Source organism: Lactuca serriola, chromosome 7 (genome assembly GCF_051521515.1).
Source record: "Lactuca serriola cultivar US96UC23 chromosome 7, Lser_US96UC23_V15, whole genome shotgun sequence".
NCBI classification, from domain to species: Eukaryota; Viridiplantae; Streptophyta; class Magnoliopsida; order Asterales; family Asteraceae; genus Lactuca; species Lactuca serriola.
The window spans coordinates 21,690,463-21,762,551 of NC_136414.1; the positions used below are offsets into that span (position 1 = coordinate 21,690,463).

Sequence of the window (72,089 nt, forward strand, 5' to 3'; positions counted from 1 at the left end):
ATAACAACTATCGTTTCTAAACACCCAATAATAAGAAAAGGGAATTGATTTTTCCATTTTGTATTTTTTTGTCCATCTACTGAAAAAATAATAAATGAACAATATACCCTCACTTAATTCAACCCTCATTTAATTTACTCTAAATAATAACGAAGCTAATTATACAACTTAAACACATCACCAACATATGTTAAGAACACAGTTTTTGGCGAATTGTTTTGGGAACAAACAAACTTTCGGATGCGAGCCATTACTAGAGATTGCAAATTGTCTTCTTTTTCATAGCTGAAAGACGGATGTTAATTAAGCGTGAGATCATTACCGATTAGGATGAGTCAGAAAAGGTTGGGGAAGTTGAAGTTGCCCAGATTCATGATTCAGTACAAGAACATGAGAACTTTTTTGCGGTTGTTCTGCAATCATGGCATTTGACACTGTCCTATCAAAATTAGGTAAAATAATCAAAATCTTCATGTAATGAAAAAAAAATGGTTATGTTTGTTTCTAAGCTTGATAAAAGATGTTTACAGAGTAAACAAAGCACACACGGATTATAAGAAAATAACAAAATTAATCATATAAAATCGAAATCCAAACAGATACATAAACTAAAAAAGCAAATGATACCACAAATCTTGATCCGTACTTCCGGCTCCAACAAAATTCGGCTGTCACAAGAAAATCTCTAGAAACAACACAAAGTTGCTTGATTTCTAATTCGGTAGATTGTTGAGAGGAGTAGGGTTTGTAGGTTCTTGGAATAAAGATTCAAAGAGAATATGTAAAGTCTAACTACGTCTGATAAAGCATTGCAATCGGAGGGAAGAAGAAGAGTGTGTGGATCGGCTATCAAAAGAAGCAGCGCAGGAGGAAGACTATTTGAAATAAATCCATAACTCTCACTTTCTTCAATACCAATAAATTAAAAAAAGGGCATAATTATCAATGTATATATTTTGTTTTGGATGGATAGAAATCTTGGGTTAAAATATGAATTCCCATAACAAAACTCAGTCTCCCATCTTTCATAAATAACTTGTTGACATCTATAATAACGACTCAATAATGGAAACGATCATTCTCCATCAAGACACTTCCAAGTACAAAATGCAATTAAGATTCAAACTCTAACAAAACAAACGACTGTACGACTATTACTCTATTATACAACTACCAAAACCATCTTTACACATTCCAAACCCGCTCAACATCTAAGTACAAGTTCTCGATGCACAACATACACATCAAGCCTTCTTTTTATCATCATCTAAGAGCATTAATAAAAGCCATCAACGAATCAACATCTCTCTTTTCAGATGCATACTTAATCGGTCTAGACGAGTGCTTCGGGAAGAAAAGAATTGTAGGGAAGCTCCCGAGTTGCAATTCTTGCTTTGCAAACGACTTTTGGTCACCATCCGCTCTAAATTTCCCAACTTTCACACCGCTTCCGGCTAATTTATCAGCCAATTCAACATACGATGCTTCCATTGCCTTCAAGAAATAACAACATCCTTTCATTATTAATAAACATATAAATGTTTTAATAGTTATAAATAAACAATTGCTATTCAAAATTATTACCTGACAAAACGGGCACCAAGGTGCATAAAGAACAACCATCCACGCGTCTTTCCGGTCTTCCATCTTCACAAGATTCTCAATTCCGGTTCGACTCAAATTCACAACATTTTGGCTTTCAAAGATATCGGCAGCGGAATTCCCGTTTCCATTCCCATTCCCATTCCCATTGACCGATTCCTCCTTCAAATTCCCTTTATGCAACCCACATTCTTTAGCTTTAGCATCCTCCCACCACCACCTTCCTTCTCTCTCATGCTGACCTGGCAACACCGACCTCGTGCATGGCTCGCACCCTATCGACACATACCCTTGAGCATGCAATGAGTTAACCGGGACATCCATGGTTCGTAAAAAGCTCCATATATCGTTTCCAGCTACATTAGCCACAGGGTTAAACTTCACCAAGCTACCTGGCCCACCATCCATTCCTTCAAAAACCGGGTCAACTTGAACCACTGGGACCTCGGATCGGGTCCCGGGTGACTGGTCTTTTCTTTGACCCGTTATCCATGCCCGCAAACCCTTCAACGCCCGTCTCAAAGGTCGGACCTTTCTGACCCGACAGCATTCTTGATGTCCATCTTCGTAGAAAGAGAAGAGACCTTTGGTTCTTACTAGGGCTTGAACTTCTACAGCGTCTGGGAACATGTATTCGATTCTGATGTTGTAATGTTTCTCGACTTCATCAAAGAATTTGTAGGTTTCAGGGTTTAGTCTTCCGGTGTCTAGGGAGAAGACCCTGAACGGACGTCCGGTTAAGTGGGCGTATTCGATTAAAGCGACATCTTCGGCGCCACTGGAATTGAGAAATGATTTTAGGATGTTAAGATTTGGTCATTTTCATTGGGTGATCGAAAATTATGGATAAATGAGTTGTACTGTTGAATTACCTGAAAGCGATTGCGATATCGTTCCCGTATTTTTCGAGGGCTTTATCCATGATTGCAAGTGGAGAAGAATTTTCAAGATCTTTAGCCAATTTCTCGATGTCTACCGCCTCTACTGATTTCTCCACCACATCTGATACAGACACCAAGGGCATTCTCGTCATTTTACATGTTAGATATGTTAATGCTTTTAATGACTTGTATTTCGTGGTATACGACTTATGCTGTTATGCATACTAAAACTATTTCCATTAAACCACTACAATGAATATCCCCCAAAAAACCCGAGTTCCATTTAAGAAGGCTTACACAAGAGGTCAAAGGATCTAGTGTCAAACTTCAAAATTGAAGCAAAATTACAAAATTCCAAGAAATTTAATGATTATGGTAAACTTTTTAAAAAGTACTAGAAATAAAAACAACAATTATGCAGCGAATTCATAAGAAAATCCTTAATAATTTTGCAATTAAAAAGCAAAAGCTTTGACATTTAGAAAGTCATTGAATCCTCTTAGGAAAAAGGGTATTATTATGCTTAATGATAAGAAAGAACAGGGGATTATTCAAAAGGGTATTTCTTTTCACAGATTTTGTCGACTGAATTATCACCAATTAATCCGAATTAATGATCAATTAATTGATTTACAAAAAAAAAACCCTAGAAATATCATGTGTAATTATACATACCAGGAGCAAATATGGTAGCGGCCGAAGGAACGATTGAATCGTTCCTCTTCGGTTCAGCATTCAAAGGCTTCACCGCCGCAGATCGTTTCTGGGATAAACTGAAAGCCGCTGGCAATCGATTCGACCGATCGGACGGATGAAAATTGCTTGAATTGAACTGAACACCTGCAACAAAGATACAATTATTCAAACCCATGACCAAAAAACCTAATTCAAAACAAACCCATACAAATTAACACGCATAAAAACTAAAATCGATGTCTAAACTTATGATCGATGAATTTACCTTGTTCTGTACGATTAGAAGATGAAAAAACGATTGAAGTAGAAGAAGTAACAGCTAACGCCATTGTTGAAGTATGAAACTTGTATCAAGTAATTATAACCGATTGAAATCTGTGAATTTTATGATGAATTTGGTTAAGAGGGAGGAAATTTATATATTAACAAGAGAAGAAAACGGGTTATCAAAGGTGAGGGGCGGCCTTTAAGGTTCATTGAACCTGGACGTTTTTCTGACCGTGTGTGATTTACAGGAAAACACGCAGTAAAAGGTGTGACGTGTCAAGATCTACGGTGGTCGTGAGTCGAGCCTTCTACCTTTGGTAACGGCTCACGTCACTTGGTGGGCCGCAAAGTCCATATAGAATTCTTTTAGGTTTTTATTATTAACATAAAATAAAAACGAAGATTCGAAGGTAATTTACATGAACATTCATGCATCTTCCACTTTTTCAACTTTACTTTCTGTTTCTTTCTAAGGGTATTTTGGTCATTCACTTGATAACAAATTGGACCGTTTTTCCCTTTATGCTTAGCTTGGAATTCTATATCTTGCTCATTCTAAAAAGATTGTAACAACATTATGCATCCATATCATGCATTGCAATTTATAAATTGTAAAGGATATAACAATATTATAATAGTTTGATTCACATTTTATATCAAAAAACATGAGGTGACATGTTTTGTTTATTTGCTCACAGAATCTTTTATGTGTAGTGTGGCTTTTACACTCATCATCCATACAACTTAATAAATACCTATAAATTAATTCAATTTATATTAAACTTTGCTCATACCAAAAAGATATAGAATTATAACTAATATAACTATGGAGAGTAATTGATGCTGTGAAAATCTTAGATATATTCATTAATACGATTGCCTTATATAGGCTGAATACAAATGTTTGACTGTTCCATATTTACAGGAGAATAAGTAGCAACTAGACTAGGTAATTTGACTATACAATTGACTATATAATTACACGTGATAATATCTAATTATACATAAGATAAATCTATTTGTGAATATCCTTAATACGCCCCCGCAAGATGGAGGATCCATCGGAGACTCCAATCTTGGAACGATTGCGAAGAAATGAAGCTCGGGATAGAGGTTTGGTGAGCATATATGCAAGCTGGTCGTGGGAGTGAACATGATGAACTTTGAGAAGACCCGTGGAGACTTGTTCACGGACAAAATGGTAGTCTAGAGCTACATGCTTCATACGCGAGTGATAGACAGGATTCGCATAAACATAAGTGGCACCTGTATTGTCACAAAAGAGAGTAGGAGGGTGTGTGATAGATATGCCGAGTTCGAGTAGTAAGTTCTTTAGCCATGCTAATTCAGCCGAAGCATTTGCCAACGCCTTATATTCTGCTTCAGTGGAGGATCTGGAGACTGACTTTTGCCTTGTAGACTTCCAAGAAACAATGTTAGAACCAAGATAAAGTAAATAAGCTGTTGTGGATCTACCTGCATCATTAACACCCCCCCCCCCCAATCGGAATCTGAAAAAGTCGTGAGTGTGAGAGGAGAGGTACGATTGAGAAACAAACCATAGTGAATGGTACCCTTAAGATAACGAAGAAGACGTTTTAGAGCTTGCCAATGAGACTGACGAGGAGCATGCATGAATTGAGAAAGTTTATTGATGGCATAAGAGATATCCGGACGAGTGAAAGTGAGGTATTGAAGTGAGCCTACAAGTTTGCGATAGGGTGTGGCATCTATAGTAGGAGTAGAATCAATAGCTGATAGGGGTTCAGAGGTGCTTAGAGGGGTGGAGACTTCCTTTGCACCGTCCATGTGAAACTGAGTGAGAACATCTTGAATGTGACGATGTTGAGACAGAAATAGACCAGATGGCGTGGGAATGACTTCAACACCGAGAAAGTGATGAAGCATTCCAAGATCTTTCAAGGAAAATTTGTTGCTGAGAGCGGAAATGAATTGAGAGAGAAAGGAAGAATTGTTTCCTGTGAGTACTATATCATCTACATAGACTAGAAAATAGCTAATAATGTGATTGGTATTATAGATGAATAGAGAAGGATCTGCCAGAGACTTCTTGAAGCCACAGTGAGTGAGGAAATTGGTGAGTTCAGTGTACCATGCCCGAGGAGCCTGTTTGAGGCCGTAAATGGATTTCTTGAGTTTACAAAGGTGATTGGGGAATTGTGGGTGAGTATAGCCCGGAGGTTGTACCATGTAAACTTCTTCATGAAGGGTACCTTGGAGAAAGGCATTATTGACATCCAGTTGTCTAAGAGGCCAATAATTGGAAAGAGCAATAGAGAGAACAGTTCGAGTAGTAACCGGTTTTGTGACTGGGCTAAAAGTATCAAAGTAATCTTTCCCATACTATTGATGAAAGCCTTTGGCAACTAAGCGAGCTTTGTATTTATTAATTGTGCCATCAGGTTTACGTTTGATTCGAAAGACCCATTTACAACCAATGGGTTTATGAGATGCCGGAGGTACTAGTTCCCAAGTTTGATTGTGTATGAGTGCATTAAACTCATCTTCCATGGCATGACGCCATTGGGTGTCCTTGCTGGCTTGAAGGTGGGTGGTGGGTTCAATAGTGGGTGGTATCGGATGAATAGTGGTGGTGTTGACAAGGTGTTCGTTATAATATTTTGGGTTGCGGGTGCGATTTCTGGGAAGAGGGTATGGGCTGGAACGAGTATTGTCAGTATCATTTGGGATGATAGAGGGGCTGGGCGGATCAGGTGTGTGTGTGGAGCTGGGCTGAATAAGAGTATTTTGTGAGCTTGACGAAGGAGGATTGTGATGTGGGCTGTTGAAAGGAGATGTTAGAGGGGTTGTAGTTGAGTGATTTATCGGTGAAGTGGGAGTAGTGGGTGCTGAAGTCGAATCAGCAACTGGATCAGCTGTTGGAGTGGGCTGCGAAACAATAGGGACAATGTTTGGGAGGACTGGTACAACACAAGGGGATGAGGCAGTAGCAGTGGTAGTTGGCTTGGTTGATAGGAAGTCATTTGTAGTGGGAAGTGGGCTGTCATTATTAGAGATAGAAGCATAGGGAAAGGTGTGTTCAATGAACTAAACATGTCTTGAGTGATAGAGTTTGTGTGATATAGGGTCATAGCATTTGTATGCTGATTTGGATGCTGAATATCCAAGAAAAATGCATTTGGCGGAGCGAGGGTGGAGTTTAGTGACTGCATAGGGCCGAAGCCAAGGGAAACAGAGACAACCAAAGGGTTTAAGATTGTTATATGCGGGTGGGGAGTTGTAAAGTTTTTGGTAGGGAGAGATATTGTCAAGAATGGATGTGGGTAATCGATTAATTAGGTGAACAGCCGTTTGAAAGGCATGAGACCAAAAAGTGAGAGGAAGGTGGGCATGGTGGAGGAGAGAGAGACCGGTTTCAACAATGTGTCGATGTCGTCTTTCTGCAACTCCATTTTGCTCAGGTGTGTGTGGAGGTGTTGTGAAGTGGGAGATACCATTTTCCTGTAGGTATCGAGTGAGAGCAATATACTCACCACCATTGTCTGTAAACAGAGAGATAAGAGGGGTTTTATGGTATTTTTTGTTGGGTTTTGAGCATTCTAACACTCCTAAGTGTACATGCAACCCTAAATACCTTGGATCTATGTTTTCTCTATTATACATACAAATAAGAACTTCCAAGGTATTATCCTAATCTAGCATACAAAACAATAACTATAGCAAGATAGAATACATACCTCTTTGGAGAAGAAAGTCTTCATGAAGCTAGAGTGCCTAGTGCCCCAAGTGTGACACCTCAAATGGAATCACAATCATCAAAACACTTGGAATGACTTGAGATAATTCTACACTCATCAAAATCGGCTAGCCCTTTCACTTCACACACTAGTGTGATTCTAGTTGCCAATTTTGTCAAGAATAAGATCTTTATATAGTGTTACAATTAGGGTAAACCCTAATTGTCATGACTTTCCATTTCCTTGGATCCATGGGTACAAATACACCATGGAGCATCCATGGACCATCCTATGGGTTTTAGCCCAACTTGATTATCCATGGAGCATTAGCCCACTATACAAGTATGGATGATTTACACAATCAACCCATATATTTAATTAGTCTTCTTTTGATCACTTAATTAATCCTAGATTAATTCTTGATCAATACTAATTAAATAATCTTATCATTCTTATTATTAATATACTAGAACTTATAATATATTAATAACCATAAGTGTCTTATTTCTCTCATCCAAGTGCATGATGGTATGCAACCCAAATGGACCATGCCGGGTCGGGTCAAGTCTTACCAAATATAGTTATGGACTTAGACATTAATCCAACAGTCTCCCACTTGGATAAGTCTAAAACTATTATTGCGTATGACTTCAGGAACCAACTGGCAATCGTAGCTCTCAAAAGCTTCCGTCGAACTCTGACCTTGTCGATGAACTCTGACCTTTGTCAGTGACTTGTCCATTAGATAAGGGATCATATATTCCTCCATTCTAGATATCATATGGACTGAGACATGGATTATAATCATTCTCTCTGTCCATTTGTTGTTTCTCGATTTCCGATTTATGACGACTGACTAATTGAACAAATCAAATCAGTCCTGGCCCGGCCGAGCACTTCCATTTGTCATCATCAAATCATCGAGGGGCCCACAGATATCGCTTTTATCCCGAAGGTAAAAGGAACGGATAAACTTCGACTCATATGGCTTGTTCTACTACTTGTTGAATCATACACAAAGGCACGTTTTATAGCACCGAGTTACCAAATGCGTTTTCGTGCTATCAATGTACTATCAACTCATAGTAACAACTCATATCTCTAGGTTTGAAGAATATAAGATATTATCGTCTCATGATCACTCGTGATAAAATCCATGAAGTGATTCCAATGAGCGCGGGTTGAATCCAATACTCAGAACTTATGAGCACTCATGATTGTTGTAGCCTTGTCCAACACCTTAGACCTCTACAACCCATCATGACAGTCTTAATTCATATCTACTTCCAACATATGACCGACTGTGGATGGTTTGAATAACTTAGTCATTCCGGAAGAATAACCCAGTTTATTCGGGAAGTCAAAACATGCAAAGTGAAACACAATAATTGAATCCAATATGGTCTCAGAACTTATGAATATAAATAAAACACCTTTTATTTATCACCATATGATTACACATTATTCATTGTATACTGTTTCAGCTATCAACTTTAATCTTGAATTTAAAACAATAGTTGTCCCATGCTCCAAGCATGTACACTATGTTTTTCTCAAACACTAGTCATGCCATACACCAAGTATGCATACTATGTTTGTCTATGATCCTTACTTTGTGAACTAGATCAATTGAACATAACTTCAATGATTCTTTTTTCACACTCCCAAATCCTTACTGCAAATGCAAGAATTCCAAATTCATGCCATTTACTGGAATCTGTCAGATTCTAAACTTATATGCATTGATCCTCTTGTAATGATTATGCACAAAGTCATAAAGACTTGGCAACAATCATTACAGAGTATTCCAAAAGAGATCAACTCCTTGGAAACATCCTTCTTGCATTAAGTTTCCTTAATCTTACACAGATTGAAAATCCTAACTTTGAAACATTTCCAGATTCCATTTTGACCATCACTTCTGAACAAGAGTTGCCTCCTTACAGACTATGTCAATATGGTCCTTCCAGAATTATCACTATACTTCCAACTGTCCTTGAGCAAGCAATCTTTGGTAAACCTTAGATTGTCCTCGACAATTGTTTAATCCTTTTAGTCATATCCAGTTCTAAACCTTTTCCCTTCTTAATGCCCCAGGCATTTGGAAAATTTTAGAACGGATGATTATAGCACATGTAATCGATCCTATACCCGAAGCATATGGGACACGATTCATGATGTCTCACATAAAGACTAAACCAGTCTTTTGCTATAATATGTCCATTTCAATTTGCCAAGTTCTCATAATTCAGATTATGAAAAGGGATGCCGTAATCATAATCGAATTTTAGAACGCAAATAATGGACCCATATACAGAATTTCCTTATGTTGAGCCATTCCAACATGAAATTCATATATATTTCCTTGACTAAATGATTAAAACCTCACGATCTAAGCTTATAGATTTGAGACGAAGCATAATTTCCTCTCCCTTAATTATAGCAAAACAACTTTTTCCCAATTGAAACTTTTGTTTTCTATAATTAACATTGCTAGCTTGCAATACTTAACATAATTATCATGCTCCCACTAACATGATGATTATTAGCATAACACTTATGCTCCCACTAGCTCTGACATGTATTCAGAAATCAGTTCACTTTCTTACCAAAGTTCAGAATTCTGATATTAGATTGTTTTGATAAAACTTTATCAAAATCATACACCTTCCCTTAGATAGCACACTTGTGAGTCTCAAAAATTATGAAGAGGTATGCCGTAATCATAATGGTTAGACCTTTTTGCCACTTCTCACAAGTCCATATTAGTGTGCCGGTTAACCACACGCGCTCCACTAACGACTTTGAGAATGCAAATATCATAATTGCTATCTAGATAAAATCTACTTAGTGAAAGTGTTTCCTCACCATCATATTCATGAATCGGAGAGAAACCTTATGACACTTAGATTTGCTGGTGTATGTGTTCTTATCCATGTGAATTGTCAAAATCATAGTCACAAGACAAGGATAATGACAAATCCAAACTCATATGGGCTGAACTCAATCTTAATTTCTTGCCACCTGGCAGCTCAAGGGCCTACCATTGCTTCCAAGTTGTTATGCAACACATTGAGAACTCTAAGAACTCATATGCAAAGTCAACTTTAACTGGAATGGGCACAGAATATGTCAACACGATAGGTTATAAACCTCAAGTCGTGTGCTAGTGAAGAACTTCAGGTTTTATTCTTGATTAGTTCTTGAGACTTTCAAGACCTTTAAGACTCCCACTGTCCTCTTGACCTATAAGACTCCCTTGTCAAATATCCAAGAGATAGTGTGGATTCTAATCAAGACAAACACTTCACACAATTAGCCTTAGTTGGTCTTTGTTTTATCCAAAACATCACAACTTACCAATTTCAAATGTGCAAGAGTAGAAAACTTTTACTCTTACATTTGACAAGTGTTTTAAACCTTCTTTTGAGACATGTCACTCAAGTTACAATCTTGGAGTATGACTCTAAGACTTGTATTGGAACGAAGTATGACTCATCTTCTTGATTTAACCATTTCAACAATTCAAGATCCTCTTCTTAGTCATAAGAATGCACTAAGATTTTCTTAGAGAACTAATTGTGCTATGGTTTCTTAATCATTAAGATGATCACAAAACGGATACTAAAGTACTCTCCCATCTTTTCAGATTTGAGAAACTTTTATCCTTCTGCCTAAATTGATTCTTCTTATTCGCTCTTCCATACATTGGAACCTTTTTCCAATGTCCCAGAGTTACACTTAAGCTTGTAAGTATAATCATATTTACTGAACTTAAGTAAATCATGACGAATAGTTTTATCAAACTTTTGTGGTGGACTTAATCAGTGCACAAGAATGTGTACTCGATCCCTTAGTCCTTTACTTGACTCACACATCCATGTGAACAAGTAATTAGTCTTAATTTTTTCCAAAACTTGAAAGTTCTCATTCATCATGCTATACAACTTGCATGATTCCAAGTTCCGGTCCACTTGAAACTTGGGTGATGAGAATTTTTCCTTATTTGGTAAATTTAGACATTACCACAAATGAAAGAATCAATTTCATATTTCCACTCTTGCTATTAATGGAATCATATAAGCAACAATTTTTCCACAAATGCCATTGTAAGGATATTTTTAAAATAAATAAAATCAAAATTTTTCTTTTATTTTAAAACTTTGCGGAAAAAACTTATCCTTACAATCCATAAGCACATGAAAACTTGTTGTTATCTATTCCTAAGCAATATATCATAACTCCTAAAAAGTAGCTCAAGAATCCGATTTTTCAAACTATGCGATAGAAATCCATCTATGCGATCAGATTCAGCATATTCTTTCTTTAAGTTTCTTCACTTTTCTTTGATTCTTAAAACATCACCATGTGACCTAGTCACATCATGTATCAAGAATCTCAGAATAGAAACTTAACAGAGTTAGATAGTGGAATTTACCTGAAGTAGAGTCAAACTTATTGACTTTAACATCCTTAGGTAAATTTGGCAGCTTCGCAACCAATGCCCCTTCCTTTGGCAACATAAACATATGGACCCTTTGATAATGGTACATGGGACTATCACAGACTTAGCTTTTCTCTTTACCATTTGGTCAACCGAGTTGACTATGGCCGATCCCTTTCCATTGGGAAGAGAATGCTTTACTAGATATCCAATGTCACTATTGTCAAAGTTTTTAGGAAGTTGATCTTAGCAAAAAGATAAGATCATTAAGGGTCTTGTCATAGTCTGTTTCATAGGTGTCCCAAAGGAACTCACTATATGACTTAGAAAGTGATTGAACCACCAACTTTCTCAAGACTTTGACACTCAACTCTCCCGGCTTGTCAATATGTGACTACATCTCCAAGATGTGTTCACACCTAGACCTTGCCTTGCCAATAGGGCTTGAGTGACCTTAAACTTTTCAAGAACTTGTGGGTTGGGGAGAATAATTGGAGGAGGTGAAGAAGTATGATATCCATGGGACATCATCTTCATTAGGAAAGCTTGTTTCAAGAGATTTGGGAAGATCATAAATGTCTAAACCAGACATCTTTTGGGAGATATTCAAGATAGTTGATCTTAAGTCCTTAATATGACACCCAATATGAAATATTAAGGCTAGGACCCAACAAACTATTTTATAACTCAGAAGAGGTATGCCGTAATCCAAGCTATAAAATATTTGAAGGTAGGTGAATGACGATTCACCAATTTCCACCAAAATAAACGAAATGTATTATTAGGTTTTAATTGGTTTTGAAACTCCTAGATCTTTGAGATTCATTGAACTGTTCAATGGCATGTTTCAATCTCGAGTGTGCCCTTCAGGTTTTGTGACTGGGATGCCGAGGATCACAAAACAAGGTGTGAAGTAACCATGCAAATCACTTGGTACCCTTAATAAATTACCCCTCAATCGATGTGCCGGTTAACCACACACGCTCCATCGATACTATGATAAATATTAAGTCACCCTTTACCTACCTTGTTAAGTCCAAGTTAGTGTGCCGGTTAACCACACACGCTCCACTAACGACTTAGACAAAGTGCAAAGTGTAATTTCATGGATTAGCACCTTATTCACATTTTTCCTAAGTAACTAAGATTGGGTATTATTAAGATTTTAGTTACTTAGTATTATCATTAATACTTTTAATGAAGGGAGAATTCTAGTCCTGTCAAACCCGTTCGGCTAACGACCCTCCACCAGTCAAGCAAGCGGTGGGTGAGAGTGGACACCCATTAAGTTGCCATTTTATAGGCAACAACCTTATACCCACCTTATAGACCGGCTTCGTGAATGAGGCGTACTAGCGGTAAGACTGACTTTACTCTTATACATATATATATTATTAACTTATAATATTATAAAGTATAAGGGTTGAATTTTAACTTTTAAAATTCTAAGGGCTAACTTGGAATTAAAGTATTCATACTTGAAAACTTTTCAAATTCCAAAACTTGAGGGCAAGTTTTGAAACTATTCAAAACTAATTAATTCCATAACTTATGTGTTTAAAGTAGTTTTAATCCAAAAACTCTTCAAGTTCCATAACTTGAGGACAAGTTATGGAAGACTTTAAACTAATAAAAGAACTAACTTTTTCTTTATTTTATAACTTATGGATTTAATTATGGTTACATATTTTCCTTTAATGAAGTGACTCTTGGACTTCCATAACTTGAGGACAAGTTATGGAGTCATAAAAATTATTCAATGACACAAGACTCTTCATTTTGTAACCATTGCCAACTCTTATGAATTTTATGAGTCTTTAATGTGACTCTTCATGTAACTTGAGGACAAGTTACACAAACACATTTTATACTCAACTCTTAGATTAAAATGGATTGAAAACAACTATTTCACTCAACATTTCTATTAATCTAAGCAACTCATAAGAACAAGATAATTCAAATCAAACTTTTTCATGTAATTAGTCTAAACCTTAAACTAATACAAAACATGAATCTATTGACAATTATCTTTGAAAATGGATTAGCATGAACATTACCTCATCAAAAACAAGTTTATAAGATCAAAAACAACTTAGGGTAATGTTCCTAGTCCATTTCTAGCCAAAACAGTCGAGTTTATGCTGTCTGGGGGTCCAACTCGTCGAGTGCACGAACCAACTCGGCGAGTTGGATGCATTTTGCCTTGGACTCGGCGAGTCCATTCATGGACTCGGCGAGTCTGCTGGGCAGACAGCATCAAAACTCGATTTTCCAGCTTCTTTTGCAAGTATAACAAGAAAACAAGCCTATGCTCTGATACCACTGTTGGGTTTTGAGCATTCTAACACTCCTAAGTGTACATGCAACCCTAAATACCTTGGATCTATGTTTTCTCTATTATACATACAAATAAGAACTTCCAAGGTATTATCCTAATCTAGCATACAAAACAATAACTATAGCAAGATAGAATACATACCTCTTTGGAGAAGAAAGTCTTCATGAAGCTAGAGTGCCTAGTGCCCCAAGTGTGACACCTCAAATGGAATCACAATCATCAAAACACTTGGAATGACTTGAGATAATTCTACACTCATCAAAATCGGCTAGCCCTTTCACTTCACACACTAGTGTGATTCTAGTTGCCAATTTTGTCAAGAATAAGATCTTTATATAGTGTTACAATTAGGGTAAACCCTAATTGTCATGACTTTCCATTTCCTTGGATCCATGGGTACAAATACACCATGGAGCATCCATGGACCATCCTATGGGTTTTAGCCCAACTTGATTATCCATGGAGCATTAGCCCACTATACAAGTATGGATGATTTACACAATCAACTCATATATTTAATTAGTCTTCTTTTGATCACTTAATTAATCCTAGATTAATTCTTGATCAATACTAATTAAATAATCTTATCATTCTTATTATTAATATACTAGAACTTATAATATATTAATAACCATAAGTGTCTTATTTCTCTCATCCAAGTGCATGATGGTATGCAACCCAAATGGACCATGCCGGGTCAGGTCAAGTCTTACCAAATATAGTTATGGACTTAGACATTAATCCAACATTTTTCAGCCAGGGTTCTGAATTGAGGAAATAATATTGAGACATCAGATTTTTTCTTCATTGGATAAAGCCAGGTATACTTGGAGAAAAAATCAACAAAGATGACATAGTAAAGGAAGCCATCATTAGATTGTTTGACTGGTCCCCAAACATCAAAGTAGACAAGTTCAAGAGGTTTAGAGGCAACAAATGAATTGCTACCAAATGGTAGTTTATGACTTTTATTAATGGAGCATGCATCACAATGAAAGTTATTGAAATACATTGAACTTGACTCTAAATTTAACTGCCTAAAAAGAGACTTGAGAACTTTGATAGACGGGTGACCCAGCTTGTGATGCCATGAATGAAGAGAACTGGTTGAAATGGTGAGAGTGTTTAGTTGAGGTAGTTGACGAAGAGACTGAATGGCTGCGTAATAGATGTCATTAATGTTCACCCCCCGCATTAGACACGCCCCCGTGCGAAGATCCTTGACAGCAAAATAATGTGGAAAGAATTCAACAAAGACACGGTTAGATTTACACAGTTTGGCAACAGAAACAAGATTATTACGCAATTTTGGAACACAAAAAACATTATGCAGATGTAGCAATTTTGAGGAAGTGGGGAGTATAGTATGACCAGTGTGAGAGATTGGAAGACTCATACCATTTCCTAACACAATTTCATCGGGTCCTCCATATTCCGAGAGGGTGTGGAATGAAGCCGGATTTGAAGCCACATGATGAGAAGCTCCTGTGTCAAACATCCATGGTGGGTTGGACGATGTGGGTCCAGCTGCAGTGGTATTAACTGAAGGTGATGGTGCTGTCAATGAGATGGAGATGTTGTTGTCTTTCAAGAATCGGGCAAGTTTCCTGCAGTCTTTAGTGTCGTGACCTGGAATATTACAAAATTGACAAAAGGCAGAGGATCGATTTCCACTCTGAGTGAAATTGTTGGCATTTGTTGACCCAGAGAATCGATTTTGGCGAGGACCAGAATTACTGAAGCGATTAAACTTGTTGGAGCTTTTGTTGTCTGTCGATTGCCTAGAATTATGACGAGAGAATTGTTTGAGTGTTGTTTACAGTAACGATTGTCGGTGTCGATTGATTGTCTTTGAGGGTTCTTTCATGGTCTACGAGCTTATCAAAGAGATCAGGGAAGGTGATAGTTGTGTCTCTGATTTTGAGGGCAGCAACTATGTGAGTGTAGTCTTCACCTAATTGACTCAGAATGTGCACAATGAGGTCCTCCTCGTCAATTGGACTCTGTGCTAGGGCTAATTCGTCGACAATGCTCTTCATCTCAGTGAGGAAATCAGCAATTGGACGAGACCCCTTTGGATTGTTGGCTAATCTGGACTTAAGGGAGATTATTCTTGATCGAGAGACACTTGCATAGCTGTCATTGAGTCGCTTGAAGACTTGTCTTGAAGTGTCGGCAGAGGAAACAATTGGCTGGATAGTTTCAGAACAACTGCCGAGCAGAGCACCTAACAAGATCTGGTCTTGTCGATACCATGGGCGGTATTTCGGATTAGGTTTTGTAGCGTCAGTAGGAAGAGTCTTGGATGGGGCTTCTTGTGACCCATCAATGAAATGATCAAGGCCTAAGCCGATTAGGGTAGATATAACCTGCTTTCGCCATACAGGAAAATTAGTGGCTGTTAATTTGATTGGAAAGTGAGATTGAGCTGTGACTTCGATAATAGCCATTAGCGACTGATAAAGGTATTGGGAAATTTTTTTTTGGATCGAGAATAGCTCAGAGGAGCAAGATGCGCTCTGATACCATATGGAGAGTAATTGATGCTGTGAAAATCGTAGATATATTCATTAATACGATTGCCTTATATAGGCTGAATACAAATGTTTGACTGTTCCATATTTACAGGAGAATAAGTAGCAGCTAGACTAGGTAATTTGACTATACAATTACACGTGATAATATCTAATTATACATAAGATAAATCTATTTGTGAATATCCTTAATAATAACAATATTCTAATCGTTTTGATCACATTAAAAAAAAAAAAAAAAAAAAAAAAAAAAAAAAAAAAAAACCAAGAGGGGAGGGGGGGGGGGGGGGGGGGCTTTTGTTTGGTTGCTCATGCAAGCTTTTAGGTGTAGTTGTGCCTTTCACACTCATCATCCATATAATTTAGGCTATCTTTTTGTTTTTTGAATTTATTTATTTGTACTAGACTAGAGTTGCTTACAAAGTAGCTGTGGTTGACATAAAAGGTTTACGGATGGTCTAGACAACAACCCGATTTCATGTTAGATGCGTGAAAAAAATAATATGGTGCAACTACTAAAAAAATTATGTGCAACTATTATACTCTATAGGTCCAAAAACAAAGCAATATGGTGCAAAAATAAAATAAATAAATAAATTTAAAAAAAAAAAGAAAAAAAATTAAGGGAAATACCGTCTATAGACATTTTTTGGGGTTTAATTCTAAAATATAGAAAAAAAATTGGATTTCCGAGTATAGACATGGATTCCACGGAGGTAAGCACCGAGGGCTCCGCAGAATGGTAAAAGTGTAAATAAATTAGGGTAATAAAAAAACCCTCAAGATCCATTCCGCGGAGCTACCTCCGAGGAATGGATCTTCACGAAAAATAAAATCACCTCCAATGATTCTTTTATGTAAAGATCTCCGATTAAAAGACCAATTTTTTTTCACTTCACATTCATTCCAAACATTGTCAAGATAAATTCATATTATCATAATATTTTATTGAAAATAATTAGTTGCGAAATGAATATAAACCCCGAAGAATCGATGTGAAAAAAAAAATTATGAAGATCCATTCCTCGAAGCTACCTCTGCGGAATGAGTTTAGTCCTCGGAGGTAGTTTCGCGGAATGGATCTTGAGGTTTTTTTTAATACCCTGATTTATTTACAATTTTGCTATTCCGCGAAGCTACAATGGATTCCGCAGAGCCCTCATAGCTTACATTCGTGGAATCCATGTCGATACTTGGAAATCCAATTTTGTGTCTATATTTTGGAATTCAACCGCAAAAAATATTTATAGCCGATATTTTCCCAAAAAATTGGGTGCCACTACTATCCGCCCCTATAAACTATATTTTAAAAAACTATTCAAATCAGCTATTCAAAGAGCTTTTAAAGTGTTTTTAAAATTATCTCATGTCTTTTCAACAAGATTTTGTAGATTTCTCACACCTTTTATTAATCTTAGAGGAACTTCGACTAACTTTATTTAAGTAATTGTTTAACTTATTACCAGTGTGAAGTATAAACTAAAACTAGTGTTTGGATAGGGACTTTTAAAAAATAGTTTATACCAGTTCCACACCGGAGATAAATCATTTTTGATAAGTTAATTCTCACTAACTTATCAAAAGTTTTCAAACACTTTTTTAAAAACTTTGTTTTTGTATCAATATACGTTAATAAGTTAAAATGTGCATATCATTTTAAATAAACACCCCCAAACACCCTCTTAGAAAATAAAATTTATACGAAAAAACATATTTTTAAACCAAGTTTGTTCCAACATATATACCAGATTAATTAATTTATATAATAACATATAGTTATATAACTTAAAATATGGATTGAGTAGAGGCTCAAAATAAACAAAACCGAATAGGAATCAGATATATATAAATCAATGCAGTCTTTGGTATTTATAATCATGAAACTTGGTTTTCGGTCCCGTGGTTCTCAGTTTTTTTTTCGGGTTTGGAATCGATTTTTTTTGCCCAACTTTAAACAACCTTAATTTGTTCATATGAGTCTAAGTAAGTTTTTTTCTTCTTTTTCTTTTTCATCAAATACTATTATGTCCTTGTTAAGAATAAACTACATTTTAGGTTTGTGAATCATCTTAATTGGTTAAGTTCACCATGGCTGGCTGGGTTGTTTTCGGTTATTTTCACATTCTTTTTTTTGTGCCTTTGAAAAATCTTAATTGGTTAAAACGAGATGAGTAATACAGGCCCAAAAAGGGGTTGTTTTCAATAATTTGCAAAATTTTGTCCAAATTTAAATAACTATAAATTGTTGCTCCAACAAGTGGTCCCGAGTATGTAATTTTCAATCTTGGATACATTTTAGGCATTTGAATCAATTTAGTTGGTTAATAATTGTATGAGTTTCAAACAACTCGTACAAATAACAATGTATTTTCAATTCCAATCGATTCTAGAATTAAATTCCTAGTACTTGAATCGAACCCTTACCCTCCGATATGGTTCGATTCTTGGTTCTTAACATTCCCATTTTTTTAATTTTTAGTTTTGGTTCGGATTGGTCCGATTCCGGCGTCAATCTTGTAACATCTCGAGTTCAGGAGTGCAAGTTCAGGGTTCAAAGTATAAATGTGAAAGGGCAACTCGGCGAGTCCATGGGTGGACCCGGCGAGTAGGGTCGCGACTCTGGTCGTGTGTTAAGTGGCCAACTCGGCGAGTCGGCGGCTGGACTCGGCAAGTTGGTGCTGAGTGGAGAAAACCCTAATTTCAGAGGATGATCCCTATTTAAAGGACATTATACCCTCTCCCCAACCTCTTTACCCTCTCTTGAAGTCCAGAAAACCCTAAGGCACGTTTGTGAGTGGTGTAAGAGCATTTGGACCTTGGAGAAGAGATCTTGGAAGAAATCTTGGAGAATTAAGAGGCTTGGAGCAAGGGGCTTTGCAAGAATTTGGATTTCTCTTCTGTTGGAGCTTTCCTTTGAGGTATTATTTCGTTGCTTGGGTTATTATTCATCATTTTGGAGTTTTTGGAAAAGATAGCATGTGGTGTTTGAGTTTGGAGGTTAGATCTGAGGTTGCTACCTCATATCTGGAATGGAGAAGGTCTAGAGTGCATTAAAGTCCCTGTTCTTGAGAGATTGGTGAAGCCATCTTGTCCCAAACCCTAACCCTAGAGTGTAAAATGCTTAGATCTACTTAGATTCACGTAAAATTTTCCACTTTACGTGATGGGTGGGTTGTAGAAGGGTAGATCTATGGTTTGGATCATCTGCATGGCCTGGAAAGCTTCTGTATGGTTTAAGATCTAGAGGTACTCGGCGAGTCACATAGAGGTACTCGGCGAGTCACATAGGTGTACTCGGCAAGTTGCTTGAAGATGGGAAGGAACTCGGCGAGTTGGAAGAACAACTCGGCGAGTTGGTTGAAGATAACCTTGGACTCGACGAGTCTGTTCTTGGACTCGGCGAGTCTGGTCGTGAGGTCCTAACCTTGTTCTGGTTGAGTGCGAGGGGACTCAGATTTGTTGGACTCGGCGAGTCTCGGGGTGACTCGGCGAATTGAGTCACAGATTGGTGAAGTTCTGAGCATAGGGACTTGGCGAGCCATCGGGTTGACTCGGCGAGTAGAGTCATTCAGGAGGTTGACTTTGACTTTGACTTTGACCAAGGGTTGACCAGTTGACTTCCAGGGGTATTTTGGTAATTATTGGCTTTTGTTTTGAGTTCAGTGTTGGTGTTGGCTGGTGGAGATTGTGTCAGTGGACGGAGCATCTTGGTCTTATCTTTTCAGTCGGCAGTTGCGAGATGAGTTATCCTCACTATATCAACAGGGTCTAAGGCACCAAGGCCGACCCTTTATCAGATTGTAATCCGGGTATCGTTGTTATGTTGCTGCTTTGCTATGTTTGCATCCTGGTAGTTAGGATGGTATATGTTAGAGACCTGGTTAAGGTCGGTATCCTGGTATATAGGATGATGTTATGCTAGTGACCGGTTAGGTCGGTATCCTGGTTAGGATGATGTTACGTTATGTGATCTGCTAGATCGGTTTGATTGAATGTGAATTGTTATATGATTGAATGTTTATGTGCACATGGTTGTTGGACTGGGGTTGGGTTGAGGCTGGTCCTGCTTTGTGCTGTAGGCCAACATACCCAGGGCGGACCGGTTATTCCAAAGGCCCAGCGAGCGGTCCGGATAGGCTATAGACCCCAAGAGGGCGGACCAGACGTGCCGAGGCTCGGAGAGTGGACCAGGCCAACTGAAGGCCCAGTGCGGGCGGACCAGTCATACTATAGACTCAGAGAGTTGACCAGATGGATTGAAGGCCCGGTGCGGGCGGACCAATCACACTGTAGACTCGATATATGTGGCTAGACTCGGAGGGTGGATCAGGTGGACTGAAGGTCGGTGCGGCGGACCAGTCACACAGTAGACCCGAAGTGCATGGTTGTTCTGTGTTCTGTTATGATATGGCATGTTATGTGTGTATGGTATATGTGGTTGGTATTTTGGGGGTATTTCACTAAGCTTTCGGGCTTACAATTGTGGTTTACTGTTTTTCAGGTTCTTCAGAAGATCCGCGGCAAGACAAAGGCGTGATCGTATCGCTCCTCATGATTTTATTTTATGATGAGGTTCTGGGAAGACTCTGATAATAATTGTATTGAAAACTTTTTGTAATAACTTTATGAAACTGGGTTGTTTTCGAAAAGATTAAATTGGTTAGAATTTTTAGAGTGTTACAAATCTCATCCCAAGCTTAAAGCATAAATGATTATATATTTAAGGTACTATTAGTTAAAGTTAAGTAAATCAATTATATTATTTATGAACTTAAGACAATATATATTTTTAACTTAATATAACTTTCTTTAATTTTATATTGGCGTTTAAAATGTGAGAATTTTAACTTAAAATAAAATCCCTTTTTTCATATCGTACTAGTTGTGATACTCGTGTATTATATGAGTTAATTTTAAAAAAAATGTTAAATATAAAAATCAAAATATTTGAGAACTTTGAATTTTTAAAGAAAAAAATGAATTATAATAATAGAAATGTTTTTTGTATTTTAAATTTAAACAAATAATTTAAATAAATGAACAAAAAAAACTAATGAACTTTAATTTTGAAATTAAAAGGAAAGTTTATTAATGAAATTAATATCCATTTATTATTATATTCATTATATTTATCATATTAAAATATTAATATATGAATTAATAAAATAGAAAAACACATAAAATGACATGTAGAAAAAATCAATTCAAAATGACATTTGACAATTTGAATGAGTGTATGACAAGTGACAAAAGAAAAAATACTTCATTTATTAGAGTAAATATTCTGTATTCACATGAGATATGAGTTTATTGGACTCTGAAATGTAATATAGTATAACTTAGTGTTGTTCAATATATATATATATATATATATATATATATATATATATATATATATATATATATATATATATATATATATATATATATATATAAAAGGCAAATCAATACAAAATGCATAAAGGTTTAGAAACTTTAAAACCTAGAAAATCAATATTAATACATAGAAAAAAAACTTTAAGATATATAATTTTTTTTTTTTGACTTTATATGGCTAAAAATCGCAAGTTTTGGAATTGATATGTTGAAAAAACTTTTTAAATTTTTTTAAAGATATATATATATATATATATATATATATATATATATATTATTTTTTTCAACGATTTTATAAAAAAAGTAATGATTTTTATGTTTGTAAACTCAAAAAAAAAAAAAGATTAGATATGTAAAAGTATTTTTTTTTTTTATATATTTTTAGGTTGTTTAAGTTTTTTTAGATTTATGCATTTTCTATTGATTTTCCCAATATATATATATATATATATATATATATATATATATATATGCTTGAGAAATATATGACTGTTATATACCTAATATTAGGTATAGAACCATCAAAATCTATATAATTTTAACAAAATTCAATTAAATATCTCTATCATATTTCTTGTATCATTTTTTAGAGCTTATGTTAGGCTTTGTATATATATATATTTTTTATGGAGTTTTATAAGTTTAATTTTGCACCACAAACTGTGTATAAAAATATTTTAACAACTACATGTAGTTCGGTATATTGAAATGTACTATAGAAAACTAGAATGAAATATTAAACTTGTTCATTAAAAACCCGATAAACTTCTTCTCATAATCTATAAAAACAAACAATACAAGTATACATGAGTGTTTAGGACTACAATTACAAAATTGTGTAGTTACATTTTATGGATGTTGCATGCAATAAGATTCTATGTAGATACATGTTAAGCTTATACTTATAAATATAAATTTAAGATATATCTTTACAAATTTTTACGATATTTTGTCTATATAATAGCAAACTTTTTTTTTTTTTTTTTTTTTTTTTACTATTTTAGATTTCTGTTAGTATTTATTTATTTCATTTTAACATAAATGTTATATTATTATTTTTGCTTATAATTTACATCCGGTTTATATTTTAGTCGTTACATCATTATTTTTAGAAAATTTTACTCGTATAAGCTTCTTATTTATCATTTTACCGTTATGCACATAAGGGAGGAGCCGTATGCGATGAGAATCTCATGTATGGTTCTATAACGAATATCTTCGAATAGAATGATGACCATAACGGATGTTAGCTCAATCCGAAGGAAATTATGCGAAAGCTTTATAGAATTATTATGAAGCTATGCGACTAGAAATTGATTTCTATGACCTAAGTTATATACTCTATAACATAGGACTTATCCATACAAGTAACGGAGAACATACGAAAACTATGGAATAATTTGTATCAATTTATGTAAACGGGTAATGATACTTTTAAGCCCCGATTAAGTTAAATGAAAAGTCTTAACAGTGGATATGTAGGATTTTGGGCAATACTATACGGTCTTAAGCAAGCGATGGAATCGAATGACAAATATGGTCGAATTAAACTAACAAGTATTTTCTTAACTCACAAATCTTTAATTTGAACGGTAAATATCATATTTGGAGTTTGATGCGTTTTTGGGCCATAACAATAGTAAAATCTATCCAACATTTAAAATTATCCAATAAAGTTGAGTTTTAAGTTTTAACGCAAATTGGTAGCCCGAATATCAAATAATTCAGTAGTCCAATTGGTTCATTAACAACGCCTATAAATGTGGTGACTGATGACTACGGCCTATGGGGGCTGATCACGTTTTCACAAAAGAAAAGAAAAAAAAAGGCCGGTTCTTTTTTTTAGGGGGATGAAACATACACACAATTTTCTTTTTCTTCATCAACACACACCACAAAGAGGACAAGAAAAGAGAAATATTTTCTTATCGTGTATTTTGTAGTTTTTGATAGGTTAGTTTTTTTGAAATGGCTAAATCATCCATGTCGACATTCATTTTGTAAACATATGAATGAATTTGAATTTCTATTTGTAATTGTTGATTATTGTTTATTTCTGTACGAAAGTATGAACTCAACACATTCTTAACATCATCATTTTATTCATTATGAAACATATGGTTTTACATCAACAAAATACACCAGAAATCTCATTACATATCACACTCACACTCAGATTACACATGAATAAGAAATCTGTACATAAAACAAAGAATATGAACTAACTCTAACTGCGAAACCTTAATCTACATGTGAGAGAGGAGAGAATTTTTGTGAATACAAAAGCAAGGAATGAACTGAATAGCCAAAAAAATGCAGCAACAACTACTTAAATACTACGGGTAAAGAAGATTCATGGTTCAACCCGAAGTCCGCATGTAAACCTATAAACCTGCATTATATTTACCAAACATACCCCACTAATATATACACTTACATAACTCATCCTAATAATTTATAAATTAATGTTGAAGTTTGAAACCTTTTAAATATAACATTTTTAACAAATTCTTTCTTCATCCATATGATTTTTGCTACAAAATAAATAAATAAATAAAAATAAAAAACAAGTTTTGTGTCTTAATTCCTTTTATACTTCTCACCTCAAATAGGTAGATGATTACATTAGGTTGATTGTTTGATAATTTAATCGATCATTTAATTTAATTGACTATGAGATTTGTTTTGGTAAAATCATCATTTTTTGAAAAGAAAAATACAAATTTATTTGAAATTTTTTAATGATTAGAGTTTATCATGAAATAGGGTTCAGTAGCTTTCTCTTACTTTATTTATTATAATATTATTGCGTCTGTTTTTATATTATAATAGTCCTATCCTAATATTCCAGACCAAATAAAGACTATTATATTACTATTAATATATTATTGTATTCTCAACTCACTACAAAATAATATTATTATAATTTTTCCTTGATCAAAGATAATTTGGATTATACAAAGAGTATCATTTTTTTTTTTTAATTTGTTTAAGAAAAAAAATTATTATAAATTTATTGCATTTGTTTTGACTGATTTCCAATCAGACATAAAATATTATCCCAAAGTAATTATCTCATCGTAATCTCATTATAACTTCTATAACCACGAAATAATCTTATTGCAATTTCTTTATGATACACAATATCCAGATTAGACTAAAAAGTTATCTTAATGTATATCTATATATGGGCAAAACTCATTTTATTTGTCGAACCACTAAAAAATCATTTTTTTCACAAAAATCAGCCGTATTATTTTATTAGGTAAAATTCCATATATATCATGATTACATCAACTTTTTATTATATTATATTTAGAAAAAAATATATAATTTTATAAAAACATAGATAAAAGTTTATTTAGTTTTTTATAAGATAAAACTGTGATTTTAGTCATTGTGGTTAGCATAAAAATGTAAATAAAATCCAAAACTGAATCTTTTATGTGGTTTGATTCTCGTAAAACATAAAAAAACTAGAGAAATTAAATTGCTTCCTACTTTTTATGCCTACAAATGTTCCTACCTAATAAAATTATGACAAATGTCACCATTCCATATTTTTTTAACTAACTCGTTAATGTTATATTAGGAATATATCAATTACAATTAAATTGAATAGTGATTTGTCATAATTTTAGTGGGTAAGAATAATTGTAGGTATAAAAGGTATGAGGTAATTTAATTTCTCAAAGACTATCATACCATTCTATTTATTTATTTATTTATTTTTACATTTTTATATTTTTTAATTATTATTACTATTATAATTCTCTCTCTCTCTCTCTCTCTCTCTCTCTCTCTCTCTCTCTCTCTCTCTCTCTCTCTCTCTCGCGCGCGCGCGCGCGCGCGCGCGCGCCTTTAACCTGCAAATCAAACATCTCACTTAAACATACACACTTGAAATCAAACATCTCACATAAACATACACACTAGAAAAATAAATACACATTACACATATAAAAAAAACTCAGATGAACTCAGACGAATAAAGAAATCTGATGAACCTAAATGAATAAAAAACCTAAATTAACAAAAAAGACCATTCATCCTTTGCTTCTCCCAGGCTTCTTCCTTTGCTTCTTGGAACCCATATGAAGAAAAGACCCATATGAAAAAAAAAAAAACAGATTTGCAACAACTGAAAGAGTGGAGCTTATAAAATTTACACAACAAAAAGATGGAGAACACATTATTATCAAAAAAATTTCAATCAAAACACAAACACAGACTAACAACATTTCTTTTTGGTTCTCGATTTTTTGACTGTAAAGCGAAAAGAAGTGTTGTAATTCCTTTTTTTGGGCAGCATACATACACATGCAAATCAGTAAAAAAACGGGAGAGGTTTTAGACTTTTGGTGCAATTTTGGAGAGGAAATAAGGTAAGACACACACAGAAAGGGGTACAATATAATGATGAAACCTATAATAATCAAACATGCAAGTCAATCCTTAAACTTCTTTGTGTGATTTTTTGTTTTCTCTAGCTAATTTCTCACAACATTTAAAAAAAAATATATATTCTTAATCAATCGGGAAAAACCACAAACAAAAGGAAATTATTATATGAACCCCCACCCACACACAAAAAAAAAACCCGGAGAAATGAAGATGAAACCTGTAAAATCAAACCTACAATTCAGTTTCAGCTGAGATAAGAGAGACTGGGAGGTGGCTACAGAAAGGGAGATCGGGGGTTAAGAGCTGTCAAACTCCCTAAAACCTTCAACCTTTCTTTTCTTTCTTCTTCCCATTGTGAACTAGTTGTCGACGAACTCTGTTGGCAATCAAGCAAAGTAAGAAGAAGATATGACAAGGTAGAGATAGCCTAATGCTTTCTTTATTGAATGATTTAAATTGAAAATGGTTACATTCTAAAACAGTTAAAACAATGAAACTTAAATACTAAAGTACAAATGAAAGCAGAAAAATAACAACGGTTCCTTTTACTGGGCAAGTGATCCACGTGCCCTATTATTCTCCTGATTATTGGGTCAACTTTGACTATCATTTTCTCCCCCTCAATGTTGACCTTCATCTTAAGACATTCCACACCAATGAGTGCCCTCATTTCAACAAATTTTATCCTTGGCATTGTTTTTGTCAACACATCCGCCTTTTGTTGATCCCCACTCACATGCTCCACCTGAATTTGCTCTCTTTTAACACACATACGGATAAAATGGTACTTGGTATTTATATGTTTACTCCTTCCATGGTAAACAGGGTTCTTTATAAGGGCAATAGAAGATTGATTATCCACAAGTAGCTTCACTCTTTGTGCTTTTCTTCCAACAAGGTCACCAAGTAAATTTCTCAGCCACAATCCTTGACAGGCAGCTGCAGTTGCAAGCATGTATTCCGCCTCACACAAGCTTAGAGTAACAATTTGTTGCTTTTATGAGGCCCATGTTATTAGATTTCTTGAGAAATAGTATGCCACACCTGTGGTTCCTCTTCCATCCTCTCGATCATCACTGTAGTTGTTGTCACTGTACCATACTAACATACCATCGCCTCCTCTATAATACATTAGACCATACCCAGTTGTTCCTCTTCTCCGTGTACAGTTAGTAACAATGCAGGTCCATCTTCATCTGCAGCCAAGTTTACCTCCTAATCTTGTTGCTTCTTTGCCTTGCATCGAGAAGCATAATGGCCAAGTTCTTGGCATTCAAAGCATCTTATGTGACTTTTGTCACGAGGCTTCCGGCTCGAATTACTTTCTTATTGTCGTGAACTGCCACCAGAACTTCAGCCTCTTCCACAAGTCGACCTCCGACCACGTGAACCGCCTCTTCCACCTCTGTCACTACTTTCACCTCTCCTCCGACCCCCGGTCTTGCTTCGACTTCGATGACTTGAGGAATCTTCTGATTTTGCAAGAAACCAAGCATTATCAACACTTGAGTTTACCTTCAGGAGTCGAAGTCAATCTTCATAAGCCTTTAAGTGCCTAATTGCCTCCTCGAATGGCATGGAATCCATGTCGGAACTTGGTTCAATCGAAGCCACAAGATTTATAAATCTTTCTAGGACAAACAACTTTCTCACCAATTCCTCATCTTCCAATATTGCCCCTATACTCCCAAATTTTGAGATCATGACTGATATCCTCCCTGCATAATTATCTATGGTCTCCGTGTCCTTCATTTGAAGTCCTTCAAATTCACTTTTCAACACCCGTAGTCTTGCTTTCTAGACTCGTTCTGCACCCACATACCGAGACTTTAAGGAGTCCCAAACTTCCTTGGCTGTCTTCTTCTTGGTAGCCTGTGCAAGCATCTCCTCTAAGATCGACTGGAAGATAAAGGCTCGAGCAGGCTTGCTCCTTTTCTCGTCCACAACCACACCGATTGGTGGCTCGATGGCATCCCACAACCCGTGGGCATCCATAATGGCTTCCATCTTGATCGACCATGTATTATAGTTTGATGAGGTTAGCATCGGACATTGGAGAGGGTATGAGTTGTCTTTGGGTGGATTGGATGCTGATGCTATTGTCATGGTGTCGTATCTGATAATCTTGGGCATACACAAATGATCAGAACCTTAAAGCTCCGATACCAATTGTTGGCAATCAAGCAAAGTAAGAAGAAGATATGACAGAGTAGAGATAGCCTAATGCTTGCTTTATTGAATGATTTAAATTGGAAATGGTTACATTCTAAAACAAATAAAATAATGAAACTTAAATAGGCTAAAGTACAACTGAAAGTAGAAAAATATCAACGGTTCCTTTTACTGGGCAAGTGACCCACATGCCCTCTTATTCTTATGACTATTGGGTCAACTTTGACTATCAAACTCCCTATCTCTTTTATTCTTTCTTATCTCGACCTCTAAATCATAAACAAGTTGTTATCTTTCTTTGATTTTCTTTGTCTTGAAGATAATCAGGAAATTTGTCTTGAAGTTAATTAGGAAGAAGCTTGTCTTAGGATTTGGAACGGGGATTAGAATGATGGTTGTTCTTTTGTTCGTCAATGGAAGGGATGGATGGGGAGGAAGATGATGACTGGGTGGACTTTCTTTTGGTCTTGTGTGTATGTGTGAGAGAGTAGGGGGGGGGGGGAGATAGAAAGAGAGAAAGTAGTGTGGATGAGATTCCTTATTTTTTTTAATTATTCTAATATGAGGAAAACATAAAAATAATGTTAAAAGGGTAAAATAGTCTTTGTTTTTAGGAAAAATGACTTGATAGGGTAAGATACTTTTTGAAATGTACACATTTAGTCCTTATTCTTTTTTTCTTGTAAAATAAACCCTAATACTTTATTTTTTTGTAACAATGCAGTCCTTATGACCGGCTATACCCGGTATACTGGTTATATACGAATTTTCTTTCAGGGAAAATGACTTGATAGGGTAAGATACTTTTTCAATTGTACACATTTAGTCCTTATTCTTTTTTTTGTAAAATATACCCTTATACTTTATTAATATGTACACATTAGGTCGTTTTCACCGGATTCTACAGGTTTTGCTGATATGGAAGCATAAGTGGCACTAAATAACAATTAATTAGTTTAGTCACCGGAGGTGGGTGATCCTCCAGCAACAAGAAAAGGGCGGCGACCCTTCTCTTTCTCGTCTCTCTTCCTTCCGGTCGAACAGCAACAGCCAAACACCCTTCACCTGTTGTGTTTCTCCGATCTGTCTCTCTTTGCCTCCATATTTGAGATATGTTGCCAGAAAAAGAAGAAAGAATCGACGAGGGGGCTACCAAAGCAGCTCCTCGCCGCCAACTACCGTCTCTACTTCCTCCTGCCTCCCCTTTCGACCTTGTTTTTTCCATCATTCGTCCTTGCTACCAGTGATGTGTAGGAACACACAAAGGAGTCATTGGAGATCGGGGTTCTCCCTCTTTTTCATGATGAATAAAAGTTGGAAAAATCTTGTTGTGGATATGTGGATGCCACCTGAGTATTTTATTTCAACAAAATAGAAAAGGTAAAATGACTTGATAGGGTAAGATACTTTTTGAAATGTACACATTTAGTCCTTATTTTTTTTTCTTTTGTAAAATAAACCCTTCCACATCAGCAAAACCTGTAGAATCCGGTGAAAATGACCTAATGTGTACATATTAATAAAATATAAGGGTTTATTTTATAAAAAAAGAATAAAGACTAAATATATACATTTTAAAAAATATCTTACCCTATCAATTTTTTTTTTTTATTATTTGAGAGGACCATAACCAGGTAACCATAACCAGTTAACCACACAAAGTGACAAAACATCTGATGTTGGGCCATCCATATCAATTCAAAAGATATTGGATTTTACACACTTTTTTCTAACAATAGGACCAAATTTGTAACACAATTTTGATTTTTGAAACGGAAATGAAACTCAAGGTTAAAACGGAAAAATAAATGGAATAACTTCTGTCTCTTTGTGCTTCTGGCTCTTCAGTCTCCACCGATCACTCCTCTGTAAGCTCTCTCTCTCTCTCTCTCTCTCTCTCTCTCTCTCTCTCTCTCTCTCTGAGACAAAGGTAAATCAAACTTGAGATTATATTGTTTATAAGATCCAAAATCATGTTCAATCAGTTATTATGCTAAAGATTTTGTTGGTTTCCATTTAATCCTGCGAAAATCGCCTTAATTTCTGATGGTAGTCTTCGTTTTAGGTTTAGGGTTCTTAATAATCGGTAAATTGTCAACCTTTTTTGGTATCTTTTATATTTAAGCACAAATTAGGGCTTGCAAGCATATACCTCAAAAGATTAATCTTGCACAAATTAAACTTATACCCACTTTAGAAATCAAATAATTCATCAATAAACTTATACTAATGTTCTGTTTTTGAATTGTTTACTGTAAAGTGTTCAAGTTTATTAACCCTTGTTACCAACATAACGATCAATTTTACATAAAACAAACACACCAAGAAAGTCCTCTAAAGTAACGATCATGTATATGCGATCATTTCCCTTTTCAATCTTAGAATTAACATTATATTTATAAGCAGATTAGCAATCTACGATCTTTCATCATGGCTGAGTCTGCATCAAATGTCCCAAGTGCCGAGTTATTGGAATTTCCAAAAAAAGACAAGCGTCGTTTCCTACACGCGGTCTATCGTGTTGGTGATCTTGAACGCAGCATAAAGTAAGTCACCCAAATTAACCATTACATTATTCTATATTACATAATTCACTTATTTTAACATTTTATAAATATCAGATTCTACACAGAAGCTTTTGGGATGAAATTATTGAGGCAAAGAGACATACCAGAGGAGAAGTACTCAAATGCTTTTCTCGGATTTGGTCCAGAAGAATCAAACTTTGTTGTGGAGCTTACATATAGTATGCTTCTAAAGATCTAAATATTTCAAATTAATTTTTTTTTCTTTTTGGATTTTATAGATAATCATGTTTATTTGTTTTTGGTTTTTGTTAATTCACAGATTACGGAGTGGATAAGTATGACATAGGAACTGGATTTGGGCATTTTGCAATTGCCACCTCAGATGTATGTATTATATTAAGCTTTGTATTGTTATTTTAATGATGACGATCATGAGGGTATTTATGTCTTTTTGCATAGACAAGAGATCAGTCCATTTAAGTCCAAAAGCAGTACAACTGTTTTATCATGTATCCTATCAAGGCTTTTGATGTGGTGTTGATTTGGTTTATTTTTCTGGGCTAAATTTGTTTAATTTTTATTTTTCAGGTTTATAAACTTGCTGAAGATATTAAGGCTAAAGGTGGAACTATTACAAGGGAAGCGGGACCCGTTAAAGGTGGAACAAGTGTAATTGCTTTTGCTAAAGATCCTGATGGCTATCTTTTTGAGCTCATTGAAAGAGGAGGAACTCCAGAACCCCTTTGTCAAGTGATGCTTCGTGTTGGTGATCTTGATCGATCAATTAAGTTCTATGAGAAGGTAAAATTTTAATTTATTTAATAAATCTAATGTTTAAGAACATATGTAGGAAATTATTGATATCTTGTTTCAACTCTGTGTAGGCATTGGGGATGCAATTATGTAGGAAAATTGATAGACCAGAACAAAAGGTATGTTCTTAAGGCTTTGTTGCTTTTTCTTTCTGGATAAATGATGTTTATAAAATTTGTAAAAAAGAAGAAGAATTTATTTTTTGAAACACAGTACACTTTGGCAATGATGGGGTATGCAGAAGAAAAGGAAACAACTGTTTTGGAGCTCACATACAATTATGGTGTAACCGAATATACCAAAGGAAATGCATATGCACAGGTAAATTTGTTCCCTTTGTGAAATGCAAGAATTTTTTATAGAAAAAATTTGATGATTTTGAATGATGATATTAATTATAGGTTGCAATTAGTACAAGTGATGTGTATAAAAGTGGTGAAGTTGTTAATCATGTTATCAAAGAGCTTGGTGGAAAAGTAACAAGGCAGCCTGGACCAATTCCTGGGATCAATACTAAAATCACTGCTTTTCTTGATCCAGATGGTTGGAAAACGGTAAATTTTCTTGACTTTTCAAAATTAGTTTGTTTGACTTTTTTTCTTTTTAAAAAAAGTCTTAAGATTAATTGTATTGTATTGTTTGATTGTAGGTTCTGGTTGACAATGAAGACTTTTTGAAAGAACTTCACAAGAAAGAGTAACTGGTGTAGTTGAGAATGCAATCCTGATGAATAAAGTTATGTGACATTTTTGACACATATCATATTAACTCTATATGTCATGTGGACCTTGTTGTGTGAGTAATTATAATTATAATAATATAATATATAATATAAATGGATACGGTTTTGGGGCTCTTTTGAGGTCAAAATCTTCATTCACAAGACACTTTTCATTTTATCATAACAACAATATGTAACAAAAGCACAAGAATCAGAGTATAAAATGATTGAATCTTGTCACATTATAACCATGTATTCGAATTAAAACCAACATATACTTACATTTACAGACTAGGAATTTACATTTTTTTTCATATCACATCGACAATTATCACATTTCAAAAGATCCAAATGTGTTTTCACCGCTGTAACTCATGTAGAGGAATCCATCTTCATCCTTGTTTTCCTCATAAATTGCAGACATCAAAGCAGCTATCAACAATCAAAAAGGAATGTTAACATAATTCAACTGAATTTCTTCATTAAGACATTCTTTATGAATTAAGTCATTCATTCTTACCAGTTGGTGGTAGCATGTTCTTGACAAAAACAAATATAGCTTTTTCAGAGCTAAGTTTGATCCTCTTTCGAACAACATACACAAATTGACCAATGGTCAAATCAGCTGGCACTAGATATCTGCAATAAAAACATTAACTTATTACCATTTTGTGGCACTAATGTAAAATTTGTAGTGATCTAATCAAATCGATGAAATTAGGTGTTATTTCTTTCATTTAATCCTATATAAACTAAGATAGATACAACAAATGGGAAAGGTTGACATTCACATACTTCTTTTTGTCGATGTCAGGAATGTCCGATTTTTCAGCTTTCTCAACAATCACCTGAAACCAAAATTTTACTTGAGATTAAGAGGCAAATAAAATAACATAAAGTTTGATTGATGATTGATGAAGAAACAAAATGCCTTACTGGAACTCTATCAGGATACTTCTCTCTGATGCGAGAGGATTCAGATTTCCTCTTCTCTACATAAACAAAAAGGAGAAATTCAGGTTTAGCAATCGATCTTATTATCTAATTGCACATCTTGATGCAATAATCGTTTTGAAAACAGACATCGAACACCCAATTAAACAAATATTTTTATCTAATGATCAAGTATCAAGAATCAAACGATTAAAAGGTTAACACCCAATAGGAGAAAGAAACAGGAAAACCACAAAAGAAAAAGAAATTGCTATTAATGGAACAATACCCAATGGGTGTTCGAGCTTGAACGAGCATTTAGCCATATCTGCACTCTGATTGCTTTCTGCAGATTTCAAACAATTGAAAAACATTACAACAAAAACCCCAACAGCTGGATTGAATGCTTAAAACGCGATTAAAGAAGAAAACAGGGTTATCGTAGAAAAAAAATACATGAAACGTGACAGAGTTGCTTCTTTAAACCCAATGAAGAACGCAACGACAAGAAATTAAAATTGATGGGTTTACCTGTCAAAATCAAGAAAAGAACAGAGAGAATGATTGGAGAAGTTGGGTATAATCCAACTTTGTAAGGCTTCTTTAAAGGAGAAATTGAGTACAAGGAAAGGGGCGGGGTTCTTGATTCCAACACGGAAGGAGATGAAGCAAATTTTGGGTTTTCCCAACTCTACACGGAATATATATATAAAATGTAGAGTAAATTACAGTTTTGGTCCCTTTAGTATATGACTTTCTACAAGGTTGGTTCTAGTTTTTGAAATTTGACATCAATGATCCTTATGGTTGGCAGATTCATCAAAAAAGGTCCCTCCCTGTATTACCGTTTGTATAAGTCCGTTGAAGAGACATTAGTTGCCCCTCACACGAGGTAACGAGGGCTTTTTGGTCTTTTTCTTGCCCCTTCTCTCTCTCTCTCTCTTATCCTAACGTGTTGCCAGCCTTTAATAATATATATATATATATATATATATATATATATATATATATATATATATATATATATATATATATATATATATATATATATATATATATATATATATATATACGATGATTTGCATAATCCATCTCTAACCTATTGTTGATACTCTTAACTAAAGAAAATATATCTACGTTGACAATGTAGAAATTGAAGAGTTTCTATACATGAGTTGAATGCGATGATGCAAGAAATAGAGTATGTGAAACACGAGCCTATATATTAGGATTTATGCATGCTTGAAATTCAACTTGATTTTGGTCTGCAACCACTTGGCAACAACCAAGATGTGATTAATCTTTCAAGATTTGTAGAGAAATTTAAGAAGATAAATATCTACACTGAATATTGTAAAACCCACCTACATATCTATTTCATGTCCCATGTAAAAGTTATTATCCAAGGAATTAACGATGATCCATCCTGTGAATAAACTCTAGCAAGTAGCTAGAGAACAAATTGATTTTTTATCTTTTCTGTTTCTTTTTCGTTGCATCAAAATCTGATTTTGCTTGATTGTATTTACTCGACAGAATCAAGTCAAACAAAACATCCAAAGGGTGTATAAGACTTTGGAACAACTAGAAAATTACAAAAATGAAACTATAAATTTCGAACAACAAAAAGCGAGTAATCAAGTCCGACAACGGGTTTTCCAACAAGCCTTACAAGGAGCTCTAGGAACTCTGAAAGTTCTAGTACAAGAAAGTCGAAGTATATACTTTACTCGATACAAGCTCTTTTTTTTTTTGAAGATCCACTATGATAATGAGAAAGATTTCTGTATATATGCCCAAAGCGGTCAACAAACCAAAACATTACAAAGTGTTTAAAGGAAATTACAACCAACAATTCCAATGAAAACCAATTTTACTGTACCTAGTACTAAACCAAAGATATGAATATTCTCTAATAGAATAAAAAATAATATCCTTTCTCATTTTTTCCTCCTCCAAAAACATTATCATTCCGATACCTCCATAAAAACCATAACATCGTACAACACAGCGCATCAATAACACTCCTTTTATTTGCAGAAACACGCAAGTTATCAACTTTTTGAAAAAGTTGATTAATTAATAGAATTAAACCAAACATGAAAAACTTCTAGCCATCTGAACACCACATTCCAAGTTCTCGCCACAACCTCGCGGTGGATGAATAAGTAGTCCAACTGCTCCACTTTGAAGTTACGTATTAGGCATAAAATAGAAGGAATGCCAATACCACAGTATTCAAGATTGAACCTAATCGACAATCTATCCAACAAGATCCTCCACACTAAAATATTAACTTTAGTGGGAATAAAACGATCCCATCTAGCCTTTATGTCAACATTAGCAAAATCTTTTTGTCAATCCACCTTCTAGTGTCAGAAACCGAAAAATTTCCTTCCGTTCTTATAGTCCACAACCAAGTATGCACCGTGTCTAATAAATTTATATCCAGAAACTGAAGCTAAGTTCTAATCGCCACACCACACAACATTCCTGAATTAAATATGGGAGCCATTACCAAGTTTTCTCTTTAAAGGGGTGTTTGGCTAAGCTTTTGAAAGGGCAAAAGTCATTTTAAGAAAAGTTGCAAAAAGTCAGGTTTTTCTAATTTTTCCAAAAAGTTCATTTTTTCTTATATAAAATAGTAGCTTTTACAAGATTACCAAACATCTTTTGCCTTTTTATCTTTTCCTAAAAGTTAAAAGATGTTTTAAAAGATAAAACAAACACCCGTAAAACATCACGAGGAAGGATACCTTTATCTTCATTTAAAGGAAGCCAAGATTTTCATCCAAAGGATTTTACCCTTGGTTTCTCACAATGTCAGACCCAAGACCCCCATTTTCATCATAAATTATTAAAATTCAACAAACGTCACCGCCACTCTTAAAGGAGAGAAAAATTAAAAGCTGTCAAACTACCAATATTAAGCCCTCCTTTAGACATATCCACAAGCACCAATTCCCATTTTACCTATGACATTTTTCAATGGTCATCCTCACTACTTGAAAAAAATTACCCAGAAATTTAGCAACTGTGACCAACATAAAAAAATATCAACATATAATTGCTCCAAAAAAAAAGGAGCTTAATTTTGATTTGAACATTCAATTTGATCCTTCCAAGTCATTGATGTTGATTCACCTCATGAAAAACCAAATGTTATAGTTCCTTACCATAGAACGCAAATAAAAATCAACTCACAAATTGTTGATGATTTTGTTGGTACAAAAACTGGGTCATGATAAATATTTTGACAACCCGATCTCAAATTGGCCGTCTTATTGATTCAATTGTTCAACAGATCTGACTGTTCTAGGATCAATTGACATTATAATTAATTTTAAAATTACAAAAATAGAAAATCAAAATAGAAAATATACTATGAAATACCAAATAGAGCAGACATTTTTCCATGTTTTCATATTATAACTTATTATTACACAAAGAAGTAAGGTTTTAGTGGGCTCTTGTAAGAGTGGGTGGGTTAATGAATGGATTGGGCTCACTGGTCACATAATATATAAAATACACCCAATGATTACGCAATCCACAATTCCACATGGCTAAGTCTATTATGTTAAACCGACACCTTTGCATATTTCTAACTTTTTATTTGTAAATTTGTTAAAACAGAATCATTATTGCTGTTAGGATATAAAAAAGATTAATGTATTAAAAAGAAGCGATTTTAGCAATTTGTAATGGTTAATTTTCGATATTACAGTAGTGTCAAATTACATTCATTTACTACAAGGTAAAAACAAATGTATAGCACATAAATTAAGAGGGAAATGATTTCATTGATCCAAACCATGTAAACGATTACAAGATATATATGCATACATATGAGGCTTTGGCCATGCTATACTAAAACAAATAATCCACAAAACATATCCATTTGATCGGGAGAACGATGGACATTCAAACTGTTTTTGAAGTCAAGAAATAGAATTGTGGGGAGTCCCATCATAAAAATATCAACATACTGAGAACTCGAAGGTACATGAAGATCACGAACAAGGCCCACAACAACTTTGTCCTGGGAAAAGTGAATATAGATCTTTATGTGTTTGGTGCGTTGATGTTCCGTCAGATCAGTAGACATGTAAACAATGATGACATTGTCACAATAAACAATAGTGTCATCGGTCATCAGACACTAAAGTTCCCGAAGGAATCGCACACCACAATACTCGGCTAAGCTAGAACGTGATATGATACCCTGATGTTTTAAGGAACACAAAATGATATTGTCTCTCATATATACATAGTAACCTGATGGTGGATCTCCGAATGGTTGGGTATCTCCACAGTCGGTGTTTGAGTAAGCAATGAGATCAGAGGAGGTAGATGCATGAAGTTGCAGACTTTGGCTAATGGTGCCTTGAATGTACTGAAGGACATGTTTGAGAGCATGAAGATGAGGCTCCCGGGAGTCGTATATAGGCAGAGCTTCTAGACTGCAAAAGCAATGTATGGTGAAATTCGGGTGGTTGGGGAACACGAAATGATATTGTCTCTCATATATACATATACACAGTAACATGATGTAGATCTCCGAGTGGTTGGGCATCCCTCAGTCGGCGTCTGAGTAAGCAATGAGATCAGAGGATGTAGATGTAACGCCGTGATTTTTCACCTTATTTTTTTTTATTTTTTAAAACATAATTTAACAGATTTAACAACGAAACTCTTGGTTTAATATTTACAAAATATCACCAACGTTACTTATTTGAAAACTATCAAATTCAACCAATTAAAATTCAAAGTATGCAAAACTGACACCAAAACACACACCAAAAATTAAGTGTAACAATAAAATGTTTTGTGTGTTTTCCAAGTTGAGATGATTGACAAAATTGATGAAATTTATTACTATTACACGAAATAAATTTATTTGACGCTAAAGACTTTAATAATTGGTTGTTGGGGTTGTCCTAAATTTCGATGCCATATGGAAGGACTCAATGAGACAAGTGCTTGAGGAGTGGAAGGATTAACCAGATAAAGTGGGATGTTACTGTCGCATCAGATTAGGTGGCGCTGTCTCCAGTAATCCTTGATAGTAAACCCAAATTCATCAAATTTAATAGAACATTTTTTTAGTGAACCAACAAACAGAAATATGATTTTTGATATTTTTGGGGGTGATAAGGACATTATCAACGTGTAAAGGACGATATGGATTGTGAATTTGAAAAGAGGCGTGTCTTGCCGTAATTACAGGCATTAAGGACCCATTAACAACTAAAATTGAATGAGAATGTCAAGTTTTTAGGTCAATATTTAATATACCTACATTGGCGTGCACGTGATCAGTCACCTGGGTGTCCATGAACCAATCGTTTGTGTAACGACATGGTGTGAAAAAGTCCGCGTAAGCTAGTGGGCTGATATAGGTCATTCCAAGTTCAATACCCATAACTATTTTGTGGCGTATGTTGGCTTGATTGATTTGTGACTAGTGCATGATGCTTGATCTATTGTTGGGCCGTATACCTTGGCTGATGAGAGGAACCCACTTGCTGTTGTAGTTGTTGAGGAAAGGAGCCCAACAACCCATGTTGAAGCCATGACATCAGCACATGCGGGGGCCGATTTTGGTCGATTTATTGTTGTCGGTCTAGTGAGGGATGAAGACTCAACCGTATGGCTGGCTTGAAGTGGTGGTGGGATTCGGTTGATGTCGACGTCACTGTTGTTGTTAGCGGTGATCTGGGCGGCGATTATTAGGTTGAGCCTTTGGTTACTGTGCAATAGACAGTGACGGTGAGGTCAACCGTATAGATATTGTGAAGTTCAATGTTAATTTGCATGCTTTTGGCATCCTTGTTGTCGCAGAAAAGTGATTTAAGGTTCTTTGAAACTCGATGAACGGTGTGCTTTAACGTAATGTTGAGCAGAGATTGAGAAAAAGAGCCATAGAGCCAAAATTTGACAATTTCGTCGAGTTTCTTTCATTCTGTATCCGTCGGTTTTGGTATAAAATCGTCTATGTGGTCGATCACATCAAACACACTACAATGTGCGGTGAAGAGATTCCCTCCAAGCATCATAGTTGAGTCGATCTAGATCGAGGATTAGAGGCACATAAGTTTTGACACTGATTATATTAAACGCTTTATGAGTGAGAAGGGCATCGGCGACTATTGATAGTGGGTTGGGGAGGCTGTTAGGGTTCAACCGTATGAGAAGAAAGGGTATTGGGAGCATAGTTACTAGGATCGCTTCCTCCCCTACGTTTTTCGTTCTAGATCACACAATCCAGAAACGGGACTAATTGCGATCAAATCGCCTCCTAGATCGCGACCCAATCACAAATCCACCAACCCTAATTGCTAGAATTGTGTTACAGGATGGAACGTGATTTCAATCTACTGAATTCGTCGACCCATCAAATTTCTGGAACGACGATGGCAAAATTGCAGATTAAAAAAAACAAACAAAACATCGGCAGGTGAAACATTGGTTCCAGAATTGGGGAACCCTAAAAAAAAGAATAATGATCGATACGTATGGGGAACCTAAAATCAATTACCTAATTCTATCACCATATTTCATATTCATGATTCTATTTATCACAACCTATTAGTAGTTCATCAGCCGAGAGAAATTGGAGTACGTACTCTTACATACATAATGTCAAGAGAAATCGATTGAACTCCAAAAGGGCTGATAAATTGGTGTTTATACATTCAAATATTCGTCTCCAATCAAGATTCTCTGAAAGTTACACATCCGGGCCACACAAGAAGTGGGATGTAAATCCTGAAAGTACTAACTTGGAAGAGTCAAGTACAAGAATTGAAGAAATGAAATGGGAAAATCTAGAAGATGTTAAGAGAGCAGCTGATGATGGGAATGAAAAAAGGCAAAGGAAAGAGTAAACTTAGGGATCTTTTGGTATTGAAGTTATTTTGTTTTGAACTTCGAAGTTATTTTAGCTTTATTTGGTATTGAAGTTATTTTGTTATTTTTGTATTGAACTTTTGAAGTATGAGTTGAAGTATTGATCTTTTGGTGTTTAGTATACTTTATATATTTATAGTATTATATATTTTAGTAATATATGATACATCGTACTACATTACATGGTACGCTGTTCCACGTACCGAAATAACGTTCAGGAGAAGACCACCCCCTCCCCCCTCGTACCGAATTTTTTAGATTACCGATCCTTGGTCCCGTTTTCATTCCACATACCGAAACAATCCCGTTACCGTGTAACCATGATTGGGAGGGAAGAAAGGAAGGTGAAATTTTTAAAAAGTGAGACTTGGGGGTGTTTGGATATGGAAAAAATAGGCTGCTTATTGCTTATTGCTTAATCTCACCGTAATAAGCAAATTTAAATGTTTGGATATGAGTCTTTAAAAATCAACTTATTGCGGTAGAAATATGCAAAATAAGCCGATTTTAATAAGCAAAGGGGAAAATGCTTATTGCTTATTGGTCATTTTACTCATATAACCTGTTTTGTTTGCCAAACATTTAAAATGCTTATTACTTATTACTTATTCCCACCTCAATAAGCTAATCCAAACGCATTTCAAAAGTGAGAAATGATTTTTTTTTATACTAAGTGAAGAATAAATTACAAGATATATACATACAAATAAGGCTTTGGGTAATGATATACTAAATAGTATTGGGCTAACTAAATATAATAATAACCCACCATAAGATAAACATAATACATTATTATATTATATTTAATAAAAAACTAAGTCATGAATAGTAAAGTTTTATGTTTTCATAATTTGGTCATAAAAGTTTTGTCTTATTTCTCGTTTTAGCCACAAATTTATTTGGTTATTTTATATTTTAGCCGCTACTTTTTTATATTGACAGATTTAGTCCCCAGACTTTCGTACATTACCAATTTCAATCCCTTTACTTTTAAAATGACACTTTCCACCTTTCGTAGAATGACACTTTTAACCCTTTTAATTTATGAAATATCACTTTTACTCCCTCAAATTTGAAAATGACCACCCCTTCAACTTTTGTATATTGTCATGTTTGTATGTTTGGTCCCTAGACTTTCATATATCGACAAGTTTAGTCCCTCTAGAAACCATGTGCACAAAATGATAAAATGATAGATAATATATAGTACTTTCATTTTATGTGACTTGACCATAGTAAGCAAAATCTTGCATCCGGGAGAAAACAATTTCTAGTTAACAATAAACACAATAAGCATGCTTTAAAAGGAAAAATAAGGTTATTGTAGATTGATGTCAAATTTATAGACGAGCATTTATAAAAGCAGTTTTGAAGATTCAAAAGTTCAAATTTAATCAATAACTTAAAATCAGTACTACTACTAAACATAACATATCATATACACGAAACACGGGTTGCATACAATTCCCAATAAATAGAAACTTTTTGCATGCAATACCTATAAATAGAAACAAAAAATTGAAAAGCTTAAACAATAAGAATGGGCTACAAATTAAGTTTAAAAAAATAAAAAACTATTGAAGGCCATTTTCTAATTAATGCATCTGGTTCACTGTGTATTGTGTATATATGTTGTTCGTAAGTGACAAAAAAATCATATGATAATTCGAAATTAAGCTCTTTCTCTAGCATTTTTTTTCATTATATATCCTAGCATTTTTTTAGTTTTTTCGTAGCAAACATAATAATTTATTTGCAATAAAATTATAAATATAGTATTCGCACCAATATTTTATTTAAATTATTTTATTGAAGTGGGGGGAAATTGCATGGGACAAGTTCCAAGAATTTTAAGTGGACAATGATGACATGATGTACAAGCTAAACCATCCAAATAACAAAACAAATATATACCACAAAAGTTTTACCATTTTTTCATAAATCATGTTTAAATTATAATAAAACAAAATGCGATCATAAAGAAATGATATTTATTATAACTAAAACCAAATAACTTCGTTTTGGTTACAAACAAGGGTATGGTGATAGATCAAAGCTCTTGTAAGATCATAGTATAATAATATATTTAAATAAAAAGAAGGATATATAGATGATGAACTAAATCGACATTATACTATGCAAGTGCTAGAACTAAATCCTCAAACTTTCATAACAAAACTATTCGATACTCCCGCTTACATATATGATATATCTAATCATAAAGATCTCATGTTGGAACCGCTAACTATTGCTAACTTCTAGAAAAGTAACCAAGAGAAAATCAAAACAAGATTGAGGATGATGGTGATGGTGATGATGATGATGATGGTTTGATGGATGGGCATGGAAGATTACTCTAAAAAACCAGTTTTCGTCAAAATGGCATTCCTCAATTTGCTGAGGTCTCTTCCTTTGAGAGTCCTCCCAACACCTTCACACATAGAAGAAGAAGTAATGTGACTTCTAGCTAGCTTTCTAGCAATGTATTCATGTGGTGGCACCATTTCACCATCATCATCATCATCATGGGCACCATGATTATGATAATCACCATCTTCATAGCATCCATCACTTGGACCTTTGCTTTTCTCCATGTAAATCTTTGACCAGTCGGGGATACCCATTGGAGCTGAGGATTGTTGCTGATGACGTGGCATCCTACCCTCATTGCACCTAGGTATCATTCTTGCACCATCGTGAGATGTCCATGCACATGATGATGATGATGATGATGATCTTTTTTTGATCTTATGGGGTTTGTTGACTTTTGTGTTTGACTCTTCTCTTCCCTTCATAACACTCCACACATCTTCTTCTTGAAAATCTTGATCCTCCATCGAACTCTTTCCATACCAATCTGCCATTGCCTTCAATCTTTAACAAAATTAAACACAACCAAATGAAATTAGCAACAAGCCCACTTCGAAATTTGTGTGCTTCTCAATAAAATGACCAAAAGATTTGTGCTTTGTGTGTGTTTTCAGTGTGTGTATGATGAAAGAAAAGACGAACAAAAGCAGGAATATACCTTGCTTCCCAGTGTCTTTTTCAATAAGCCCCCAAAGTTGAGAGCTTTTACAAAGTTTTTCTCAAATGGTAAAAGCACTCAACAGAAGAAGCCAATGAACCAAAAGGTTAGTAGAAGCATAGAAAGTGAAACTACCCTATTTTTTTCTGTGGTTTTGCAAAATTCCAAGAGGGCAAAAAAAGCTCTTCTTTCGAGAAACTGAAAAATGGGCTTTTGGGAAAACGAAATCAAAGAAGATGAGACAAAAAAGCACCTTTTAATTCTAACCCGTGTGATCAAGATAAGTTATAGGGTATGACTTCATATTTATACTTATTTTACAACAATTATAAAGATATTAAAATTTCATTTTTAAAGAGAAAAAAATGGTAAAGAATCTCAGTCACTCTTCACAAGAATGAATACATGATAGGAAACTGAAAGGTGTCAACTTTTTCTGAGTTCAAGAAAGTTCAAACACACAATTTATACATACATATGTATGTATAGAGAGAGAAGGAGAGGATAGAGAGGAAAAAGAAGCATCAAGATACCATTTTTTTTGCCTAACTATGGGGAAAAGGTATTGGGCGTAGTTAGAATTTTCCTTGAAATAGTTCTTGAAAAAAGAAGTCTAAAAAGCCCATAGATTTTGCTACCTTTTTCAGAAGAATGGAGAAAGAAGAAAATCACGAATCGTGAGATTTTTTGTTTGTAAACTTGGAAAGGAAAAACCTAAATTGGACATGTGTTTCTTGTTACCTAAATCTTTAGTCTTGATATATTACCGTAATTTAAAATTAAATAAACCATTATAAACAAACTAATTAAAAAAAAAAACTATTTTTTTAAATGGTCATCTAGTCCGGAATACAACATCCCACACTAGTTAAGATTATTTTGGAGTTGATGGTAGTTGGTAGAAGATGCGTTTGAAATCTCACACTCGTACATTCCGGACTAAAAGGTGTATTCTGTCTAGAATGTAGAGACATTCCATAGTAACGTTCCGACGTGTTAATATTAGGGTATTTATATTGCCATTGTTGCTACATAAACCAAATACAACTTTTAGATAATAAAAAATGAGTATGTATAAGTAGTTTTTTAGAGTACATGTTTCGAGTGGAGGACAATGAACGCGAATCCACAGATCTATGCAGTGTATTGTTTCGGACTAAACATGCTTTGGTGTAGATTTAAACAATGATATCGAGTTTTTTTGGTTGATTACGTTGGTTGCTTCGAAGTCTAAGTTACATACTAATCAAATACATCTATCTTTTCAATGTCCTGAATTAAACATAGTTATACAAATTCTTGAGGATAGTGATGCCAAATATTTTACAAAGGGGTGATGTTAGGTATAAATATAAAGTTGTTGATGATGTTGGTCCAACGTTTGATGTTGATGAATATCCAATTGATTAAGAAAAAGTAATGATGATAGTATATTTCACACGATGGTCTAGTAGAACAATTCCAAAGCTTTACTAAATTTGTTGGGGATGTGACTGAATCTAAAGAGGAGGAAATTGAGCTCAACAAGCTCGATAGGAAAAGTGCCCTTATTATTTTTCAAATTATGAAGAAACATAAAGCACTCATTGAGGGATGCCAGAACCCTTACCATTGCACGAATGACCAGATCAAAAATGTAAAGGTTTTATAGCCCCCAATCATTAGTCGTATGTGAAGTTGTCTCAATAGTTTAAATGAAAAGAAGAGCTTAAACTTAATTTAGGATTCAAATGTTTTATTGAAGACTTTCAAATTAGAGTGAGAAAATCTACAACATATAGGTTTGAAGCGGTTTGCCTTGTGAAAAATTGTAAATGGCGATTAAGGGATACAAAAGATAGAGATACTGATTCATTTCAAGTCCATAAACTATCGCAAAGCCATACATGTTTAAACAAATAACTTTGTCCCCATCATCTCCAAGCCAACAAGAAAGCGTTGGGTCACTTTATGAATGACAAATTAGCTAATAGTACGTGGATTATGATTCGGGGAAAGCAAATCCAACGAACTATACTTGGTGTATATATTTTGTATTAGCAAGCATGTAGTGCAAAAATGTATGTTCTAAATATGTTTAGAGGACCCCTACAGAAAGCTTTCAAATACTTCCTTTATATTGTTACAATTTAGAGAGGAGGAATCCAATGATCATTACATATATAAAGAAAGATGACAATTTTTTTTTGAATATATTTTCTCCGCTATCGTTTACGTAGTAATATTTCTTATGTATAATTTTTTTTGTACTTTTTATACATGTATCTTATCTAATTACTAATCTATTATATTATTGTGTAGGTTCGAGCGTTTCAAACTTGTTTGCATCCTATTATTATCATTGATGGAGCCCACCTAGAAGAAAAATGCCTTGGAACTATGTTCCTAGTAGTAGGCATGTACGATAATTACCAAATTCTTCCAATAGCATTTGACATTGAAAAAACAGCAAGAGGGGAATCATGGGCATGACTTTTACCGAGAATGAAAGAATGTATTGGGGATATGACCCATTTGGCTATCATATCTAATAGAGCTAATTCCATTGAATATACCATTCAAGCCATGTGCCCAAACACATATTACAAAATCTGTTGTTGATGTATATGTGAGCAAATATCAACAAATAAGACAACATATATTTTTTTTGGGAGGCATGCAAAGCTTACCGAGAGTCTAATTTAAAAAAAAAGTTTGGCTAGGCTACGTCGTGCTTTATCCAATGATTGACATACATGGATAGAAAAAATTGGTAACCATAAATGGGCAATTTCATGCTTCCCTGGTGTTCGTTATAAGTTCATGGCATCAAACAACATCGAGTCTATCACTACGTTATCAACAAACGCACGAAAACTACCACTAACAACGTTGATTGATTTTTTTTTTCGAGCAATAATATAGCAATGGTGGTGTCAACATCGTAATATAGTAAGTATTTAAATAAATTATATTAATTTGTAAATTATTGTGCATGACAATATGTTTGTATTCTTGTATGGCACAAAGTAAAAAACAAGTTACCGTTTATATTGAGAAAGTTACTCATAGGATAATTAATAAATCATCAAGTTTTCAGGTATACATAAGACTTTTGAAAACTTCGAACTAGCTGTGAACATGTTAGTAATGATTTTCATAGAAACTGTGGCAATCTTTATACGTCAATATTGGCATACTTCTAGCGTAGTTTTCAAGACACAAGATGAAGAAAATGTTCCTAGTCTATGTATGTCAATATTAAGAAGATTAATGTTTAAAGAAACTGAAGTCTCAAGTTAACTAAGGTAATAGTTTCCAAATGGTTTAAAAAAAAACAACTAGTTTATTCTGAAACAAGAACTAGTACATATATTATGCACCAGAGATTTCATAAGCTATGTTTAATAAGAAAACGCAGCAACAACATGCTTCTCTATAGGAAATAGACAATTCGTTGTATGTCAAGAACTAAAACAAATTTTCATGCATTGAAGATTTAAAGTATACGAGTGTAAATGCATTGAAGATTTAAAGCACTTACGTTTGTGTTGGGTCCTAGCCTTAGTATCTCATTTGGGTGATTTACTAAGGACTCAATCTATCAACTAACTTGAATTCGTTTTTCTCCCGTTTTGTAGATGTCAAAGTTCGACAACTATGGTCTTCCCAAATCCCGTGGAACAAGCATTCCACATGAAGATGGTATTCCACGATTCGATCGAGGAACAAGAAATCATGCTTCACTTCCTCCTCCTCCTCCAATTATTCTCCCTAACCCACAAGATTGTAAACTTGAAAAGTTCAAGATCACTCAAGCCTTTTTGGCAAGTAAACATAAAGAAGGAAAGTCCGTGTGTGCACACGTCCTAGGGATGAAGTCACACATTGATAGGTTAAGAATGTTGGGATCCGTTGTTTGTGAGGAAATGGCTGTTGATTGGGTTCTTCAGTCACTTCCCAACTCATATAGTGAGTTCGTAAGAGAGTACTATATGATGAACTACGACGTGACCCTTATAGATCTCACCTATATGCTTATTGCTGCTGAATCAGCAATGATTTGGTGCAATAGGAAAACAAAGTTGATTAGTGAATCTGCCTTCGAGACCTCTATGGATATAGACAATGGCAACAAAAGAAATTTTATGATAGAAAAGTTTGATCACAAGAGAAAGACAATGTCTGAAGTAGTTCCATGTCATGTTCCAAAAGAGTCAATTTGCTTTTATTGCCAAAAGAAAGGGAATTGGAGACAAAGCTGCCCCATTTACCTAAGATATCTAAGAGATGGGAGAGTCGAAACGTATGGCTCTAATTTAGGTAAAATCCATTGACTAACTCTTTTAAGCTTCATTCTAGATTTTGAATACATAATGTGATAATATTACAATTGATGTTTTGTAGGATCAAAGAAAAGAAAGGAAGCTTAAGGGAAGAAGTGAGCAGAATCTAACCGTGAAGGAATGGATTTCAATCACGTTTCTCGAAGATTAGATTCTTGAGCTACTACTTAGAGTTAGAATTAGAATGCTAAGAAAGATGTATTAGCATAAGTTTTTCAATGAGTTGCATTGTAAGGACAAATTTTTCCGCAATAAAATAAATTTTGATTTTAAATTTTATTTATTTATCCTTACAATGGCGTGTATGAAAAATTGATGTTAAAATGTTTATGTTATTAGCAATAATGGATTTGGTTCTTATTATGTTATGGAAAGTCGAGAATTTACCAAATAGGGAGAGTTTCTCATCGCCCAAGTTTCAATTGGACAGAAACTTGGAATCATGCAACGTGGATGCAAGATGAATGAGAAATTTCGTATTTGGAAATTAGACTAATTCATTGACAAAGTGTCAAGTGAAGGACAAGGAGATCGAGTACACAAAGTTGTGTGTTGATCAAAGTCCACCATAAGAGTAACGAGATATTCGTCATGATTTACTAAAGGTTTAGTAAATATGATTATACTTATAAGATTAAGTGTAATTCTGAATTGATTGAAAAAGTTTAAATCAATAGTAGAACGAATAACAAGAATCAAGTAGGCAGAGAGATAAAAGTTTCTCCATTCTAAGAAGAAGGGAGAGTACCTTTTATGCTTTATGATAGGTCTTAATGATTAAGAACCATATCTCAATTGATCCTCTAAGTGAGTCTTGGTACAATTGTATGTCCAAGAAGAGGAATCAAAGATTGAAGAAATGGTCAAATCAAGAAGTCAATCATACTTCGTTCCAAAACAAGTCTTAGAGTTAAGATTGTGACAATGAGTGAAAAGTATTAAGAAGGTTTAAAACATTCATTAAATGTGGTAAGTTGTGATGTCTTAGATAAGACAAAGACCAACTAGGACCAATTTATGAAGAGTTTTGATAAAAGCTACACTAACTCTTGAATATTTGTTTGTCAAGAAATGTTTTGACAATAGAATCTTATATGTCAAAGAGTCAGCGGGAGTCTTAATGGTCTTGAAAGGGTTCAAGAACAAATCAAATAAACCTTATCAATCATCACCAGCACACGAGTTGAGGTTTACAACCTATCGTGTTGACATTATTTTGTTTCTGTGCTATTCCAATTGAGTTAATTATGCATGTGAGTTCTATGAGTTCTCATTTTGAACGCATAAATGGCAAAGCACCTTAATCGATGAAAGGTACATTGATAGGAAAGGGTGAGCTGCTTAACTACTTGGAAGACATGGTGGGCAGCTGTGCTACCAAAAGGCAAGAAATCAAGATTAAGAAAGTTCGGTCCATATGAGTTTGAATTTGTGGTAAACTTTGGTTTTAACAAATTCACATGGATAGGAACACATACACCGCTCAAATCTAAGTGTCATAAGATTTCCTCCTTCATAGTGATTGTAAAATTGCATTCTCAAATTCGATTATGGTTACGGTATCCCTTTCCATAATTTGAATTGTGAGGTTTGGCAATTGTTTACACACACATATGAACTATCTAAGGCAAAGGTGTATAAGTTCAAGAAGCCTTGATAAAAGATTATCAAAGCACTAAGTATTAGAAACATGAACTTAAGAAATTCAATAAGTATTGTCTTTCTGGAAGTTAAGATGTTTATGAATACATGTCGAAGCTAGTGGGAGCATAAGTGTTATGTTTTATAATAATCATCATGATAGTGGGAGCATAAAAGTTATGATTGTATGATTATTAAGGAAAGTATTGCAAGGTTAGCAATATTAATTATAGAAAACAAGAATCATACTTTGCAAATAGGGGTGCAAACGAGCCGAGCCGAGCCCGAGCCTGGCCAGGCTCGGCTCGAGCTCGTTTAAGTTATGTGAGGCTCGAGCTCGAGCTCGGCTCGATTCGAGCTTTCTTTACTGAGCTCGGCTCAAGCTTGTAAAGAATTATACAAGCTCGGTTCGGGCTCGGGCTCGACTCATTTTTTATCTGACGTGCCTAAATAAGCTTAAGCCCGGCTCGAGCTCGTTAAGAAGCTCGTTTACTAATACCTTAAATCCATAATTCTACTAATATGTTTTTATTTTAATATATATAAATAATAATAAATTATATTATATAAAGGCTCGTTTAGGCTCGCGAGCCTAATCGAGCTTAATGACATAGGCTCGAGCTCGAGCTCGTTTAATAAACGAGCTTAATATTAAGCTCGAGCTCGGCTCGGGCTCGTTTAAAATCGATTTTGAGTCAAGCTTTTAACGATCCGATCCCGAGTAGCTCGCGAGTAACTTGGCTCGTTTGCACCCCTATTTGCAAAGTTGTAAGAGTTGAAAGGTTGTTTTGCTATAATTAAGGGAGAGAATATTATGCTTTATTTCAAATCTAAAGGATTAGGTTGTGGAATGTTAATAAACTTAGTCAAAGGTACATAGTGTGTTCTTAAAATTTCGATTATGATTACGACATTCCTCTTCACAATTCGAATTTTGAGAACATAGCAAATAAAACATTATGCGTCGTGTCCCATACGCTTCGGGTATAGGATCGATTGCAAATGCTTTAATGTTTGACCATTCTAAAATTTTCCAAATGTCTAGCGCATTTAGAGGAAAAAAGGACTAGAATCGGTTTTGACTAAAATAATTAAACAACTATCAAAGGACAATCCAAAGTTCGACGAGGATTGGTCGCTTGTGAGTAGTTGGAAGCATGGTATTGGATGGACCATATCGACATTATTATGAATAGAAAAGATTCTATTAAGAATGAGTTGTCATATGGAAATTATGGAAATGTTTCCATACCGGATGGACCATATTGACATCATTACGAATAGATAAGATTCTATTAAGAACGAGTTGTCATATGGAAAATATGGAAGCGTGTCCATATTGGGAATTGAATATTGAAAATCTATGTCTAGATTAGAAACTTTTATGCAAAAGGATGTTCAAAGGAATGTACTTTGAGTGAGAAACATCATATCTAAGGAATTGTCTTGTAACAATCTCCGATAGAGGACTTTGTAATATCATTGGCAATAGTCTTTGTGACTTTGGTGCAGTGACATTACGAAAGGATAGTTGCATAGAATGTTAGAATCTAGCATATTCTATAAGTATCAAGAATTTGATATTCTTTAACTTATGAAAAACGGATTTGGAGTTGTGAAATGAGAAGGATTGGAAATGTGTTCAATGTGATCTATTTCACAAAGTAAGAACCATAGGTAAACATCGTGTGCATGCTAGGAGCATGGGACAAGTGTTGGAATTCAAGTAAGAAGTTGATTACCCGAAACGACAAATAATGAGTAATCGATATGGTGATAAATAAAAGGTATTTTATTTATACTCAAAGGTTTGAGGCCATATGGGATTAGTATTATTCTTGTGTTTCACTTTACATGTTTTGACTTCCAGAATAATTGAGTTTATTAAGAATAATCGAATTTTTCAAAATGGCCACAGTCATTCATATGTTGGAAGTAGATATGAATGAAGACTGTCGTGAATTGGTGTGTGGATTGTCTAAAGAGCATTAGACATAAGCAAATGTTTGCTGCAACGTTCATGAGTGCTTATGAATATGATTTGAGCATTGGATTAAACCCACGCTCACTTGGATCACTCCATGAAATTGTATCACGAGTGATTAGTGAGACAATAACATCTTATATTCTTGAAACCGAGATGTGTGAGTTGTATCTTGCGAATCGGTTGCACATTGATAATATGTAAACGCACCAGTAACTTGGTGTTATAAAACATATTATTGTGTGTAATTTGGTTAGTGAGTGCAAGCAAGAATTGTATCAAAGTTTATCCGTTCCTTTTATCCAAAGTAGGATAAAAGCGATATCTTTGGGCCCCTCGATGATTTAGTGATGACAAACGTAAATGCTCGGCCGGGCTAGGGCTAATTTGATTTGTTCAATTAGTCTGTCGTCATAAATCAAAAATAGAGAAGTAGTACAAAGAGAATGATTTGAAATCATATCTCATATGATATCTAGAATGGAGGAATATATGATCCCTTGTCTAAGGACACGCGTATCTGATAGGATCAGAGTTGACAACGGCTTTGGAAAGCTACGATTGCAGATCAGGATCTGAAGTCATACGCATAATAGTTATTAGACTTATCCAAGTGGGAGACTGTTGGATTAGTGTCTAAGTCCATAACTATTTTGGTATGTACTTGACCCGATGGTGCATGGTCCTTTTGGGTTGCCTTCACCAAAGCAACTTGATAGGATGAATTATGGAGAGATAGGATTAAATATGATTTATTAATATATTATGGGAATAATATATTAAAGGAGAAATCATATTGTTTTATTAATATTAGTCAAGAATTAATTAGTAATTAGTTTTGTGACTAAAAGAGATTAATTAAACTTAAGGGACTGGAATTGTAATTATAAGATAATTGCAATTTGGGTCATGGATTGCCTTTTATTATAAGGTGGGCGAATTCTATGGGGGAAACCCATATGAAGTCGTCCAAGGCCTTGAGGAAAGGGCTCCATGGGTTGCTTAGGGCTTAAGTAACTAAATTAGGGTTTCCTTGTTAGATAACCCTAATTGCCTCACTATATATAGATCCCTTAAGGACCAAAAACGTGGCTAAGCATCTTGCTAGGGTTTTCACACGGTTTTGGCAGCCTCCATCCTCTCTCCTCTTCATCCTCTTGCTTATGGTGTTTGTGAACCATTAGAGGAGTGACAATTGTGACTCTAAGCCTTCCAAAGTCAATTCAAGGAGAAATTGGGATTGTTATTACTACATAACAATCAAGGTAACATCTTAAACCTAATTATATGTTAATATCGATTTCCATATGCTAGAATTAGGGTTTATAGTCTTGGATAAATTGCATGTACAATAGAGAAACCTAGATCCAAGCATTAGGGTTTGTATGAGCACATAGGATGTTCTTATGACCAAAACCCATCAAAGGTATCCACACCCCTTATAAGGAATGCTTAGTTCTCCTTCCCAGCCGATGTGGGATCAGATCTAACCCACTATAATGGGGTGTGAAAGTGGGTTAGATCTGATCCCACATCGGCTGGGAAGGAGAACTAAGCATTCCTTATAAGGGGTGTGGATACCTTCCCTATCACAACGCGTTTTAAAGCCGTGAGGGCAGGAGATCCCATAAGAACTCTGCAGTTAAGCGTGCTCGGTCGGGAGTAGTACCAGGATGGGTGACCCCCTGGGAAGACTGCTTGGTCACCAAGCAAAGGATTTTTGGGTTTATCTCTTAAACCCTAGCTTTGGCACCATGTTTCCTTAACTATATAAGGAACACCCTAGCCCTTGTTTTCCTCTAACCCTTCATTCTACAAGCCTTGGACGAAAAAATTGCTCCCCTATCCTCTATCTTATATTATCCTATTGTTATCTTGGGTGTGATTCCATTAGAGGCACGACACTTGTGGTGCTTGCTTCCAAGTGATCAACAAAGGAGAATTCTAGTTGTTTGCTATAACAACTAAAAGGTATGTAATTCTAAAACCCTCTCATCTAAATTTCGAAAATATCCTAGGGTTTCTACGGTTGTCTTTAATGTTCTTAGTTATAGGTTCGATAGAGAAAAAATAGATCCTATTTAGGTTGCATGCAAACTTAAGAGTTTTATTTTTGTTTATTTACCTAAATCCCATAACTCTTAAGTCTAATTGTCCGTGTTTCACATTTAAACTCTTACATTTTTGATCTTATATACTCCTTTATCCTACTTATTATCTTGTCCATGTTTTGTCATAAGATTTCGTACGATATATGATATTCATAAACTTGAAAGAGATTTTCTTGATTAGAAAAAGAAGAAGATGAGAATAACGGATTACAATACCAAATTCATAAGTTACTGAATTTTGTAAGAAGGCTAACACTCGAAAAAGGTGACAAATATTAGTCAGCATGTTGAAGGGTTATCGTGGAACTTTAGAGTAAACTTTGGAAAACCTAACACTCTTGATCAAGAGTTGAGGAAAGATAGAAATATTAAGAAGACATGTGAGAGTAGGGGCAAAGAGAAAGAAGGCTAAACAATAAAAGAATAAATAAAAATGACTTTTGGGAAAAAAAAGCGATTTTGACAAAAAAAAGCAATGTTAAGGGAAAAAAGCAATAGTTTTGATGTACACTCAAAGATAAAAGAATACGGTACTTGTTTCGAATCTTTAAGGGTTTTTGGCACTGTAGCACAACAAAGTTTGACGAATTTACACATTTGGTCACTCAAGTTTTTTTATGCACAATAGATCCTTAAACTTACAAAATACATGTCAATTACACCATTTTTAACCAGGCAACCTGATGAATCGGTTACTTCTTGACCTGTTAATTAAAATATAACAGAAAAACAATTTCGTATTATTTCACATCAGAAATACTCATACTTGTATTGTCATTCTTCCCTCCACATCACTTTCCTCCTCTTGTATTTTCATTCTTTCCTCCACGTCATTCTCCTCCTCTTGTATTGTCATTCTTCCCTCCACGTCACTCTCCTCCTCTTTTCCAGTGAAATTTTTCTTGGATGCACCGAGTACGATCCCCAAAGGGAGCTCAAAGCCCTCATCAGACGAATTCAAAACTAAAGGAAAAGATTAATCAAGACCAAAATTTGGCTCTCCAAGAATGACCCAGTTGGAAGCTTGGTTTGTTTGGCCATGTATTCGATGAATACATGATTTAGATTTTCATAAGTGTTGATAAGCAACGCTGATGAGGTCTTCAGTTCATCCAACGTGGTTTCTGACTAGGTCCAGCTGAACCATCACCACCTCTTGGTCCATGGGGTCTCATCCTATTTGATGGTCCAGTGTGTCCATCTGGTTTCGCGTGATCAACGGCTGGCCGAATCTGTCTTTAAGATCTGAAAAAGTCACAAACATTTATTTAGGCATCACGTTTTTGAAAATAATCGTCAATTTTGTGAAATTCTATTTTTCTGTGCCTAAATCCATCAAATGCTTGATAATTTGACGATAATCGTGAAGCCCTAAATGATGCATTTCGTGGACTTCTTATGCAACAAAGATGAATACAACGGCCTGGGTTATGACGTTTTCCAGCGACAAAGATGGAGTAGAGAAAGATGGCAGAATTATGAGAGCCATAACACCGACGCTTCAACTTTCAATGTCGAATCTGAAGTTGACGATGCATAACACATCGCCATTTGTTGAAAGGAGGGGAAGTGACGGGAATGGAGACGACATGAAGCAAATGGTAACGACGGTGAGCGACGTACACCACCTTGTCTAAATGGTGATTAGGGCTAAGCCCCATCCATTGAGATACACATGCTTCTATCATTTTGTGTGTAAGGTTTTGGGGAATTTGAAATATAGACAGTGGAGGTGTATTGATTGTAATGTTAAGTTGATTTTTCAAGGTTTTGCTAATGTGATTTACCCATAGTTTGTCGCCGGAGTTTAGGTCGGAAAAGGGGTTTACCAAAGCCATCTGAAACCCCCAAATGGTTCAAATGATTCAAATGTTCTAGCATAATAATTTTGACTTTAAATGATGAATAATGTTGAATACTTTTATCACACGACATTAACTTGAATCTATTTTGCTAAGTAGGATGCCAAGTAACCGAAGTTAACCTGGAAACAAGTTAGTTTGGAGGTCAAACCCCTATGTTAACAAGTGAAATTCAACTTTAAAGATCTATTGCACATAAAAAACTTGAGTGACTAAGTATGTAAATTCGTCAAGCTTTGTTGTGCTAGAGTGCCAAAAACCTAATTTTTTTAATAGAACACACATAAAACAAAGATCTAAAAACAGGAAAACACTAAAAAAATATGAATAAAAACGAAGATGTAAAAAAATTAGATTTCTAAAAATAATATGCAAAAGAAGTATAAAATTTATTTCAAAAAGTTAAGTTTTAGAATAAATTAAAAAAAATTAAAAGAAGGTTGGAGAATTTTTGTGAAAATGTTTGAATCAAATTCATTAAAAAAATGAAAATTGGACTACAATTATAAAAATAATAGAAAAAATCTGAAGGGGCGGGTATAGTCTCGAGACGGGCTAGCCCACACATGGACTGTGGCTCATACAAAAAACTAGTATTTGAGTTCATGTTTTTCCGCGAGTTTTTACGTGTTTTTGTTGCGTATTATTAAATTATAAGAGGGAAAACGATATAGTACGGGGACGGTGGGTAAACACGAAAGTTTAGAAAACGAATGGGTAAAAATGATAATTTACAAAGTTGAATGCGGAGAGGTAAAAATGATATTTTAAAAATTAAAGGGGTTGAAAATATTATTTTACAAAATGGAGGATGCAAGTGACTTATCATTCAAATATAAAAGATTAAAGTTGCAACTTAGCTTTGAGTAGCTGTACATCATGCTTTGAGAGTGGTGCTATTAGCTACAGTACCACTCTTTCACAAAGGAAGGTTTGGTTTTTGTATATATTTATTTATAACGTGGGGAAAAATTATCAAACCTTGATCTTCTTCATGCCCGAGCTACAATCAAACTAGTAGGCTATGAACTTTATGCGTTTAAAAACGGAATACTATATTTATAAACAATAAAACATAAATATTAAAAAAATTGTTAATGACTTTGCAAATTGCAAGAGTTATATAATGTGTATATGTAATTTTATAAATCTAATGATTTCCCTTAATATTTTATTATAAAAAATAGTTTAGAATTTTCGTTATTCTTTAAAATAGCCACAATTTTTATAATGTGCACTACAAATGGTGGCTATTTCAAGGGATATTTGTTACCTTGTAATAGATACCATTTATAATTTTATAAATCTATTAATTTTTTAGAATTTTCAAATTAAACACTATTTCTAAAATGGCATTTTCAATTTTTAATAAATATATTGTGAGATCTATAATTAAGATAGATTAATAGAAAATACAAAGAACAATTACAAAGGTTTTTACTAAGAATGTTCTCACCAAGAGAAAAAACACAAAGCTAGGGTTTGTGAATTAGTAAATTACATGAACCCTGAATACATGTTTTTATAGTTAAAGTTAGGTGATGTCAACCCTTACTAACCAGAGATTTCACATAATCTAAGTAAATACAGAAAATATCCAATATCCCTAAGATATCGGATCTGCTAACTAACTATTTATGTGTACATCTACAAAACATCATCACAGTGACATTGGTTGTGTCGGTTAACTCTTCATACTGGCGCTGGTGAGACGCTGACACTGATGGAAGTCATCATGACTTGGTTTTGCTTCATCATATTCTAAGGTTCGACCTTACAATCTCCCCCAATCTGATTATATCAAAACCCTTACTCTTATTCATAGGCTCGATTGTAGAACTCGTCGACTTCATCTCGTATTTTAGGCTTGATCCAACTATAATCAGGAATCCCCATATCTTCCTTTCTCTTGTTTAGCTCTAGTGAGATCAAGAAATAATAATTGTCTTCGAGTTCTTTGTGTCCCATACACTCGAGCCTTAGATGAAACAAATGCTTAGTGGGTGCCTTGGCAAGATCATCTAAGCACTGGAAAAACATTTGATGTGATTCATCCATGTATAAAATGTCATGCTTGGGTTTGTGAATGAACAAGAGTTGAACTAGATCAATACCCATTGGCAAAGAGTTGTCAATCACATTAGTTCCATAAGGAAGAAGGAATTTGACTATGTAAGAAGTTATTTCCTGGGCACCGACGCAGACAGCGAGGACGAGGAAGGTTTAGTAGGAGTCTTTGGAACTAAGTCAAGAATATTCATCTTCGTGATAAGTTTCTCTAGTACAAGTCTCAGCTCCTCAACATATTTTCCTTTCTACAACCATTCTCTGTACCAGGCTTTCACAAATTCCTAGGCAAGCAATACTTAAGTGTATTAGCCTACAACTTGAACCTTATCTCCACGCCTTGTGAGATGCACTGTAAGCACTTTTTCATCTTTTGGTTTAGTGCATCTCACTTTGGTGATTGGGCCAAAGTGTTTTCTCCTTGTAAGCATATTTCTAAACCTGGTCCGCTCAAGTTTAGTAATTACACTTTCTTGAATGACTTTATCCTTTTTCATCAGTTCGTTGAACCTGTTTAGGTGCTCAATCTGGTCAATCATCGTCCAGTCGCAATAAAGCTTTCCTAGATCTTCTTCGAGTCTTTCCTGACAATTTTTAGATTTGTAGACTGGATGTTATGTTGCCTAGAAAACTCCCTAGCCTCTTGAATAGGCACACCCCGTACCTTTGCCATTTCAGCCACTATATGACCTTTGAATTTCTTTAAAAGGACCAACGTCAGGAGAAACTTTGGCCTTTTGTTTATTGCTCAGTGAAGCATCTTCATCGGACTCAATGTCACTTGGCTCCCCTTGTGGGATTTGATCACCCTCATGAGGGGATTCGATCTAATTCATCATACCTCCTGTGATATTGAAATCCGATGGATTTTAGTTATATAGTTTCGAAGAGGTGAAAGAATGGACCCAATATTCAACGGGTTCATCATCATACCCAATACCAATATATTAAAGGATCAACACGAACCACCGGGGATAAGGAACATAAGTGGGTCGCTTAATTCCTCTGATCACTTTGGCAAATTGGTCAAAAATAAGCTAAGCGAAATCCAAGGGCTTATTTATGATGACAGAGAAAAGAATACATTGCTCAAACTTGTTCATCTCATCCGAGTTGTGTATCTTGTGAGTGAGGCACTTTCCAAGGACACTTGTGAGAAACTTCCAGGTAGGTGGAAGACACTGACGAATAGCATAGACATTTCGATCATGATTCCCTTGTTTCATTAGGCCATACCCTAATTTGGTAAGAACAACGTGAAATTCCTCGTTAGTGGAAAGGTCAGAGTACTCGTCTCGGATTGGAAGACGTAAGGCTCTTCAAACATCAGTCGCAATCATCAAAATAACATGTTGGCCATCTCCTGTTGTACCAATAATCATTCCGGGGTCATAGTAGGTAGAGGTATAGTAGAACTCACAGACGTGTTGTGGGAGAAAATAACTAGCAAGATCAACGAGAGCACAACAGAGTGGGCACGCGGCAAGATAGGACACAGAGTCTTTAAATCCATTGTCCTTGAATTTTTCAAGAATTACAGTAGTGAAGGCCACATTTTTAGACAGGATGACGATGGGAGAGTCTGGAGTGCTAAATGCCTTGATAGCATTTGGGATTAGTTCATAAGTGTATCGAGTAGCAGGAGGTGCCATGGAGTTTGCGATTAGGGTTCTTGAGAGTAGAAACAAACGAGAATTTTTGAAGGTAATATGAGAGTATAAAGTGTTTGTGTTGTTGTTGATTTGCATTTACACTCCAAATAGCGCCGTTGTAATGTCCCCAAACTCAAAACCAATTTTTTTTTATATATTAAATAAACCATCAACCAAACATATTCGTCAAAACCGTAAGGTACTTAGAGAGTATCCATAAACATCCCAAAAGTACATCAGAGTTAATAAAGCGGAAAATCATGGTGTGTGCAATGAGATCATCCCGAGCTCTTCCACTTCGAATCGGAAGTACCTGAAACATAAACTGAAAACCGTAAGCACAAAGCTTAGTGAGTTCCCTAAAATATCGCATACCATACATATATGTCATCCCAAGGCTGTACCAATTCTATTTCACCACTGAGTCTATTTCAACTCATATGTCAGCACAAGGTTGTACCGGGTCTATTTCACCCCACATATATATAGCAAACAGGCACACGTGCATATAACGCGTACAACATGAGTCACAATGACTACAATCACATACAATCCCTAGTATCCTACAATATAGTGAGCAAACTCACCTCGCACAGTTGAAAAATCAACACGCCCTTAAAATTCCATAAATGGTGCTAAACGCCACCTAGATAATCACACAAGGAAAAACCTTAATCTACCTGTTAGGACATTAATAGCCGAAAAAAAATCCACAAGTCAAAAGTCAACGCTCACGGTCAACGATAAAAGTCAACAGTCAATGTTGACTCCAGCCGACCGCCACGACATGGTATTCCTTGGCCACGTTATGGCCCGCATACGACCAAACGGTCGGGAATATCTCAACCGCCACGCCGTGGTGACCTAGGATCACCGATCACGACGTGGTAGCTGGGGGTTCCAACAACTTAATGCATTCAACTGTTTTCTTCAATTCCAAGAGCTCCAAAGCTTAGATCTAGTCCAAAATGTGATCTAAAAGGACAAAGTTTCTAACTTTATCCGTTAGGACCACCTAAAAGGTCCAAAACCCAAATCCCTAAGTCCCCAAAGGCTTAACAATGCAACATCTTAACTAATAAGCACTTATTCCATCAAGTCCGAAGTTCATCCTTTCCAGAAGTGATTCTAGCACCAAAACTAACCTAAAAGTTGGTGTTTTATAGAAATGCATGTCCAATGCATGTCTTGAACCCATACTAGGTCAAAATGAGCATTTATGACCTAAATCTCATGCATGGATTGAAAACCCAACCAAACACCATATCCAAGGAACAAATTACACCAAATTCCACTGAGATTCATAAAGTTGCAAACTTTAAGATATCTCACCATCCAAACAAGAAAAAACGAGAAGTTAGTGGGACAAAAGCATGATCTAGCAACCTAGATTGATAAAAATTGTCTTAGACACTTACAAAGGTCTAGAAGAGTGCTAAGACGAAGAATGGAGACATGCTTGCTTGATCTTTGCTTCCTTTTTCCTCATTCTTCCATCTTTAGCTTCAAGGAACACCAAAACTAGCTTAATAATGGAGGAAGGTGATTAGGGTATTCTTTAAGGATTAAGGGGGATGATGGACGTTGAGGATGAGCAAACCCTAGCCTCCTCATTCCTTTAAATTGGGAGCAAACACAAAAAAAGGATTTTCACGTCAGACATCCACCACGCCGTAGCTAATACTGCCACGTCGTGGTGACTTAAATGAAACAAGCGAACCCTTCTCACCTCGCCACGTTGTCATGTTGCCTCAACCATGCCATGGCAATCCTCAAAATGATAACTGAAATATGAATAATGTACCTCAAGATTCGAGAGTTACAACCGTCGAAAAGTAATCATTAGGAGAGGGAAATATCCTCCCCAAATCTCACAGTTCCCAAATGAGGGTTCTTATCCCCAAATTCAAAAAGTTGCCGTTTGAGAGTACCTACTATGTCAATGGTAATCTTACAAAACATGCTTTCATTGTGTAAATATCTCCAACGACAAAACAATAGGGTGAGTATCAGCGTCAGTTAAGTGCAACGAAATAGTAGGTGGGATTTTGGTTTATCACTTATTGTGTTGTTGCAATAGATATCATTTACACACTGTTATGAAGTCTCATCAACGTATGGTTTGATATGTTGAATCATTTACTACTTTTATTAGAAGAGTAAGTGGGTGAGATAGGTATGATGCATGTAATATATTTCGATACGAAATATACCCATCGATATAGAGTGTCGACATTTCATCAGTCTATTGCTTATACAGTGAGTCATCAAAATCTTGTTATAAGATTGTAGGGTAAGAGTGGGTTGGTACATGTAATATATCACGGTACATGACATACCTATCGACAGAGAGTGTGGACATTTCATCAGTGTATGGCTTATACAGTGAGTCATCAAAATCTTGTTAGAATAATTGTAGGGTAAGAGTGGGTTGGTGTGTGTAATATATCATGGTACATGATATACCCATCGAAAAGAAATTTCAAACTTTTATCAGTGTATGGTATCATATAGTGAATCATTAGTTTTTATAATAGAAGATTTGTGGTATAAGAGAAATTCTTCGATGTCTCATACACTATGGTTAAACAGTTTGAATCATAAACATAAAATTTCTAACTTATCAGCAAGGGGTTGTTCAACTTCCAGTGTCATTGAGTTAAGTAAATGAGAAAGAATGTTAGGATATAGGGATGTTTCAGTGAATCACGATAATAATGAGACAAATCTTTAACATAAAACAAATGGACTTGTATCCCTGATTGGCATAAATCAAAGACATTGACAATCGTGTAACTAAGAAGTGTTAATAAAATATCCAAAACAAGAAATAGTCTAAGACAAATAAAAGATAAGTTATGATATTCATTCCAGAGAAAGCATTCCAAGATCTGCAGTGAGCTTTAACATAGATTGTTCGTCTAATGGCTTGGTAAGGATGTCGACGAGTTGTTCAGTAGTTGGAATGTATAGTTTCCTGATCTTTCCTTTTTGAACATTGTCCCTAATGAACTGATTCCAGATCTGATGTGCTTAGTCTTCAAGTATTGCAATGGGTTTTAGGTTATCTGGAGAATATGTGCACACCACCTTCTAGCAACAACATATTCGACTTTAGCAGTTGAACATGCCACTAACGTTTGCTTCTTTCTTGACTAGCTAATCAACCTGTTCCTGAGAAGTTGGGAACCACCAACTAATTCGAATGGGGAGTCACTAGAATACCAAAGTCCTAGACTTGGAGAATTCTTCAAGTATCTAAAGATATGCTTGATATCTTGAAGGTGTGACTCATGTGGATTATCTTGGTAGTGAGCACACATGCAGGTGCCAAACATTTATATGGGCAACTCACTATAAGGTAGATATGGGAGCCAATCATTCCTCGGTACATAGTTTCATTTACATCAGTTCCTTCCGCATTAGCATGTATCTTCACGGAAGGGTACATGGGAGTTTTGGACGGTTTATAGTCAGTGAATGAAAATTTCTTCAACATATCTTGCACATATTTGCTTTGATAGATGAAAATGCCCTCTGTAAGTTGTTTGACCTGTAAACCAATGAAGAAAGTTAACTCACCCATAATGCTCATCCTGAACTTGTGTGCCATGAATCCAATGGATTCTTTGCTTAAGGCATCATTAGAGGATCCAAAAATGATGTCGTCTACATATACTTGTGCAAGACTGATATGAGACCCTAACTACTTGATGAATAGGGTATTATCAGTTGCACCTCGTTGGTATCCCTTCTGAATAAGATAATTCACCAGTGTATCATACCAAGACCCAGGAGCTTGTTTCAGTCCATAAACTGCTTTTTCTAGTGTATACACATGATTAGGAAAATTTTCACTTTTGAAACCAGGGGTTTCTTAGGAAATACTTCTTCATGGAGATCATCGTGCATAAATGTAGTCATGACTTCCATTTGATACACTGTGAAATTCATATACGATGCATATACAAGAAAGAAACAGATTGCTTTGAGTCTGGCCATAAGGGAAAATCTTTCATCATAGTCTAGTCCTTCCAATTGAGTAAACCCCTGAGCCACCAAATGTGCCTTATTCCTTTTAACGACTCTGTCTTCATCCATCTTTTTGTGAAACACCCAGGGTGTGCCAATGAATGTTTTTTTCCCAGGACGAGAAACAAGAGTCCATATTTCATGTTGTTCAAACTTGTTTAATTCATATGGCATTTCCTCAATCCAATCAACATATTTGAGTGCTTAATTTACCTTCTTAGGCTCAATTGGTGAGACAAAGTTGATAAATAAGCAAAAGTTGCTTTTTTGCTTACACCGTCTGATATGTTTCCAATGATTTGGTCAACGGGGTGATTGGGAACAATATGTAGATTAATCATCAATGAAACAACTCCACTTGAATCCCTAGGAAGTTCTTCAGTGTCACCTTCAACATGAGGAACATTGACACTTATTTCTTCAGCATCACTTTCTTTGATTGGGACAATATCTTTAGAAGGATCAGATAATGATGGAGGGATATCAACATCAAATGAGATAACTAGTTCAGTGAGCTCTTAGTCTTCAGTTAGATAGTGTGTGAGCGCTTCTGAATAGACATTGGATAATCAATCAGGTGATCTGAATAAGTGTCATCATCAAGAATGACGTGAATTGATTTTTCATTGGTATGGGAATTGATGTTGAACACCTAGTAAGCTCTATACTCTTTCGAATATCCAAAAAATAAACATTCATCAGTTTTTTCTTCAAACTTCGAACGCTGATCCTTTCGATTTAAGATATATTATACACACCCAAAAACATGGAAATAAGACATATATGACTTTCTCCCCTTTAGCATATCATAGGAAGTTTTCCCATGACACTTAACGATTATCGATCGCTTTTGAGTGTAACATGTTGTGTTGATTGCTTCTGCCCAAAAGGAGAGTGGTAGACCAATTTCTACCACCATGGTGTGACTAGATTCTATCAGCGTCTGATTACATCTTTTAGCGACTCCATTTTGTTGTGGATTTTGGACATTCGAGAAATTTTCAGTAATGCCCTTATCATCATAGAATTCCTACAACATGGAGTTTCTAAACTCGGTACCATGATCACTTCAGAGCTGCCTTATCTTTTGATCATACAATACTTCATTCCTTTTAAAAAACGAGATGATTTCATCAGTGGCATGAATCTTTTTTTGAAGAAACAACACCCAAGTAAATCTCGAGAACTCGTCAACAATCACCAGTGTGAACTTTTTTCCTGACTTAGACTTGATTGGAACTAGGCTAAACAGATCCATGTGAAGAAGCTAAAACGCAATGGCGAAGCTTCACCTTTTGATGGGGGGGGGGACGAAACTATAATATGTATAAAAATTGGAGAACAATGGGATCCAAAGCCCAAATTTTATAGTATTAGGTCTAATTTGTATAAAATTTAATAGGTATAGACTACTTATAACAAAAAAAACAGGGGGCCACAACCCCTTCTGGCCCTAAAGAAGCTCCTCCCCTGATAAAATGGTAAGTGATAGAAAAACATGACCTTGGCTTAAATAGGGACTTGGTTTGTTTTCCTTTCACACACGCTGAGCAAAGCTTGTCCTTGTGAAACCTCATCTTAGGCATTCCTCTAATAAGCTCATCACTAGAAATTTTTGATAAAGCTTTTAAAATTCATATGTGATAGCTTCTTGCGCCACAACCAGTTCAAGTGGGTTTGGGATCGAGAAGAAAATTAATGTATGAGAGTTGAATCAGCCGAGAACATATTGAACACATAGATGGTATACACATAGATGGTATTGGTAGTGAGTACAATTGATTTCTTCGAATCATTGATTTCCCCTTCCTTATTGTTGAAGTGAACCTCATATTTAGCGTCATAAAGTTGACTGATTAAGATGAGGTTATGTCTGAATCCCTTGATGTATGATACACTCTTAAATTCCATAATCTTAAATTTTTTTGTTCCAAATCCTTTAGTTTTCCCATTTCTTTCGTCTCTGTAAGTCGCCACAGGGCCATCCTTTTTAACAAAATCATCCAGGAGAGACTTAAATCACATCATATGCCTGGAGCACCCACTATCAAGATACCAAACATGCTCTTGACCCTAAAGTGCTAAGAAAACAAATTAGAATGCACTGACCCATTTTTCAATAGGTCTTTTCACTAAGGATTTAGCATTAAAAAATTTATAACAATCAACAGGGAGACAATTCAAAGAATTAGTTTTTTAAGTCATTTAATATTTCCTATATGAACATTGTCAACTCTTTTAGTGTTTTCTCCAAATGTATAGTCGCTGATTTCATAAGATGTATCTCCACATCGATATCAATTTTGTATACCATAATTTTTATTTTTATTACATGTGTTGGTATTTTTCAAAAATTTAGGTTTCCAGGGTGTTGAAATTTTTTCATGTATCTTGTGAACTTTTGAAAAGGCTTTAGAAGCGAAATATCTATCAGCGTGACAGGATGTGGAAATAGATAACCAGCAAATTGATGTACACAAAGAATCATTAGTATCAGAAGAGATAGATTTGTCAGTGTCACGGTTGCTAACAGTATAATTTAGAGATACACTAAGTATTTAGTGTGTGGAGTGAAATTCACCATTTGATATAGGAAATTTAAGATACACGTCAGTTTTGACAACCCGGAAAACACATCACTAACTGCCGTTAGATTCTAACGTTGTCAGCAACATGTAAATAGGACAACCATGTAACTATTCAACTTATATAAATAGATATATTCGATATCGTCCTTAATTACGTCAGCATTTAGGCTCAAAATTTAGTGCACGAAAAATCATGTGACCTTGAGAGTAGCTTTACATTTTAAGAATATACACGTTGCTGCAATTACAAAAATATAAACTTCGTAAAAATCCGAATTAGTGTGGAGGAGATATGATTTTTATGGTAAATAAAAATCTACCGCATATGAAAAGTTACAAAGTCGAAAACTACAAGGAGAACGGTTGATTTTTGGCAGAAGTCACCAAAAGAAGAAACGTAGTACTACTCAAAGTAGCAATTTTGAGACAAAGAACATCTAAACCGGAACCCATAAGAGAAAGATTTTTATAAACTCATAACGGTTATAAAATATAGGCTAAAAATGAAAGTCAGAATTAGCCGAAACGACCAAAAGGAAAGTTGTAGTGTATGTCAAGACCAACATGGATATATAAGAGTCATTGAAAATGGAGCTCGTATGAGAGAGTTACACATTTTTGACATTTGATTTTTACTGTCACGCACACTCGCGCGCAGTGTGCGGCGTGCACCTGACACATAGATCCATCAGGATACGGATTATATATATATATATATATATATATATATATATAGATCTATACGGGGTTGACACGTCCACCTATGGTTTATAGCTATAACTTGACGGGAAGTCGAATCAGGCATAACTTTCTAAACACCGACGACGTTTGATGAAGCGTCGGGATTCTGGGCGGATGAAAACAACAATCATAGCTCGATTATAGGAACTTTTCATAACATTGTAAAACTAATCTATCTAAAAAATACTACTAGGGAATAAACTTAATAAACTAGCAATATAATACAACTCAAATGTACGAGTCTAGGGAAAACTACAACGCTGACATAAAAATCCCTACAAAACTTTTTAAAGTATCCAAAAACTGTTAACTCTCCAACATTATTTTGAAATTTCAAACCACATGTATTCTTAGGAGAATGAGTATGGAAGGAGATGGGAAAGATCTCGGTGATGGAGCAGGAGGCCTATGTGTTTTAGTATGGTACTTTGCTTTCGTATCGCTTATGTACCTTGAACACCTATGTAACCTAATTTACCTAATGAATAAAAAGTAATGTTTGCATAATATTTGTGTACTATCCAATGTGACTTTGTATCTATGATCCAAAATCCTAACATCTCACAACCCGACGTTTCCACCGCCGACTGGGGGTGTAACATCAGTGGTAGGAGTTAGATATTCAAAAGCAAGATCTCTAATAGTTGGATCCAAGGCAATATAGAAAGTAGTACATACAGTGAGGCCATCAGGGTTTGTTATGCAATGTTTATCTATGCGAGTTTGATTTATGTATGTATTACTAACAAACCTAGATTTAAAGTTGTATTCAAGATCACTAAGTGTAGAAAAATTTGGTTCAGTTTCAATCTGTTTATAAATTTCTTCAGCCTCATATATTATCCATCAAGGATTTTCTTACACTAACCAGCTCTCTGACCATCAATTATTTTGTTTAGCTTAGGATACGAGTGTGCCCAATTATTAACTATACCTTGTAATTTATTTGCATGCAATTCAATGTTATCCTATTTAGTGTGAAGATCAATATTTGTAAGAGATAGATTCGAAACATTGATGTTTGTAAGGGAAAGTGTTTTCTCAGTGGCTTTCCATTTATTTGTCAGTGTTTCAATTTCAACCCAAAGTGAGTGCTTTTCGTGGTTAACATTAAAGAGTTGAAGATAAAAATAATCAAACATCATGCATTTTTCATTATCATAATAGTTGACAAATTTTTTTACCTGATATAAAGATGATGAGTCGCATTCTAGCATCTTTGAGTCTTTAGCAGCTTTAGCAAGGTCAGCTTCAAACGAACTCGAGTCGTAGCTACTTTCATCAATGATAAATGAATCAGTGTGTTCCATTAAGCACTTATCCTTTCCTTCATCTTCATCGGATGATTCTTCATCATCCACCCATTTTCCACTTCTTCTACCAAAACTTTTACATCAATGTTCTGCCTCTTCTGAGAGGCTAACAACTTCTTATACGTCACCTCGTAATCTTTATTCATGTTTACCTTCTTTGACTTGCAATCCTTAGCGAAGTGACCAGTGTCTCCACAGTTGAAGCACTTTGGTCCTTCCTTCTTCTCAACAACTATCTTATTACCAACGTCGTAGCCTTTAGACGCTGATGGGTGAAATTTTGGCGGAAACCTTCTGGATCTATATGGTTTCTTGTCACTTCGGCTAATGTAGAATTTTATGATCAAAGCTTCATCTTCAGATTCACCAGAAAAGTTGTTGTCAGCATTAGGGAGTTAAGTCTTTGAGTAGAGGGACACATATATGTCCTTTTTTGTGTCTCGTATAATTTCTTTATGTAAGATCTTCATTTCTTCATGATTACGAAGATTGCCACACAACAAAGACATATCCATGGTTGCGATCTTCTCACTGTTCTTTAGAACATTGATGTTCCTAGCTATCATTCAACAAATCAAGAAACTTGAGAACCAAGGAGTGTCTAATTTTGTTCATGTTGAGACGACGCATATCGTTCACCAAGCAATTAAAATGATTGAAAGCTTGATTAGGAGATTCATTTTTCTACTAGAAAAAGTGCTCTTACCGTCTATTTAGTATGTTCTTGTTGACAACCTTAACTTCATCAGTTCCTTTATACACTACTGTCAGTGTATCCTTCATCTCCTTGGTAAATCTACAATTTTGATCAAAATGGTAGATGTCATAGGGAAGAGTGTTTCCTATGGCAGCATGAGCTTTTACGTCAAGAGCAACGAGACGCTTCTCGTCTTTAGTGAACTCATGAGCAGGTTTTTCGACCTCGTTACCATGGTTTCAAGGACCATCATGGCTTTTGACTTCCACATGGCGAAATTCTTCTCATCGAACTATGGTTTTTGTGACTAGAAGTGTTTTAGAGTAAATGGATGAAGAAGAATACATTGTTAATCGATATCAGTGAACCTCTCTGATACTAGTTGTGAGATCCCCGATCGATATTAGTTAACATAAAATACAAAGAGCAAAGGATTTATCACAAAGGTTTTCACTAAGAATGTTATCACCAAGAAAACAGGCACAAAACTTGGGTTCGTGAATTAGTAAATTACACGAACCATGAATACATGATTTTATAGTAAAATCTAGGTGGTGTCAATCCCTACAAATTAGGGATTTCATCTAAACTAAGTAAACACAGCGAATAGCCGATATCCCTAAGATATTAGATCTGATAAGTAACTATTTATGTGTCCATCTACAAAACGTCATCATGCTGACACTAGCTATGTTAGTTAAGTCTTCACGTTGGCGCTGGTGAGACGCTAGCATTGATGGAAGTCAACATGACCTGGTTTTACTTCATCAGATTCTAAGATTCGACCTTACATATATAATGTGTTTTTTTTCTTATTTTTACTAAACATTTTTCAATAACTCTATATACTTTTAAGGTTTGTAATGTATAATAATAAAAAAATTTAAACCAAATATCATCTTTTATACCTTTACATCATATTTACTTCCTATTTTCCTTATACATTTAACTTTTTGTTATATTTTAATAAAAAAGTAATCCCTTTATCGGAATTTCAGATTTTGTCATCTAACTTTAGACATGTTTTTATAATTTCATAATATGTTTTTTTTTTCTTTTCGAAATCTAAAATCTGAAACTTGAAATTTGAATTGGGATTTTTCATTAGAAAACATGTTTATAATGTGACATAAAGTTGACCCATTTTGAAGACAATGGACCATTTTGATAACACCAAAAAAGTTGGGTTATTTCTATAATTACCAAACTTTAGATGCTTATTTTTGTGAATAGCTGTAAATTTATTTCTCTACACACTCGTTAGCCCCATATGGAAATAAAATGGTTGCATTGGACTACCTTGGTTTTTAGAAAGGAATTTTTTTACTAGTCTCTTCTTGTTGCATTACATATTACTTATATTTTATAGGTCCCCTCGTTGGAAATAGGTATTTAATATCATAACTGACTCATATAACTTTGGAAATAATAACAAAGTTCTTTTTCGGTTGCCCTCAAGAGCTAAAATAACTAGAAGCTAATTAGAGAGATTGAGATAAATAGTTTATTAATTTATTGCAGTTTAATTGATTAATAGGAAATTAGTTAAAATTAATTAGAATTAATTGGATTTAGTTTAAAGGTACAAGGGCTAAAGTGTAATTGTTCAATAGTTGTGCAAAATGAATGTTCTGGATGGTCCATAAGAGTGGGCGGTTTTATGGAGGTTCTACAAGCTATCCAGGTTACAGATAAGGAGAAGATTTTAATCATGATAAAATCTAATTATTTAATTGATCTAAATCATGGTTATCTGGAAAATACCACAACCATATAAAGACCCCTCTAGTTGTAACATCCCATTTATCACGACAAAATTTTTCATTTTTAGTTGAGAAAATTCACCATTTTCATAAAAACCCCAAGTCAAGAAGTCGCATTTGTTCAAAATACAATTGTACGGAAATCAGAGTATCATAATAAATGGTGAACACCAATGCTGCTAATGAGTATGTACGGTCACGCCTTCGCCTTCACACGATCATCACAAGTACCTGAAAACATGTAATCCAAAATGGTAACCTAAAGCTTAGCACGTTCCCCTAAAATACCACATACCACAATATACGTACAAGCATAATCACAAAGTCCTTCAGTCCAAAACTGGTCTGCCCCACTCGCCTTCAACATACAACTGGTGCCCACTTGGCCTTCAACATATCGTTGGCCCGCCCGAGTATCTTAGCCTACCGCACAAAGCAGGACCACCTCAACCCACCACAAGACATGTCAACATATATAAGAAACAAACAATCAAAAAATCCAACATGACATGCAACTGTCTACATTAGTCTACCTGTCTAATATCCCACTACAGCATGCAGGGTCTCACACAACACACTACGCCATAAATGGAAGATCACCAAATAAGTGCATCATTGTATATAATCGGAGGTAGGATAGACAATCGAACAAGAGATCCTACTTAAAAGCCACAACCAAACAAGGAACATCCAAGAAAGCCTAGATGAAGAGTTCTTAGGCTATCCTACATGACTACATACAACCCGTAGACTAGCGACCTACTGATACTCTAACCATATAACTACCCCTTTATATCATACCATGAAAGAATATACATCATAACACATAGTATAATGAGGAAACTTACCTGGATCCCAGAACCGGAGAAACACCACAACCCTCTAAACTACTCACACTGACCAGACCCGCAAATCGACTATCACCGAATAAATATCAACCTCAATCAACAACCTAAATCCTTCAAGTTAGACCCAAGGTCAAACTGGTTAAAATTCAACAGTCAACGGTCAGCAAGTCAACGACCACCAGGATGTGGCAAGTCTATGGCCGCATCGTAGCCAAATCCATACAAAATAGTCGCATTGTTGTGCCCTTGGCCACGTCGTGGTTTTGTTCAGGATGCCATTTCTTCATTAAGAGTTTAATCCTTTCATATCGAAACTCATAATTTTTGATCTGGTTCTTCTCATTGACTTAATGGATAAATTTTCCAACTTTATCCAATAAGACATCAACATAAAGCAAGATCTTGAACCCTAAGTCCATTAAGATCTCTTAAGGCTAAGTCTTTGTGCATGGGTTTAAGAGAACCCAAGCAAGGGCCTATTTCTCACTTAACAGATGTCCACGACCCTAGAAAGTGCAATTACTAGCTTTGGAGCTCCGCAACTCCAAGAACGTCCATAAAAGGGACCAAAACCTACCATAATGAACTTAAACTTCCATCTAGAAGAAATAAGGCCAAGATAGGAACTTTATAACTCAAATGACTCATAAGTCTAAAGAAGATTATGGATCTAACCTAGCTCCTTTCTTCCTTGCACCAAAGTGGAACCCCTTCTTCCTTAAGCTTCACCAAAGCCAAAAGAACAAGATATCAATCAAGAAAACAAGCTCACAATCATGCATGAAGGCTAGGGTTTCGAGTTGGGAGGGTTGAGGCTGAAGAGGATCTTTTAATCCATGAGAGAATGCATTTAAATATGAAAGAAACCCTAAAATCTTGGGCTTGGGCTGCAACAGTGACCAACCCATGGCCACCATCTCGCCACATCGTGGCGACCAACTAGACGTGCCCTCTATTCAAGTAGCGTGCCACGTCGTGGTCATTAGCCTACCACGCCATGGCACTCCTGGGCGAGCAATCCTAAAATCCAAATTAAGCTTGAATCCACTCTAAGCCCAAGTTCTTAGTACTCAACCCAAGAACCTTATTCATTAAGG

At 35.2% G+C, this 72,089-nt stretch overlaps 4 protein-coding genes across 5 annotated transcripts; 1 reads left to right on the forward strand and 3 right to left on the reverse strand.

The window, feature by feature from the left end:
* Positions 1 to 995: 995 nt before the first annotated feature.
* On the reverse strand, positions 996 to 3,599 carry LOC145060962 (5'-adenylylsulfate reductase 1, chloroplastic-like). Its single transcript, XM_079008292.1, has 5 exons — positions 3,445 to 3,599; positions 3,159 to 3,323; positions 2,475 to 2,604; positions 1,585 to 2,380; positions 996 to 1,494 (listed from the first exon to the last, which is right to left on the reverse strand). The coding sequence occupies exons 1-5, from the start codon at positions 3,506 to 3,508 to the stop codon at positions 1,264 to 1,266; spliced, it is 1,386 nt and encodes a 461-aa protein (XP_078864418.1). The 5' UTR covers positions 3,509 to 3,599; the 3' UTR covers positions 996 to 1,263.
* Positions 3,600 to 30,161: 26,562 nt separating this feature from the next.
* Positions 30,162 to 32,657, forward strand: GLX1 (glyoxalase/bleomycin resistance protein/dioxygenase superfamily protein). Its single transcript, XM_079008305.1, has 9 exons — positions 30,162 to 30,301; positions 30,840 to 30,979; positions 31,055 to 31,179; positions 31,281 to 31,345; positions 31,550 to 31,762; positions 31,846 to 31,893; positions 31,988 to 32,095; positions 32,176 to 32,328; positions 32,424 to 32,657. The coding sequence occupies exons 2-9, from the start codon at positions 30,864 to 30,866 to the stop codon at positions 32,472 to 32,474; spliced, it is 879 nt and encodes a 292-aa protein (XP_078864431.1). The 5' UTR covers positions 30,162 to 30,301; positions 30,840 to 30,863; the 3' UTR covers positions 32,475 to 32,657.
* A 57-nt stretch (positions 32,658 to 32,714) lies between these two features.
* On the reverse strand, positions 32,715 to 34,115 carry LOC145060974 (autophagy-related protein 8C-like). 2 transcript variants are annotated; one of them, XM_079008306.1, is made up of 6 exons: positions 33,960 to 34,115; positions 33,718 to 33,774; positions 33,432 to 33,487; positions 33,291 to 33,343; positions 33,016 to 33,134; positions 32,715 to 32,927 (listed from the first exon to the last, which is right to left on the reverse strand). In XM_079008306.1, exons 2-6 carry the CDS (start codon positions 33,752 to 33,754, stop codon positions 32,827 to 32,829), a joined length of 366 nt encoding a protein of 121 aa, XP_078864432.1. In that variant the 5' UTR covers positions 33,755 to 33,774; positions 33,960 to 34,115; the 3' UTR covers positions 32,715 to 32,826. The 2 variants fall into 2 exon arrangements, with proteins under 2 accessions (XP_078864432.1, XP_078864433.1); XM_079008307.1 differs by having other exon boundaries at positions 33,885 to 34,107.
* An 8,368-nt stretch (positions 34,116 to 42,483) lies between these two features.
* On the reverse strand, positions 42,484 to 43,687 carry LOC145062352 (senescence regulator (Protein of unknown function, DUF584)). Its single transcript, XM_079009968.1, has 2 exons — positions 43,369 to 43,687; positions 42,484 to 43,214 (listed from the first exon to the last, which is right to left on the reverse strand). The coding sequence occupies exon 2, from the start codon at positions 43,202 to 43,204 to the stop codon at positions 42,692 to 42,694; it is 513 nt and encodes a 170-aa protein (XP_078866094.1). The 5' UTR covers positions 43,205 to 43,214; positions 43,369 to 43,687; the 3' UTR covers positions 42,484 to 42,691.
* Between the last annotated feature and the right edge of the window lie 28,402 nt (positions 43,688 to 72,089).

Coding starts and splice junctions, on each gene's coding strand:
- LOC145060974 (XM_079008306.1), bottom strand. CDS start 33,754: ATGGCTAAATGCTCGTTCAAGCTCGAACACCCATTGG. Junction 33,488..33,717: donor CAAGCTCGAACACCCATTGG/GTATTGTTCCAT, acceptor TTGTTTATGTAG/AGAAGAGGAAATCTGAATCC. Junction 32,928..33,015: donor GAACATGCTACCACCAACTG/GTAAGAATGAAT, acceptor GATTGTTGATAG/CTGCTTTGATGTCTGCAATT.
- LOC145060962 (XM_079008292.1), bottom strand. CDS start 3,508: ATGGCGTTAGCTGTTACTTCTTCTACTTCAATCGTTTTTTCATCTTCT. Junction 3,324..3,444: donor TTCTAATCGTACAGAACAAG/GTAAATTCATCG, acceptor TCTTTGTTGCAG/GTGTTCAGTTCAATTCAAGC. Junction 2,381..2,474: donor GATATCGCAATCGCTTTCAG/GTAATTCAACAG, acceptor TCTCAATTCCAG/TGGCGCCGAAGATGTCGCTT.
- GLX1 (XM_079008305.1), top strand. CDS start 30,864: ATGGCTGAGTCTGCATCAAATGTCCCAAGTGCCGAGTTATTGGAATTT. Junction 31,894..31,987: donor TTGATAGACCAGAACAAAAG/GTATGTTCTTAA, acceptor TTTGAAACACAG/TACACTTTGGCAATGATGGG. Junction 32,329..32,423: donor ATCCAGATGGTTGGAAAACG/GTAAATTTTCTT, acceptor GTTTGATTGTAG/GTTCTGGTTGACAATGAAGA.
- LOC145062352 (XM_079009968.1), bottom strand. CDS start 43,204: ATGGCAGATTGGTATGGAAAGAGTTCGATGGAGGATCAAGATTTTCAA.